This window comes from Gossypium raimondii, chromosome 10 (assembly GCF_025698545.1).
Source record: "Gossypium raimondii isolate GPD5lz chromosome 10, ASM2569854v1, whole genome shotgun sequence".
In the NCBI taxonomy this organism is placed as follows: Eukaryota; Viridiplantae; Streptophyta; class Magnoliopsida; order Malvales; family Malvaceae; genus Gossypium; species Gossypium raimondii.
In genome coordinates, this window is record NC_068574.1 from 48,859,114 (window position 1) to 48,931,202 (window position 72,089).

At 31.5% G+C, this 72,089-nt stretch overlaps 4 protein-coding genes and 1 non-coding gene across 6 annotated transcripts; 1 reads left to right on the forward strand and 4 right to left on the reverse strand.

Moving 5' to 3' along the window:
* Positions 1-5,565: 5,565 nt before the first annotated feature.
* Positions 5,566-5,672, reverse strand: LOC128034296 (small nucleolar RNA R71). Its single transcript, XR_008190426.1, has one exon. It is a non-coding gene; the product is annotated as a small nucleolar RNA R71 (small nucleolar RNA).
* A 6,807-nt stretch (positions 5,673-12,479) lies between these two features.
* On the reverse strand, positions 12,480-15,913 carry LOC105776583 (alkaline/neutral invertase C, mitochondrial). The gene is made up of 6 exons (XM_012599312.2): positions 14,862-15,913; positions 14,312-14,477; positions 13,938-14,149; positions 13,360-13,853; positions 13,225-13,273; positions 12,480-13,108 (listed from the first exon to the last, which is right to left on the reverse strand). Exons 1-6 carry the CDS (start codon positions 15,657-15,659, stop codon positions 12,794-12,796), a joined length of 2,034 nt encoding a protein of 677 aa, XP_012454766.1. The 5' UTR covers positions 15,660-15,913; the 3' UTR covers positions 12,480-12,793.
* Positions 15,914-26,972: 11,059 nt separating this feature from the next.
* On the reverse strand, positions 26,973-28,004 carry LOC105775549 (uncharacterized). The gene has a single exon (XM_012598059.2). It carries the CDS (start codon positions 28,002-28,004, stop codon positions 26,973-26,975), a length of 1,032 nt encoding a protein of 343 aa, XP_012453513.2.
* Positions 28,005-43,590: 15,586 nt separating this feature from the next.
* On the forward strand, positions 43,591-46,642 carry LOC105776585 (chaperonin 60 subunit beta 1, chloroplastic). Of its 2 annotated transcripts, XM_012599316.2 has the most exons (7): positions 43,591-43,689; positions 43,825-44,003; positions 44,892-44,975; positions 45,126-45,193; positions 45,724-45,900; positions 46,204-46,327; positions 46,423-46,642. In XM_012599316.2, the coding sequence occupies exons 4-7, from the start codon at positions 45,146-45,148 to the stop codon at positions 46,434-46,436; spliced, it is 363 nt and encodes a 120-aa protein (XP_012454770.1). In that variant the 5' UTR covers positions 43,591-43,689; positions 43,825-44,003; positions 44,892-44,975; positions 45,126-45,145; the 3' UTR covers positions 46,437-46,642. The 2 variants fall into 2 exon arrangements, 1 of the variants encoding a protein (XP_012454770.1); XR_008190144.1 differs by lacking the exon at positions 43,591-43,689 and having other exon boundaries at positions 43,699-44,003; positions 45,126-45,216.
* A 13,306-nt stretch (positions 46,643-59,948) lies between these two features.
* Positions 59,949-61,649, reverse strand: LOC105776584 (transcription factor MYB108). The gene is made up of 3 exons (XM_012599314.2): positions 61,384-61,649; positions 60,893-61,022; positions 59,949-60,793 (listed from the first exon to the last, which is right to left on the reverse strand). Exons 1-3 carry the CDS (start codon positions 61,544-61,546, stop codon positions 60,208-60,210), a joined length of 879 nt encoding a protein of 292 aa, XP_012454768.1. The 5' UTR covers positions 61,547-61,649; the 3' UTR covers positions 59,949-60,207.
* Positions 61,650-72,089: the final 10,440 nt, after the last annotated feature.

The window sequence follows — 72,089 nt, forward strand, 5'->3', positions numbered from 1 at the left end:
GCAGTTCAACTCCTTATGCCACTCCCATAGTTGGGTAATACTTGGACAATACTTCTAGAGCTTGCACTCCTTTCCAAGTGCAAATTTCTTTGGACAATACTTCACTATATGCAGACCGTCACAAAATAAGCATTTTATTGACCCCTTTGATTTTTTTTCTAGAGCTTGCAATTCATTTTATGTAGTTTCCAATTATTGTCATTCTTACCATTGCCACCATTTTCATTTTTAACTTGTCCCTCTTCCCCACGGTCTCTCTCATCATTGCACGTCTATTTGGGCTTGGAAGACTTGAGTTTGTGTTTTCTTGGACTAAGTTTAACAAAGGACTCCACCTTGAACATGGCTACGGTAAGCTCGGTGATGCCCTGTTGGTGCAACTCTTGTTTTGCCCATGACTTCCACCTATCCCTAAACCAGTTGAATGTCTCTTTCTCACTCAAGTCAAAGATTTGAAACATAAATTCACTACAGTCTTTAACATGCTTACAAAAAATCCCTATTGCGTATGTTAATGCAATCTAGCCCGAACATTCTCCTCGATATACTGTGGGTAAAACTACTTTTTGAACTCCTCCCAAGTTCCAATTGTAGTACCACATCGTTTTTCATTTGTGGACCTCTGACGCCATCATATGAGACTGACATCAGTAAAATTATTGGAAAAAATATTTACCTTAGTAACCTTATCCTCGATGTCCATTGCCCGAAAATATAATTCCATCCCCCAAAGAAAATTTTCCATATCCCTTGTAGACCTCGCCCTTTTATACTTTTTCGGCTTGGGGACATCCATTTTGAGTTGCTTAGGGATTCAAGCCTAACCTGTCATCAAATGCAGTAGTTAACTCGGGTCAATTCCACACTTAAGGAGCTTGTTTTCTAAGCAATTTAGTATTTTATATTTCATTATCAGTATTTACGCCTTAGGATAGAAAGTTAATAAAAATAAGTGTTTTAACACATTTTGCAGGTGTTGTGACCCAATAGGTCAACACGGGCCTTAGGCTGTGCTAATTGGTTTAATTGAGTGTGTAAGATGAAGATATAAAGGCCTAATTAATGTGGAAGCAAATGTCGAGTGATGCACAAGCTTCCTGAGATGTCAAAGCACCAAACAATCGACTAAGGCTGGAATTAGGTGTCGTGTCGTGCTATAGCCTTGATGTGGCACGACACACATCGACATCCTTCCCAAGTAATTCGAAGTTATTTTTGTCCGCATAATCAAACTTATATAATGGCCTAGGATGTGCCGAAGACCTAATTTGGGCTGCCAACACTTCTATAAATAAGACATTAGGGGTTGAATGTAATTAAGTCGTCCTAGACGCCTTCAAAAACCCTCGTAGTTTAGAATTTGTTTGAGTTTATGTTTTTTCGACTTTTAGATACTTTCTTGTTTTTTTTCTTGAATTAGTTTTGATTCAAGGACTTGTTTATTTAATTAAAATATTCATTTTATATTGTTCTTTGCATTTTTTTATTTTGTTATTCCAATCGAGAGATTTGCTACTCCGCTTCCCATTTGGTACTCAATCCACAATTATTCACATATCTTTTCTTCTCCGAATGAATCATATTTCTCACATGGTTTAATCAATCAAGGTTAAGATTATGAATAACAGGAGTGGCTAAATCCGTTAGGGAAGACTAACGAGTGGATGAGAATGTGACTAACAAAAGATTTGGGATTTCTAGGGATGGATTAGTTGGTATAAATTATGAGTTTTTAAATTGTTAGGTGTGACAACCCTAATAAGCAAGTGACCATAGGCTAGACTAAATTGAAAGATAAGTCAAATCGAGTAAATCGTAATTTATCCTGGTTGAGAAAGTAAGGTCGGAAGATAAGCGAGTATCAACCAATCAATTAAGTTAATTTAGATTCGGGAGGTAATAATTGTTTAATCAATGACTAATCCACTCTAGACTCCCAATCTGAAGTTTTTTGCAAACCCTAAAGCGAGTTAATCTTCTTGATTGGTTTATTGATTTAATTTAATTATTTATCTTTCTTTGTAATGACCCAAAATTCACAAGCATCAGAAAAGTACATTATCGGGCATCTGTCTTAGTAAACTGAGTCATAAAAAAATTATTTAAAGTAATTGTGACTTTAGTTGAGTGCTTAATTAGGTATTAATCAGGTGAATTTAGTTTAATTAAGAGAAATTAGGAAAAAGGACTATATTGAATTAGGGGTAAAAGTTGAATTATAGATTAATAGAAAATAAAAAGGATTAAAATGGCAATTAATCCATTAACAAGAAATGAGACGGCATAAGTGATCAAAATCTTAGATTTTTATGTTTTATATATATTATATTATGATATTATTATATATTAAATAAACTAAATAGATGACAAATGTATGGTAAATATTAAAGGCAAGTGTAATAGTAATAATTATATAGGTACACTTGTAATAAAAATAAATATATTCTTAAATAATAAGTAAAATATTTTTTAATATATTATTAATATTATTAGTTAAAATAAAAGAAATAAAGTAAAGTAAGTAAAACAAAAGAAAAAGAAACAAAAGAAGAACAAAAAAGAAACAGAGAAAGAGACGAAAACAGGCGAAGAAAAAGGGAAAGAAAAGAAAAGGGGAAAATTGGGATTTTAAAGCTTCATGTTTAATTGGTAAGCTAAATTTAGCACTTTTCTCTTAATTTTGATGTTTTAGAAGCTTTAAAAAAAAGTTTTATTGAAATTAAGTGGAGGTTATGGAAGTTCATAGGTTTTTGAACATGATTCATGTTAAACAAGTTGTTAAATTAGGGGTTTAGTTGATAGAATTTCTAGTTAGAATAGATAATGAGATTAAATTGTAAATTAAGTTATAAGTTTTACATAGTTGGGATTAAGTTATAAGAAGCCTTAAATTAGGGTTTAATTATGAATATTGAATAGTTGAGTTAAATATGGTAAGAAATTAAGTAGAAAAGACGTATGAAATAAGCTAGAAAAGTAAGTGAGCTTAGTTAGAATTAAATTGGAAATAAGTAAGAATTGAATAAAATTTAATTATTTTTATTTTATTATAATTTAATGTTGTAATTAATAGTGAAAATAATTATTATTTTCGTAGCTAACAAGGAAAACGAGACATCGGCATCAAAAGGAAAAGAAAAGATCGTTGAGGAGTAAACGCGTATTCCGGGTTTGTATTACTATAACTTAATCTATTTAATAAATGCTATATTGAAATTGTATTCATGGGACATTTAAGGTAAGGTAAGTAATAACATTTGAAATTAAGTAAGAATATGTGTGAATATTGAATTATATGTGAATTGAAATAATAGATGTTTTGAATTGATTGAATATTTGAAATTGTTGTGGAAATGAATTCGAATTTGGAAAAGTAAAATAATACCCTATTAACTTATCGGATTAGATTGGATACAAATGGCATGCCATAGGATTTGTGATGTGATGAGGAGATTTGTAGTTCGGCCGAGAAGATGATTATGTTATTATATGCTTCGGTTTATCCGAAGAGGCATCTAATGCCTTATTGGTGTGTTTGGGAGGATATGATATACTGGTGTGTTATGGAGGATTTATATTATTCCGGGTATGTTTAGGTTGGATATTCTGGTGTGTTTGGGTGGAATCCGCGTATCTGTCAGAGTCCGAGCCTTGTTAATAGGGTAAATAATTGAAATGAAAATTAGAAAATGAGATTGATTGATTTGGCACTATTGAAAAGTACAAGAAAGAATGCATGAATTAAATTATGAATTGAATTAGTATGTAAAAAATATATATATGAATTTAAGATTTATGAAGTGATATATAAATATGTATATTTAGTTTAAGTGATTTATAAAGATTATGGTCGATGTTTGAAATTTTATTATTATTAAATAGTTTGATTTATAGTAATACCACTAAGTATGAAATACTCAGCGTACGGTTGTTTTCGTGCGCAGGTAATTAGAGTTCAAAGCCCAGTTCACCATCCAAAAAGATCTCGATTCCAACAAGAAAATTTTGGTGATGTATTTCTTCATTTTGTTTAAGTGGCATGTACTAGGTGATTGTACACGAGTCGTATATATATATATATATATATATATATATATATATATATATATGTTAAATGATCTTGGTTGTAAGTAAATGGTTATGATCTTTTTGATGATAAATATAGTTTAAAGTTATAAATTAGTAAACTTAGTATTAAATCTTGAAATGGAATGAAAGATATGAAATAGTTGTTTTTTTACTTAAACCTTTATAATTAAAGTAGTAAATCAATTTATTTAGCATGATTTAGTAGTGTTCTAAAAATAAAATCTTTGATTGAAACATTGGTATTGGTTGTTTTTGGTTTTAAATTTGCAGGGGATTTTATGTAAAAATAAGCAGAAATACTGTCAAAATTTTTCCAAATTAAAAAAAAAAATTGGAATACTTGAACAAGTTCCGTTTTTTTATATGTTTTGGGCTTCGAGAGTCCATTATATGGATTTTGTTATTAAATTATACTATGAAAGTTATTTAATTGTGAATTATTCTTAAGTTGTCTGACAAGTACGGTAATGCCTCGTAACCCTGTTCCGGCGACGGTTTGGGGTTAGGGGGTGTTGCATTCTTTCTTTATTTATTTTTGTTAGTTATTTATTTTTAGTCCCCCTAGTATTTATGATCTATCGTAATATGGGAATTAACTATTACTACTTAGACTTAATATAGGAATTAACTATTACTACTTAGTCTTATTTTTATGATCCTCGGAATACTTTCGGTATTTTGTTGTACAACTATATTACAATTTGACTCGTGCACTTGTGGACACTGTCATTCTCAATTCTTATATTTCTTGGGTGTTTTATTTATTCTATAAACGATAAGTCATTTATAGGCGGTCAAGTTGTTGGCGACGTTGCTAGGGAGGTTTCGGCAATAAATTTTGAAAATAATTTTTTGCAATTAATAAGATAAGTAGGAACGTTAATGAACATAATTTTTTGTTTATTTTTATTTTCATTTTTTTCAGGTCATTTGTGACCCAAAGTTCCAGCACTCCGATTGAACATTGCCCAGATCCGGAGTAACTACTCAGGCATAACTGTTAATGAATGGACTACGATCCACCGACGATTATAAACTTACCTTGAGAAAATTCATAATTCAAAGAGCCACGAGAACACAAGAAAATAATCGGGAAGAAGTCCCAGTGGCTTAATAGACGTTGCGTGGGTATGCTTTACCTACCTTAAACACGGTGTGAGAAAGCACCGAGCAGCCGGCGATTAACGCCAATAATTTGAGATAAAGACAGTCATGATTCAGATGATTCAAAACACATTGCAGTTTAAGGGAAACATGATTGAAGATCCGAACTAACACTTGAAGCGATTTCTTCAACTATGCGACACCTTCAAATATAATGGACTATCCGACGATGCTATATGTCTTCGGTTATTCCCATTTTCATTATGTGATAACGCGGTCAATTGGTTAGACTCGTTAGAACCAAGTTCTATTACCACATAGAACAATCTCACAGAAAAACTTAAGAAAATTTTCTCAATTAGTCGAACCATTAAGCTCCAGCAGGAGATCATAAACTTTAAACAACTTGAAGGTGAATCTCTGTACGAGGCATGAGAGTGTTTTAAGACAATGCTAAGAAAGTGCTCACACCATGGACTACAAGCACGGCTCTAGATATAAATATTTTATAACGGTGTCGACGGACACATTAGATCTTGGCTAGATGGAGCATCCGGTAGATCTCTCGTGTTTCACACATACGAACAAGCCTACAAAATTTTATAAGACATGATCATGAATTCGTATATGTGGCCTAACGAGAGATTCATGTACAAACCCAAGCCTCCAATAGAAAAAGAGGTAAATGAGGAAAACAACGATGCTTCATTCCAACAAATATAGAAAAGGTTAATCATTTGGAGACACCTATCAAGCCGACAAGAGTGGAGCCACACTACGAAAGCCAGCTGGAGAAGGCAAGCTACATGAATAATAGGGGTCGAGACTAGAGGTGCTCATGGGCCGGGCAGCCCGGCTCGATCTGGCCCGACGGCCTGCCTGAAATATGGGAGGGTTCAGGTAAAAATATAGACCCGAAATATGGGTTTGGGCAAAAAAACGAGGCCCGTTTAGAAAATGGGCCGGGACTCGGGCACCACTTTTTTGGCCCTGGCCCGAATATATAATAAATATATCTATTTTTATTTTTTTAATTTTAAAATATTTTTAAAATACTTTTTTTTATTTTTTTATTTTTAAAATACTTTTTTGGTGTTTATTAAAAAAATGGGCGGGCAGAGCTCAAAGCTTAGAATTTTTTCGGTAGGGCCTAGACAAAATTATAAGCCCATATTTGGTGGCGGCCCGAGCCTAGGGACGCAGACGAAATTTTTTCAGGCCCGGCCCTACCGACCCATGAGCACCTCTAGTCGAGACCCTTATTCAAACACTTATAATCCCGAGTGGAGAGATCATTCAAACCTCAAGTGAAAAGGTAACCAAGAAGGCACAAACCAAACCCAAACGCAATTAAATTCTCTTTATCAACCTCCATCACTACAACAACATACTGATGTAATGGTCATGCTTCATGAGGTCAAAAATTCGATCAACTAGAAAGGGAGATGCAAACAATAAAAATGGACATTCAACAAGTCCAACCTACATGTGAATGACTTGAATCCCGAATGGACAATCTTTGTGACCAAATGAGTCAGCTAATGACAATGTTTCAAAAAAAAAAGTGGTCGAAATCTCCCTTGTAATATAGAGAACAACCCTCGAAGAGATGAAAAGGATCACGCAAAGGCGATCGCATTGCGATCAGGCAGGTCACTAAGGCCGTCAATCATGCCAATCCATGAAGATGATGAGGTTCCTGAAGAGGTCAACCAATCCAAGGAAAAGGCACAAGCCGAGCTCCATAAGCCGATCGAGGAGGTAGTCGAACCGATATCTAAACTGGTAATGTCAAACCCTAACCTTTTAACAGTTTTACAAATTTGTCTCCGGGCTAGCTAGATTAACCTACAACTATCCAAAAACATAGAAAGCATTAAAAACGAAACTAAAATACATACCATGCACACAAAAACTCCATGGCCGAACCTAGCAAGCTTCCATGGCTTCTTTTTCTTTGAATTTTCAGTTGAAGAAAGAGTAAAAAGATGATAACTTGATTTTGTTTTATTTTACTTATCATTATTTACCAAATTATTATTTTATCCTTAAAAAATATTCATAATTTCATTAATACCAAGCCATGTACATCCACTATCTTCATTAATGGTCTAATTACCACATAAAGACTCATACTTTAAGGTTCTATAGCCATTTAAAACCTTCAGCTAATAGAACTCAACTTTTGCATTTTCTGCGATTTAATCTTTTTTATCAAATTAAGCATGCAAATGGTAAAATTTCTTAACGAAATTTTCATATGGTAATACTAACATGCAGTAGACATTAGAATTATAATGAAATAAATATTTATACATTAGATTTGTGGTCTCGAAACTACTGTTCTGATTTTACTGAAAATGAGTTTTTACAACTTGACCCTCAAAAGCCGACATAATATCTCTCAATTTACTATTTTTCTTAGTCCTCCCACGGGTCTCCATTAGAACATTCTTTTTGTCGCATCCTTCTGTCATCTTAACCAATGCCTTCAAACACTGGCTCTAATACCAATTATCACAGGGTTAAAACTTTAGTCTGCTAAACCATACAGCTTTAGGCGATTTCTTAGCTTCAAATCTGCCTAAGTCAACCTTACTCTCGAAAATGAGAATTCACAAAGGAAATTCTCTAAGGTGCCGAAATAAAGTGGAAGCAACTTGGAAAGACAAAGGGACTTGAATCGAACAATAAAGCCACAAGAAAATAATAGCACAAGTGTTTGAGCAAATGGTCTCAAATGTATTCTTTAACTTTTAATGAGGGGGAAGGTCTCTATTTATAATTGAACTCCCCTAAATCCAACAGTACAGATTGAATTACATCAACGACTAAGATTAATGTCTATCTACAAAATAAGAGCCCTAAGGGATTTAATCTCTATACAATCTTGTCCCTTAGGATTTACATTAACCATGATAACTCTAATTTTATTGGAGTGTTTCATTGGGCCACCAAAACTTCAAGTAGATGAGTTTTTCCATGGATTCCACAAATCAAGTTAGTTCAAATGGGTCAAATGAACCACATTTAATCAATTGACCTCCATGGGATACTCTGTGTGCACTCGTCGCGGGCTTTGATCCACGACCCGTGACAGTAACAAAATCTATGCTTACTCTTTCCCAACTTGATCTAAAATATGAACCAAAAAATTTACCCAAATCCATTCATATTTGTAAAAGATTAACACAATCCTGTTTTAAGTCAATTTATATCTTTTTTTTAAAATCAAATTATAATTTTTTAATATAATATTTAATAATTTTATATGTTGGTTTTTCACCAAAAATCTTAAATATAGGCAACTTAATCAAATTTTTAATGTTTAAAGTGTTTCTAAGGCTTAAAATCCGCCTACTTAAAACCCTTCCTTGTATTAAATGACAATATTAGTTTTTAACTTGAATTCTTCTTTCATCCTTTTAAAAAGTAACTCTGTTTTAAGAAGGATGCAATATATTTACTCCATTTTGCTTAACGAAAAAGTTATTAGAGATTAAATTTTATGTAATATAAATTATGTAATAAATAAAAATATTAAAAATAGGTTAAGTCAAACTCAAGCTTGAAATGTTAGAGTTTAAAATATTAAATTTTTAGGTCTAACATTTTAATGCAATAATCGATAAGGAATTTGTACAAATAACTTAATCTTTGACCAAATCCTAACAAGATAATTATTTGGTCCATAGCTAATAAACTCTAAATACTCCATAAACATACCTCATAATTATGAGTTGAACTTTGAACTTGAATAGGTACCAAGTAATCTAATATATATAAACTATGGTTTTGTTTGACAATTTACTAATAATTGATAATTGATTGTTAATTATAGTGGTTGGTTTAATCAACTGATTCTATTAACTACTTATTTAAAAGTGTTTGGTAAAACTTAGTGATAACTAGTAAGTGTAAAATGGCGAGATAAGGGCACTTTAGTCTTTATTGGGTGAAATTATTTAAATAAAACACTATTACCAAAAATATTAAAACATTTATTATGAAAATTAATTAATGAATATTTTAAAATTTTAAATAAATAATTTTTAAGTTCCTTATTTGTAAATATTAACCTTGTGGGGTTTGATAAATATTAATAGTGTATCAATATAATTGTAAATTACATTCTTAATGATAATTATGTCATGTTCTTATTATGTAAATTAGTGATAATTATGTCACACTTTTAATAAAATTTTCAAGTAGCATATTTTAATTAATATAAATTTTTCACGGTGAAGCTTTTTTGTTTTTAAATATACTTTAGACTTCGGAGGTGAAAGTGAAAATGGGAGAATGTAGGCTACTAATATCTTGGCACCCCTATTAGGTTTGAGAGCGTGTGGCAAATGGAGTAATTTTTGAGCAAGCATGGTCAGATATGCCATTCCACATATCTCATTCCCAATCAGCTGTGAAAAAAATGGTCTATTCCTACGTTTTTTGTTGTAAAGGTTTTAGCTCAACAAGTTCTTGCAAACCTCCATTCACCAAACACTAAAATTAGAATTAGAAGGTTTGACTACCCAATCTTCCATTTGTGCTAAAATCAACTAAAAATTCCAAAACTTGGTTTACCATAAATCCCTTATATATACTATAGTGGGGTTGGGTGATAGTTTTAAGAAATCCAATATTTCCGGATCAAGTCTCAGTGCACTATTTGCTTATAGTCTTACCACATGTAAAGTTTATTTTAATTTTCCTTATAGTCATTGGAAAAAATTGAAAAAAAATCATCTTATACATTATTTCCTGTAAAGATGGTGTTAACTAATTAAAAATATTTTAATTGAAAGACCGTTGTATGATATTCTCATTATTTTTTATAAATACCGTAAATAAAAAAGCTGTGAATGTCTGATATTCTTGAGTTCAAAACCTTAAATCAAATTTATTTATGAAATAAAATTGTTTTTATATATAATTACTGACAAACAAGATTTTTAAATTGAATTAGTCATATAATTAATTCATTGATTCAATTTATTTGATTTTGATTAAATAAATTATTAAAATTAATAAAAATAAATATATTTAAAAACCCAATTCATCCACCCGATTTAATTGACTTTTAGCTTACGTTTAAAATCATTAATGTAATACCTTTCTCCAAACTATATCTCGACTAATTTTTGGTTTGGTTGAAACCACCTTAGCCGTAATCCATTTTGCAAGACAAGCAGCTCAATGATTTGTGTTTTTAAACAACAAACGAGTAATGATGGTCACAATGATAAACTAATACAACATTTATACGGTTAAATTTTTCCTTTAGTCCCCTCTACTTTACAAAAGTTGTGGGTTTAGTTTGTGTATTTTAATTTGGTTGTTCTTAGTTCCTATATTTTTTGAATTTTAAAATTTCAATCTTCACCAAACTTAAACTATTAAAGTCATTAAGTTAAGTTTTGTTATTTCTAAAATCTGATATGGTAAGCATATTATCATATGTATAATGTCATGTCAACCTGTTAGTTCCGCATATTACTCACTAAAAATTCATGTACTGGATTACCAACTATCATTTGTGTCAAGTTTGGAATTTCAAAGTTCAAAAAGTATAGGGGATTAGAATGATCCAATTGGAGAATATGGACTAAATCTACAACTGTATGCATGGTACATGACTAGTAATTGAATATAACCAAACAAATTTAACTGCAATTGATTGGACTAGGACTAAAATTGACCAATTTGAAAAGTACAATGACTAAAATTGATCAAATTCAAGTACAGAGACTAAATACACAATTTTCACAAAGTATAGGGACTGATAGCAAACTTTAACCTATTTATATTCTATCATACTAATGATTTTTTTAATATTTTGGGTAAACTACACAGCTGGTCACTTAACTTTCAAAAGTTCTCATTTTGGGCACTGAAAAATAAAAATTTTCATTTTAGGCATTTCTGTTAATAACCATTTCCATTTTAGGCACTGTATTTAAAAATTGTTTTTATGTTGGTCACTCGTCGTTAATTCAATGTTGTTGTACGTTCATTTTAGTCATCCAACTTATTAAGTTTTCATTTTGCTCACTTATTTTATCTTTTTACTTTTTTAGATTTAATTTTAGTTTTTTGGTAAAAGGAAAAACTTAAGTGCATAGGGAAAAACTTTTAATTTCTTTTTAATTTTAGGTTTTACATGAAAAAATCATTTATCTTTTAATTTATTTTATTTTTCCTTTATAAAATTACTTTTAGTTTTTTCCTAATAAAAGAAAAACTTAGAATTTTACAGGAATCAATTGAGATTTATAAAAAAATTTGGGTCTTTGTAAAAAATCATTTTATCTTTTAATTTCCTTTAATTTTTCCATTTTCTAGAATTAATTTTAAACTTTTTTCCTAGTAAAAGGAAAAAATTTGGGGCTTTACTTGGAATTGCTTAAAACTTTTTTTCTTCTTTTAAAATTAATTTTAATTTTTTAGTAATAAGGAAAAACTTGAAATTTTCCAGTGAATTCCAAGGATTTTGACAGGAAAAACTCAAGTTTTACAATGAATTGAATTAAAAGGAAAAACTTAGGTTTCTTCTTTGCAGTTAAAGAACATAATTCCATGTAAAAACCTTTTTTTTTAAGAATAAATTAATTTTAAAAAGGAAATGAGTGACTAAAATAAAAATTATATATTACAATTGGGTGACTAAAATGAGCATACAATAACATTGACTAAACAATGGGTAGAGCTACCCTTGGGCTGAGGCCTAGTTACAAAAAAATTCATGTCTAGGTCTGTTTTCGGTTCGGCTCAACCCACCCAAAAAACTTGTTTCACTATTCTAAAATTAATAAAAATGTGTAAAATATATTTTAAATTGATATTTTATATATTTTTATAATTAAATTTAAATTTTAAAAAATTATTTTTATTATTTAAATTAAATTCGAGTTGACCCGAAATACAAAAATTATTATCTAAACCCGGCTTAATCCAACCCTTAAAAAAGTCTACCGGCATATAAAATGAAAATGGATTTTAACCATCGCCTAGAATGAGGCCATAAGAACTCATTTGGTTGGTGACATTTATTTCATTTCCAACGTGCATAATTTTTAGAAGTTTTAAACTTTTTTTAAACTTATAATATATTATATTTTTATGTATGTTTAAATTTTTTAAAAATATAGATAAATTACTGTTAAAAATGCAATGATCTAATTAACTTTTCAATCTAAAAAACCAATCAGAAAAATTAAGATGACAAAACAGATGAAATGCTTTTCTTTTTTCTGATAAAATGACGACCTATTAACAAACAACTCCAGTTTGTCAAGAATACCTCGCTGGGAAGAGCGAAGGCGCTCAAAAAATAATATAAATTCGCTGCATAAAACAAAGAAATAATGGAATCATATGTTCAATTATTCAGGCTTAGGACCTTATGGCTCCCCCAAAATTGAGCCATTCAGTCGATGAATGATGCAACAAACAAGTACATTACATGAATGATGGTTGTTGGTACTTAAAATTATTAGTCAGTCACCTCCATGTCTCATCCAGCACTTGACTACCCTTCCAACCAAACTTATTATTATTTCCCATCCCATCCATCCCACCCAAAGTAATTAATGAACCGTCATTACGATCTAGGACCAAGGCGTGAACACTTCCTTCGACCATTTTTGCTAAGCCCACAAACACACGTCTCCAGAAGCTCGTAGTCCTCCTCCCAGAATAAAAGGGATGCCTTCTCCGGATTCTGCAATAGCATCTTTGAGGTAAGGAAACCGGCAACTGTCCATGTCTGGTAGAGTCGGGATTGTTTGCCTATGAACCTTCCACTTCTTGTGTCATAGTATTCAGGCCACTGATCCACTGCTAGCCTTTCCTCTGCCAAAGCAACTGCTTTTTGTGCCAATTCTGGCTTCCCCATTTTTATACAGGCCAATGTGAACTGAAATAGTGAAAAGCAATTCATTATTACGTGACTAAGGTATACGGATACGTCACAGTCACAGGCATTACAAAAGATTTCGGAACACACATAATTCAGTCAACTATGATTTTTACCTGCCACAATAGTGTTGGCCACGATCCACCATTGTGATACGACCATGGGCTGCAAACAAAGACGCAAGTCAATATCTGGATTATTGTATTCACCAATTTGCTATGTTTATGGATAAGTAACAAAAAGAGCCTCACGTATTCTTTGGGTCACTTCCAGTGATAATCCGCCATTCGTCAGACTCCAGAGCGGGGTAAATAATCTTAAGAGGCATGTTAGCCACAAGATCATCCCATTTTGCCTCGATCAAATCCAGAACATCCTTGCTCTGTTTTGGGGTTCCCAAAGAAGAAACAATGGCCCAAAGATTTCCAAGTGTGAAAAACCTAAAATCCATGTGAGCAGGCTGTAAATTGCCAATAAAGTAGCCACCTTCATCAGGAATCCAATCTACTAGCCATGAAGGAATCTGATCTGGATAGATATTGAACTTGTTGATGGCATCTGTTGAATATTCCTCTGTGTTGTAACGATATATCTCATTGATTTTCTTTATATCAACCCAGTAATACTCTCTGATATGAAATGAGAGTGCACTGAGCCGGTTGTTTATGGCGGCTACCAAATTCTTGGTTGCATCATTCACGGTGAGCATCTCCCGAGAGCAACGCAGAGCGGAATAGAATAAGGCCTGCAAGATCAGGATTCTTAGGGTTTAAACAAATATATAAGTGAAATGTTTAATATATATGTAACAAAAAGTTATTCAGCTTACTTGTATTTCGAGAGGGTGGCCATGAATACCCATTCGTCTATCAATCATACAGGAGCCATCAGTGACCAACAGTGAAGGAAACATGTCGAACCCGTCAGTTAAACACAGATTTAGGATCAGTCTTATGCCTGTTTGTACATCCACCCTATCTTGTAATGAGTAGTCACCAGTGATCTTCCCATAAGCTCTCAACAAGATAATCCACCACAACCCTGTGATTTTAACACCAAAATCAGAGAATTAATACCATCTCAACAGTGACAATAATATGACAGTCAGATAACTAACACCAGCAATAAAATATGTCGACGGTATTCAATATTAAAGAAGTAATCATCAAGAAATGCTTCGTTGACTAAAAGTCACTGTCCTACCAGAATCAACAGGGGCAACACGACCAATGGCTGATTCACCAAAATCAGGATCCAAAACCTCTTCAAATGCTTCAGGGCTTCCATCACGAGGGACTGTTCGAACTTTGAAACTTGCTGGCATCAATCCTTGCCCAGGGCTATAGCAGTCCACAGTCTTCTCCCAACTCTGAAACCACCAGAAACATCATCAACAAACAACCAATGCCTAAAAAATACACGGGAGCCCAACAATATATCACCCTAATAACCAGAAGCTAATAGACCAGTTAAAGTCATGAGGCTCCTTCGATGTTATCTGAAGACAAGATCCACTGTTGCTCTAAGAAATGCAAAAAATGTAAATTTATGTTCTACGGCATCACCGCAACATCCAAATAATAATTCATGTTCTTCTAAGGACTAAATGTAGCATATTATTGATAATACATCTTTTTAGTTTCTACAAATTCTGAAATCAGTTGTACTATCAAAGACTTCCACTGATAAAAAAGCACACTAATTTTCCAATTAAAATGTAAAAGCAATGTTTAGGTATGAAGATCATAAGTACCTGTAACTGCAATGTGTGAAGAAGAAAATTCTTCACAATCTCTGCCTCCCCATTTAGCAGAAAGGCAAGCGCTGAAGGTACAAAGTCACGGATAAATATCTGATCATAGTTCAACGGCTGCTTGTCAGCTGGATCATTAGCGGCTACGGTCCCCACTGGATTTCCGCAATAGTTCACCACAGCACCGCGTAGTATGTTCCATGCCTCTTTCTCAATCTCAGACACCTCTCTCTCAATCCTAGGTTCGGTCAAATTCGAACCCTCTACATTATTTGTATCTACATCTGACTCACTAACATTTATTCCAGTGTTATCCTCTTTAACTAATCCATCGCCCGTCTCAATCTTCTCAATCACCAAAGGCTTCAAATTCAACCCACCTTGAATGTAAATCCTCTCGAAATTCTTCTCATTAACATGATGTTCAATGGATGTCGAGTGATTCCTAAAATCCGACGCTACTCTGGGAATTACTAAAACATCCCTTGATCTACCTTTATCAACACGGAAACTATCACTAACTACCCTAGACTGACCCCAGCTTGAATCGGATACACTAAAAGCCCTACGATTCGGATCAGCAACACACTTATAACCTACGACCTGCGACTTACTATGCTTACATGAGTGCACCCTACGGCGATCAACCGCCTTAGAAAGAGATTTCGACAAATTACGGATACCGGAACGGCTCATTTTTGGGGGAGAAAACCCAAAAAAAGAAGAGCTTCTATAACTTACTAGGAATCTACAACAAGGTTTCATGCTGGATATTCCAATACAAGTGCTAGACTTCATAACTAATCCTTTTTCCCCTTTTCACTAAATTCAAGAATCAAATTTCTGTACTCTATGGCAAGATGTATATACAAAACCTCTGTTAATCTTAAAAAATAAACAGAGAAATAAAAGAAAAAATTGGGAATATAATTTAATAATAAACTTCAAAGAAAAGAAAGCTAAAAATGGAAATTAAATCTAGAAGCGAATACTCACAATTGAACGTTTGATTATAGAATTGAGAGAGAGATTTGTCTTAAAGATTCAAAGTTTTGGAGATTTTGAAACCAAAGGCATTGCTTGGTATTTATAGGCAAAAGGAAAAGGGGGGAAAAGGTAGGTGGGTGTAATTACTGTTTGGTCCCTGCACGTGAAAGACTTCAGGTTTTGGTGGTGCGAATTTACCATGAAGCCCTTGAAAGGATTAGATTTGTTTTTAATTATTTATTATTTTTTAAAACACATCATCATCCTTGTTTGAAATTTCTTTTACGTGAAAAATATGTAGAAATTTTGAGACTTATCTGTCTGAGCCCTGAGGATGACCGTAGTGGAGAAGAGGAATCTTTGGTACAACAATTTCTGTAAATGATCAACGTGTTGAAAAAAATCATATTTCTTCTACAAGAAGTGCATATTCTATTCATATTTGATTTTGGAATTGTATGGTGGAATTTATTGAATTTTTTAAACATTTTAATTGAAATTTTATAGTATCAATTAATTTCCTCGTTAGTTGTTAGAATATGTTATTTTATAACAATTTAATTCCTAGTAAGATATTATTATGAGATATTATTTTTCCTCAATTTGATTCTTACATAACTACTACTGTATAGATATATACACCTTTGAGGTCACTCTATTCTTGTCATTAGCTTAAATGTCAAAATCTAACTTGAATTTGTTGTTAGGTGTATTTTAAAAAAACAAGTCTTTTAAAATTTAATGATATTATCTATTTTTAAACAATTTATATGTTGTCAACCAAACTAAAAGAATAACTTGATTGTAGAAAATTTTAAAATTTCAGTCATAATTTAATGATGTCTTGTCATGGTAGTCAATATCGGGCAATATTTACCATTATGGTCATAAATCGATTCCAAGTAATCTAAATTCCGTTCTAATTAGAATTTTGGTATGTTGATGGTTTCAATGTGTTTCAACTAAGGTTAATTTGTACTAACTTTAAGGGCGAAATCAATGGGGCAAGTAGGGGTTTTAGCCCTAAAAATAGAAAATCAACCTTTTATTCCACCATAAATAATAAATTTATAATTTAATATACGGTAAATCTACGCTTTGGTCTTCAAAAATAGAAAAATCATTTTAATCTTTTCAAAATGATTAATTTTAAATTAATAAATAATAATTTGATGTATAAAAAATTATAATTCAATTTTGATTACTTTAAAAAATTTTAAATGCGCCTCCGACTAGCTTGTATTGGGTACAAACTTTTGATATTTTAAAATAACTTTTAATTTTTCTTTTATCTTAATCATTTAATTTTTAATAATTACATTCAAAATTAAAATATAATTATTAAATTTGATTAATAATATGAATATAGTTAAAATATATTTACATGCATAAATATAAAAATAAAAATAATTAAAAACATAACAATCAATATTGTTGAGTTTGTGTGGTGGGGTAGAATTAACCCTAAACCTACATAAAAAAATAAAGATTTAAAAAAAAGAACCTTTACATTGGCTAGTGATTTTGATATTTTCAAAAAAGGTATTTTGTTTAACATGTAAAAATTGTAAACTATTTGATTTGTCCGAATATCAAACTGGAAAAGAAAAAAGAACAGGACAAGCACAAAAATATTGGACAAATTCCATTTTTGTTAAAGGGTAAAAGAGTCATAACACAATTTGCAACTACGAATGGATGAGGTTGGTCGGCGGTGGTTCCCATCTTCTTCTAGTATTTTGAAGGAAGAAATGAAGAAAGTGCAATGTTTGTGGTCCCCACAAGGCCCCCAACAAGTGGATAAATTCGTGTACAAAAAAGGTACCGTAGAAGCTACAAAATTACGTATGTGTCTTTGTACCTGATTTAACACGTGGTAGTTGAATTTTTATTTTCATTTTTGTAACATTAATGGAAATGCTGACATGGGCTTTTTATTATTGTTTAATAATAAATTTAACCTTCTAATATTTATAAATTTTATCAATTTTAACTTCAATATTGGATTGATGAAGCGTCTATGAAAGTTCCAACGATTCTGCCCTTCAGTTTTGGAGAATATCATATCTTTCACTCTAAAAGTTTCTCAATGAGGGGTTTCCTGTAGTTTTACATTGTTTTTTAGGCAAATTCTTGATGGGTTTATGGTTGCAGGAGACGTTTTAGTTTCTTGCTTTCATTAGTTGGTTTTGGGTAAGGGAAGAGGCTCTCTACAGAGTAGGGATGTGTTTAATTTAGGGTCTATTTGATTGGCAGTAAAATATTTTTCGCAAAATGAATTTTAGAAAATGTTTTACTTTTCTGTAAAATGATTTACTGGAAAATATTCTCTGGTGTTTGATTGAATCTGTTTAAAATATTTTCTCATTGTTTGTGATTCTTGAAAATATTTTCCGAAAAGTTGTTTTTACATATATTAATATATATTAATAAATTTTATATTTTAAATTATTTTTACATATATTGCAATGATTTATTTATAATAATACTCAATTATTAAGCTACAATATTGATCGTTCTAAATTGAAAAATATTATCCACAATGAGTACTAGAAATAATATTGAATAATTATAAATTGCTTCAAAACCACAATGAGTACTAGAAATAATATTATCTAAATATATAATTAGTAGTACACCACATAGTAACAACATTGTCCAAGTGCATAATATTACACCATATAAAAGTATCAATATCTTCAACCCTGAGAAAAATTTGGCTTCAAAAATTTTTGAAGCCAAATTTTTCTATGCTTCTTACTTTTAACTAAAAAAGTTTTGGCCTCTGATTCACGACTCACTAGATAATCAAACACAAAACACAAGAAGTCATCATCAAATCCTTCTTCCTCCATCGACATCACTTGTTCGTAAAGCTGTGATGTCTTATCGGCACTAAATTGTTCCAAAGCATTAGCAATTTTGCCAAGTTGTTCACCCACAAATTTAATTTGTTAATCAACGAGACTTTCTTGACCACTTTTTCTTTTACATTTGGATGTGTCAGATGAAGATACATTTGTTCTTACCTCTTCAGTCTCTTCATTGTCGCAGTCTACAGGCATTGAATCTTCATTACCATCATCCAAATCTATGTCAGCAAATGTTCTGGCAAAACTCCCTGTTGCCATATCTTTGCCAACAACCAAAGCCATTTCATCATAATGATCAATGCTTTTATTCAGAAATGGTTCATACTTCTTGTGTGCCTGTTGAATATTATACACAATTAGAATAACAAGTAAAAAAACAATTGAAATATATTTAACATATATAGTCATATATTACCATCATTGTTGCATCATTATGTCGCTCTATCACATGTGATCATTTTTATGTTATCATCCCATCCAAAACCACTTTCACCTCGAATTTTGCATATAATCTGCCACTGGTTTTTTACTGTCCTCAAATGATTTTCCACATGCTTCGCATCGCATTGGACTTGGAATCTTTCAGAAATGGCGTCGACAACTCGATTAATAAAAACTAATTTAAAAGTATTAAAAGGCTTATTTCCTTTCCGAGCCTCCTCTGCTAGAATTTCAAGGAAAACATGATCCATCGGTTTTGTCCACCTGAATTGCTTGGAGGTCCCTTCTTTGTTGCCCTTACCCATTCTACATTAAATAATTGTCATTGTCAATAATTTCAATATTCAACAAGCTTAAAACATAATAATAAATTCAATATCCAACAAGGTTAAAACATAATCAATATCTAACAAATTCAATACATATATCAAAATCCAACAATCTAAAATTTCAATATCATTATCCAACCAACATTTACAAAAAAAAAATTATACTAAAACATACATAACATAGAAACAATAACCCTAAGCCCTAAATCTACCTGATATTTCTAGCCATATAATCAGTCCACATAGTTTGTGCAATTTCATCTCTCTTAGCAGACCATTCTCTTGCTTCTTGTCTTTCTTCTCGCTCCGTGAGAGTTTGTATTATCGAATCAGACTCAGACGCCTCGTATAATCCTTGATTAAGTAAATCACTAGGATCAACTCCCATTATATGATTATGAATGATACAACAAGCCAAAACTATATCTACTTGAGTTTGAAAATTCCAAAATGGTTCAGCATCTAATACACGAAACTGTTTCTCAAAATCCCAAAAACACGTTCAACAGTGATCCGTAATGATGAATGGTGAAGATTAAATAGTTCCTTTGCATTTTCAGGCCCTTCAGCACCAAACTCTTTAAAATGATATCGGACACCACGATATAGGATAATATATCCAATTCGGATGCCATATCCAGCATCAGCAAGATAATATTTACCTACAATTTTACAATACATAGTTAATACTAATAAACTAAGAGCTTACTAGAACTATTTGTGATAAATATTACCTTCTGGAATTCTTAATCCTCTTGGGCGTGAAAGTGCATCACTTAAAATACGAGAATCATGTGCACTACCTTCCCAACCAGCTAGAACATAGGAAAATTTCAAATCAAATGTAATGGCAACCAATACATTTTGTGTCGTCCCCCCTTTACGGCTACGAAATCTTCCTTTCATGCTAAGTGGAATGGATGCACGAATATGAGTTCCATCTAATGCTCCAATACAATCTTTAAAATAAGGATAAAACCTTGGATTGTTTCTAATTTCACTAGGAGTTGACTCATCAAGTAATCTAATAACTAGTCTATACAATTTCAAAATAGCTCTCAATACAACCCTAAAGTAATGGTGAACTGTCTGAGTTGATCTATAATATCTAGATCCAATCACTCGAAACCTTACATTATGACCAATTATATGTAAAAATATAACTACTTGCTCCCTAATATCAACAGATTTAGACGATTGTAACAAATTATTCGTACTAAGAATATCATATAAATTAAAAAAGGCGATCAGTCTCATCCTTATCACATCAATGCAATGCTGGTCACCACTATATAAAATACTATTAATATAGTTTTCTCTTTCATAATCTCGATTCACATGAGGGCGAGAAGCAATTTCCTTCCTACTTTCTAATTTTTTAATCCAAAGAGCCCCAAAAGCTAAAACTGAAGCCACGACTCCGACAATTACCATTTGATGTTGATTACGATCCATCTACACAAAATAATGCCACACAAATATATAATCACTACTACTAAAGATGCAAAGATCACATAAAGTTACCATGACTAAAAAAGTGCATACATACATATCAAGCTAATTATAATTGCCCAATACTAAAAAAGTTATCATGTATTTATAAAAAATATACATTAACATATTATTTATAAAAATATCTTTCATGTATTTGTTATATATTGATCATGTATTTATAAAGTTACCATGACTTCAAAAATATTGATCATAGTTAATACAATACTTTAATATTTAACATATTATTTATAAAAATATACATTAATGAAATTTGATTATTTAAGTATTGTTTTTATTGCAAAAGCATTATTAAAATGGTGATGCCTCTTTTTAAAATATAAAAAATTTTAAATTATAATTGCTATCAAGTGTGTTTTCTTTTTTATTTCGATATAAACAAAAAAATTTGACAATGTTATAAATTTTTTATTTCTATTTTTATAATTTTTAAATTAAAATTGATTACTTTTTATAAAAATAAATAATGTTTAAGTGCCTTTGCTACAATTGCTATATAGATAACAATAAATATAGTTAAAATTTGGACATAATTAACAAAATATCAGTCCCTAAGATGCCTATATAGATGAGTTATTACTAGCTTCCTGATTTCTTAAATTAAAATCTACTTGATAAGTTAAAAACAAATTTGATTTTGGTTCATCTGTCATTTGCAAAAGTTTTGAGACTTTCCCATTTCTAACTTCATCTTTTCTTTAATTCTGAGTCTTTGAACTGTGAAAAAAATGGTAGGGTGCATGAATTCTTTCCCTCCTGTTCATACTGTATATTCATTACAATCTCTTTCATGGAAATTTAGCATGTTTGAATTCAGATAGCAAATGAATATGTATCACACCTAAACTTCCAAATCGATATCAATGTGTAATATATATATATATTTTTGGTGAAATGAAATATCAATTACATAAAACAACCATTCATTTTATCCACTTGTAGTAAATCTAAAATATCCTTGGGAGCCTCATCAATAACTTGCAAGCTTGATTTCCAACTCAAACTGAGTTTAGCAAGACGATCCGCTACCAAGCTTTGATTTCTTGGTATATGCTTAATCCTCCATTCCCCTTCTGAATGTAAGATGCGTAGAGTTCTTCGGAGTACAGTGATCCCTGAGTCTTCCAAGTCCATATCACTCAAGGTCTGGGCAACTTCAAGATTATCAGTCATAATGGTGATTCGTTTATATCCCTTATTAAATAAAATAAGGATACCATCAAGAATGGCCCAAACTTCAGCTTCGAACAGAGAACACACGCCTATGAATCGGTTAAAACCCACAATCCAATCTCCAACCCGGTCACGAGCCACGCCTCCTATTGCAGCATAACCTGAATCTCTGGCCACAGCTCCATCAGTGAATAAAAACATCCAAGTATCACCTGGATTGACCATCAAAGGAGAGCTCTGCTTACTGTTGTTGAGATTTCCAACATGTGAGATATAATTTCGTCCCCAGCAGCTAGAGACTTTCACTACTTCCGAAGCTGTCCAAGATATATGTTGGAAGATAAAAAGGTTTCTGTTCTTCCATATACGCCACGCAACTAGTCCAAACAGGCAAGACCACATGAGGCCATAATCCTGCAATCTTTCATGAAAACAAAGGTTAATAGCAAGCTAATCCTGAAAAGAAACAGAGAAAAACCTTTGTTTTAGCTGATTTGGAATCACAAGTCGCCACACATCTTTCGCGGAAGGACAATCACTGAGAAAATGAATCAAATCCTCAATTTCATGACCACATATAGAACAGGAGCTGCAATGATTGAATCCCCTTCTAGCTCGTTCCAAATTTGTAAGAAGTTTTTGTTTGAAAGCAAGCCAAAGGAAGACTCTTACTCTCTGAGGACCTGGATATTTCCAGACTATCTTCCAATAATTTTCCTGGGAATTCCAAGAACTTTCTTTCAAATACCAATAGGCACTGCGAACTGAGAAAACTCCGGATGCTGACTTAGTCCATATAATCCTATCCGAACCAGAGTCAGGATGAGGAGGAGGAATACTAATGATTCTATTGATAATATCTTCTGTTACCCAGACACGAAATAAATCCAAATTCCAGCTACCATCAGAATTGACCATATCCCTAACACAACAATCCAAATTAAGGTTAGCAAAAGAAGGAATTGAAGAGATTAAGGGACCCATACCTGGAATCCAAGGATCTTTCCAACATCGAGCACTAGCACCATCTCCGATAGACCATGCAAGATTTTCTCGAAGAAGCGGCCATATCTTAGAGAGTGCCCTCCATAAATGAGAACATTGGCTTTTATTAATAGAATCTGGGAAATTATCTTTCCAACTATATTTGGCTCGAAGGACACGTACCCAAAGAGCGTTACTTTTAGACGCTAGATTAAAGCCAATCTTCATTAGGAAAGAAGAATTTTGATCTTCCATATGTCTGAACCCAAGACCTCCCCGATTCCTCGGTTGACAAATAGAATTCCAGCCCACTAGGGACAATTTAGGATGCCCATCAAAACTGCCCCAGATAAACTGTCTGACTATCCTTTCAATGTCAGCACTAACACCTTTCGGAATCATCAATAATTGCATGAAGTAGTTAGGAATGGAAAGAAGTACCGATTGGGCCAACGTGATTCTCCCTGCAATAGATAACTTCCGAGCATCCCAATTCTGTAATTTCTTCCTCACTTTATCCACAATAAAGCTCAGAGTGCTTTTGGTAATCCTGTCATGTAAAATAGGGACACCTAAATAAGTGCCAAGATTTTGGACTTCATGAAACCCAAAAAGTTGGTTAATTTGGTTACGAACAACTTCTTCTGTATTTTTGGAAAAGAATATGTTACTTTTCCTAACATTGATTTAGTGTCCTGAAATTCCACAGAAAAGATTTAGAATGCTCTCCAACAATCGAGCTTGATCAAGTTGGGCTTTACAGAAGATCACTAAATCATCCGCAAAGAACAAATGAGAAACTAAAGGGCCTGCACGGGAAAGATGAATTGGAAACCAATTTCCAAATTCAATTTCTGCCCTAATAAAGTGTCCTAACCATTCCATGCAAAGCACAAATAAATAGGACGACAAAGGACAACCCTGACGAATTCCTCTCTTAGGTTTGAATTTTTGATTAGGCGTCCCATTCCAAAGAATTTGCATAGAAGATGAAGAAATAGCTGACATGATTACTTTTCTTAAGGAAACAGGGATTTCAGCAGCTATCATGGAAGTATTTATAAAATCCCAGCTAACTCTGTCATAAGCTTTCTCCAAATCTAACTTAATAGCCATCCATTTTCTTCCTTTCCTATTGCAACGCATAGAATGTATGATCTCTTGAGCTAAAATGATGTTATCAGAAATGTTACGCCCAGTTATGAACCCAGCTTGTTCTTGGGATATAAGTTTAGGAAATACCACCTTAAACCGATTAGCGATAACTTTCATAACCAGCTTGCAAAGAACAGAGCATAAACTAATGGGTCTAAAATGGCTAAAATCCTCAGGGTTCTCTTTTTTAGGAATCAACACAATCAGTGTATTATTCAATTCTGGATCAATCTGACGTCCATCAAAAACTTTCTTAACCCATTGACAAACATCATTCCCAAGAATGTCCCACTGACTTTGAAAAAAGTGAGCATGGAAACCATCACTTCCAGGAGCTTTCAAAGGAGCCATGTCAAACAATGCTCTTTTAATCTCCTCGTTAGTAACAGAAGCCTCTAGAAAAGTAACCTCTGAAGAATTAAAGCTAGGGAAACCAACATTAGGCATATCCCTCAAGTTAGAAGGAATCTCTCTATAAAGTCCTTCAAAGAAATCCACACCCTTAGCTTGCAGAATGTCCTGATCTGAACACCATTCCCCATTATCAATGCGTAAGGAAAGGATACGGTTAAATTTTCTTCTTCTCAAAGTACGGCTATGAAAAAAACTTTGTATTACGGTCCCCCAGTTGAAGCCAATCACAACGAGCCTTTTGTCTCCAAAGAAGGTCCTCATGATCTAGCACATTTTCCAGTTCATCCCGAATTCCTATTTCTTTTCCTGCTAAATACGTAGAGGAAGAATGCTCCAAGGTTTTTTGGATATTATTAAGCGATCTCATAAGATTTCTCTTACGAGTACCCAGAAAGCCATAAATATTCCTGTTCCATTCTTTAGCAAAAAAAGTAAAATTATTTAAAGAATCAAACATATTACCTGCAAAATTCCACTTTTCTCTAACAAGGTTAGAGAAATCACTATGTTTCATCTATCCTGCCAAAAACCTGAAAGGTCTGCCATGAAATGAACTACAATTAGATCTAGTAGATAACAAGAGGGGCCTATGGTCAGACTTAATGCGAGTGAGATAATGAACAGAATAATGTGGAAAAGCAGACACCCAAGCATCGTTAGCTAAGGCCCGATCAAGTCTGACAAAAGTACTGCCTCTTTGCCATGTAAAAGCAGGCCCATTGAATCCCAAATCCTGCAACTCACAAGAGTCAACAAAATTACCGAAAAAATCACAACGCTTACCAACTGAAACAAGACTTTTTTTATCTGAAAGAGATAAAATTGCATTAAAATCCCCCATAATTAAACAAGAAGAAGAGAGGCTAGGATTAGCAGATTTTAAATCTTCCCAAAGAAGCTTCCGTTTAGACCTATCAAGACTGCCATAAACAAAGGAAATAAAAAAGGAATTATTGGGATTAGGACTATTAACACGTATGAAAATAAACTGAGGGTGATTTCGAACAATATGGATTTGAATAGACTCCTTCCATCCAACCCATATGCCACCTGAAAAACCAACAGCTTCAACCCGATGTAAATAGTTAAATCCTAGATTTTCAATAATAAGGTTAGCCTTATTACCACTCACTCTCAGTTCCATCAAACAAACAATATCAGGCCTATGCTCAGCATTGTAATCCTGAAATACTCGTAAAAATTTCCTGCTAGCACTCCCTTGACAATTCCATGAAAAAAATTTTAGATTTAAAAACATAATAAAATATATAAAAAAAACTAAAATACACCAAACCTCTAATATCAAATTAACAAAAAACAAGTCAAACAAATAAGAATAGAAAAGATATCATTACTGTCCAGGAACATTAATTCCCTCTTTTTGCCCACTAATTTCGATGCTAGATTCAACCTCAATATTAGGCTTAGCAAAAGTCGAGATGCTCTCAGCAAGAAATTCCATTGACTCCTTCAAAGGTGTTCGCTGGACTCCCGAAGTTTTGAAGCGAACATTACTACTATGGAGAATTTTAGTCTATTTTTTTAGCAAATCCTCCGGTTCTATTTTTAAAAGCTTTACCTGAGCTAGATGGAAGCGCAAGAGAAGGAGCATAATTATTAGAGGGGTTTTTGGTGTTCTCAAGAAAGACGACCGCCGAATGTCTACCATAATCAAGGTTACCAACATCTAGTGAGACAGCAGTCCGCCTTGACTCCTCCAAAACTGGCTGATTTTTTGATCCTTCTCCTTCGACTTCAAGACCCACATCGTCACCTGGAGTTGTTTGTGACTCATCTGAAAAAAAGGTCTGACCACCTTTTCCAGCAGCAGCAGAGGGAAGATGGGCTCCCAAATCTGGACCAGAAAGCTCCAAGACTCCACGGGCCTGACCAGCAGGTATGGTTCCAATGCCCAAACTACTATCAGGCTTCTTTGTGTTATGCGATTTTCCTTTCAAGCTTGTGCTGGCCTTATTGGGCTCCGCATTTGTTCTACCGTTCCTTTTAAAAAGTGGGCCACAAATGCCCATCTGATTCACCTCCTTTAAGTTGCTTTTATTATTATTGTTTCTTTCTCCGACTGTTCGACCATTATTAGGATTAGCAGAAATTTTCTCCATAGAATTACCATGTAAAATTTCCTTCCCTTTATGGCTTCTAGTATCCGGCAAAAAACCCTCAAAATCCTCTTTATGCATGTCTTTATTATTAAGGGCTCTAAAGCGAGATCCTTCTTTCCCAATCTATTGGACATTTAAGGGATTTTGTGTAATATCTCTGATTTTCCGCCTTGATTTCTTCTCAACGATCATCCAAGGCCCGAAATTCTCGTGCTCCTTCTCTGCGTCAACCTTGGTCGTGTTTTGAAACTCCGATGCCATTTCCGACGAGGTATTCTCCTTTTCACTGGGAGTTTCAGAATTCTTAAAGGGGCAAGAGTTTTCCACATGCCCATATCTCCCACAATGAAAACAGATTGTGGATAAAGATTCATATTCAACATTCTGCTTACGTCCATTGATCAGAATATGTGATACCAACGGCTTTTCCAGGTCAACATAAACAGCCAATCTAGCGAATCTTCCCCTAGTCCTACTATTAGTGTTCATATCCAATTTAACCACTTTTCCAACCATTTCTCCTATCTCAGTGATGATTTTATGATTATATAAATATCCAGGTAAACCAGGAAATCTAATCCATGCCATCACAATGCTCGGATAAGCTTGTGTCGGATCAAAGGCTAGCGACCAAGGCTGAACCGTCAAATATTGACCAAAGATGATCCAAGGTCCTTCAGCAAGAGCCCTTTCACAGTCCAACTTATTCTGGAATTTAACCAAGAAATAACCATTTTCTATATCCATCATATGTAGAGGTGCTGAAGGTCTCCACAGATTGAACAATTTATTCTGCAAAACCGGAAAGCCTATGTTACGACCAAGAAGTTTTAAAATCACTGTGTTATCCATACCTTGAATAAGGATTTTGTGAATCCTATCCGAGAAGGAAATGGAAGGTACGCCATCCACAAAGGTTTTTTTAATGTCCCCATCCAAAATTTCCAGATCTTCTTTTCCTTCCAAATCAATGTGAGTATCCTTTGACGATTGTCCTACAAGCATATCCCTCCACGAGATAGATTTTCCTGGAGATGTATCGATCAACATATTATTGTTTGTATCAACATCTTCATTTCTGAAACGAACTTTCTTAGGGATCAACTCCTCAGTAATGGATTTTTCAGATTCAGTATTTTTGCAGAGAGAATTCATAGAGCGTCTGTTTTTTACTTTATTGTCTAGAATATTATTTTTCAAACAAAGCTTTTCAAAAGTACCTCTCAATCTTAATAGCAATGCAAACTAGCCTTAATTACATCAATGTGTAATATTTAAACAACATTTCCTTATATTTTAAAGAAAAAAACATAATTCCTTGCCATAAACTCTATATTACTACATATATTTAAATCTATAACATGGAAACTTGGGAAAAGGTCCTTGTTCCCATAAACTTATACTGTTCCCCATTGGTTATCGGCTGTCTTGTTGGTTAATAGCAGCTTCTATGCTTGCCTTGCACCACAAATGCATATTACCACTGACAACATAATAATAACAACCTAAAGCCAGACCTTTTCAATGCCAATTCCATATGCTATAAATCAGGCCAAAATTACCAAAATTCATGACATACACACATATGTATTTACCTACCATCAACCAAATATAACAGCTCATCACTGCCATTTCCCAAGTAATACGTAAACAAATTACAGTAAAAATGTAAATCAATAATAAACCATACCCAAACACATCCAACAACCATGCTTAATTCACTTGAACCGAATTATAACAACCACAAATGCATATTATACCAAATCATAAATCAAGCACACCACAAACATATAACAACCACAAATGCCATGCCATTGGCAGACCAGAATCAAGAAAAAAGACATTCCAAAGATAAAACCTTGGACCAACCTCTTATGAAAATATCAACCAAGGCCACCAACAAGAGTAAGAATCTTTGAGGTAGAGGCTAGCAAGCAAGAACTATACAAATTGGAGGTCAAGCATAGAAAAAATTAGAACGTTAGGAGCAATAAAAATCAAACACAAATCATTAATGGTTTAATTTAATGGATTGAAATTACAATACATCAATACTTGTATTATATGGTGTGAATCATGCTTCAAACAGAAGAAAATTGCAATCTATGATTGAATGCTAATTGTTTGCAGACAAGTAGGGTTGCATAAGGAATCTCAGAAGGAAAATATAGCAGGATCAGACATGATATCCAAAAAAATCCAAAAACTTTTGCAGTAGAGGAAAGAAAATTTTTGTAAAAGAAAACATAACTTTTATTGGAAATTACCTTCTTCTGAAATTGGAAGGCCATTTTGAACCGGATGGTGAAATTTCTACTCGAGGAATAAAACAACGTTGCCCGACACTACTACCAGTAATAGTTTCAACATAATAATAACAACCTAGATCCCAATTTTGTCACAACCAATTCAGTACAATTACATAAATCAACACTTCGGTTAATGTTTCTCAATAACATTATTGGAACCCCAACTTTCAACTAAAAATCTCATGACTAGGTACACATAATTTCAAAGAATTCAGGACTTCTGATGAATACAAAAGGGATTGTTCTTCAATATTTCCAGATGCAGGATAAATTCTATCTGAACTGGGATATGTTCTAGATTCACCCGGAATCCTCAGAAGCGTAAAATCATTCACCTTGTTTACCACTTCATTAGTAGTTGACAGTATAGCTTAATCCTTTAGGTATGTCGTGTTATTGAAATTTTCCTCGAGTTCTAGATAAATGTAGCCAAATATTGCACAAACTGAATCAGTCGTTAAGGGATTAAGAATCAATATGGTATGGTAAGGGGTTGGGGAATCTACATTAACCTCTAGTGCAACATTAGGTATTCTTCCATCACCTAAATCTAATAACTATTTGTTAAAATCAGATATTATATCAGAATTTTATCCTTAAGCTACATATTTATTATTAAGGTGAGCAACCTACAATGATTCCATAGGTATGATTTCGAAATAGAAGCTAAGTTAACATCAGTCTTGCTCCCTTTTGGAATAACAAAAATTTGCAGGATCAGACATTACTGATATGCATATTTATTATTTACCTTGCATTACCTAATTTTCGTGCGTAAAAACCTAAAACCCTTTTACAATTACTGAACAATGCACTAATATCGGGACAGAAAATACAAACCCAGCAAGTCTTTTTCGACATTGAAAATAAAACCATAAAAAATCAAATAATGTCTATAATAATAAGGTTACCTGAAATTTCCCACAAATTTGACGGAAATTGGAGTGGAGATAGCAAAAATAAATGGTGGTCGGAGAGAACGTTTGGATCGGTAACTAAATCAGTCGGAGAAGAGGGAACCGAGGAAATGAAAGAAAACTGTGATAATCTTCCACTGGGAACTGAGGAAATGAAGGAATGAAGGACTTCTTGTGGGGGGTTAGTGGAAAATCAGTCGACAGAAGCACTTTTTCTCCCAGAAATGATGGAAGGAATGAAGGTATTAGAAGGCAGGAGAGCAGGGAAAATGTCTTACGGAAATTGAAAGGGTAAGACATTTTCCCTAAAATGTAACCCAATTTCCCGTGTTGCGGAATTGATTTTCCAAAAGGAAAATGTTTTCCGCCAATCAAACACTGGAAAACTTGTAATTGATTTTTCGGAAAATCAATTCCGCCAATCAAACACAGCCTTATTTTCTTTTACTAATTCATTTTCTTATTTTGGGTTGTGTGCTTAATTATGAGGATTGTTTATGACTTGATGGAACACACCTGTTCCTATGCTGAGTGGTTTTCCCCACTATGTTATGTAATGAATGCCTGCTAATATTAAAAAAGAGGCTATTTTACCTAAATAGCCCCAAAAAATATTTTATTTATAAAAATAACCCATGTTTAAAAATAATAACGAAAATAACCTGAAATGAACAGTAAAATCGGGTTGTGACCTGTCAATCCCGGAACCAACTCGTATTTTGGACCCAGGATTGCCTAATAATTGTGTCAGACTTAAAAAAATGATTTTTTTTGTTCTAGCTTGTCAATGGCCGAAACTAGTGTATTTTTTTAAGATTGTATAATAATGATATACAAAAAAGAAAAAAATAAAAAAAAGTTTGGGTGCTGGCCTGTCAATGGCTGGCACCCCTGTACATGAAAAAACATTCGAGTTTTGATCTGTCAATTGCCAGTACCAGAATACGAGAAAAAGTAAAAAAAATTTTGGTAGTAGCTTGGTAATGGCCATCACCACCTTTTTAAAAAAAAATTACTTTTTTCATTTCAGATGAAACTATCAGTATACGAAAAAAGTAATAAAAAAATGTGGTGGTAGCTTGGCAATGGCCGGCACCACCTTTTAATTTTTTTTTTAATTTTTTTCGTGTCAGATGAAGTTATCAGTATACGAAAAAAGTAAAAAAAAAATTTTGGTGGTGGCGTATACTGATAGCTTCATCTGACACGAAAAAAGTAAAAAAATTTAACAAAAGGTGGTGCTGACCATTGTCAGGCCATCACCAAATTTTTTTTTTACTTTTTTCGTATACTGATAGCTTCATCTGACACGAAAAAAGTAAAAAAAAATTAAAAAGGTGGTGCTGGCCATTACCAGGCCACCACCAAATTTTTTTTTACTTTTTTCGTATACTATAGCTTCATCTGACACGAAAAAAATAAAAAAAAAACTTAAAAAGGTGGTGCTGGACATTGCCAGACCACCACCAATTTTTTTTTTACTTTTTTCGTATATTGATAGCTTCATCTGACACGAAAAAAGTAAAAAAAAATTTAAAAAGGTGGTGCCGGCCATTGCCAGGCCACCACCAATTTTTTTTTACTTTTCTCAGATTCTGCATCGCCATTGATGACCAAAACTTGAAATTTTTTTTTGTATGTGGGTGCGGCCATTGTGAGCCAAAGACCCAAAATTTTTTTTTATTTTTTTCATTTTTGTATATTAGTATTATACAATCTTAAAAAAATACACTGCTTCCGGCCATTGACAGGTCAGAACAAAAAAATCATTTTTTTTAAGTCTGACACAATTATTAGGCAATCATGGGTCCAAAATACGAGTTGATTTCGGCCATTGACAGGCCACAACCCGATTTTACTGTTCATTTCAGGTTATTTTCGTTATTATTTTTAAACCTGGGTTATTTTTGTAAATAAAATAGTTTTTTGGGCTATTTAAGTAAAATAGCCTAAAAAGGAAAAATGAAAATAAAAAGTTTAGCCTTCAATGTTTATATTTTTATTTTAGTTAAAATTTTAAAATATTTGGATTAATTCACGATTTGGCCCCTAAAATATAAATATTTTTTTATTTTGGTACTTAAACTTTTTTGTCCCAATTTAGTATCTAAAGTATTTTTTTTGTTATGGTTTTAGTCCAAAAGTTATTTGACATTAACAAAAATCAACCAATTAGAGAATGTGACATAGTGACCTTTATATTTGCATTAAAAAATTACTTAAATTATTTTTTACTTAAAATATATTTATTAAATTTAAATTTAAATTTATTAATAAAGGTTATATTTTTAATTCATTTCTTTCTCACGTTCTCTCTTCCATCTTCTTATCCACTCCATCTTTTTCCCCAATACAAACAACCGTGGCCAAAATCTTCCTCTCCATTACCACATATGCATATTCAGATTATAACTATCATCACTATACACCAAAAATTAAAATAAAAAGAAAGGCATAAAAAATCATCAACTCAAATTTTGGTCAAAGCAAGAATGTATTTTTTGGGTATTGTTTGATTGATCAAAAAACGGTGAAAGAGAAGCTTATAAAGAGGGGAAGAATATACTGAAATTTAAAGACAATCCGACGATGAAAAGCACATTGATATGGTGTTGAAGTTTCGATTTTTATTTGTAGATCTGTAAAAATCTGGTGTTCTTTTGAAATAATAAATGTTGGAAATGAAAAGAGGAGATCAAAAACAAGAGAATGATGAAATTCAAACTCAAACAACTACTGGTGAGTGGCGGGTGACAGTGGAGTATGGTGGCCAATGTTGTTTAGGCTAGACTGGTCGATCGGACTAGTTGGACATGGAACCAATTGAGGTAACAGTCCAAAAAGGAACTTTGAACCGATTGACCCGAGAATTGGTATGGACCAGTTGAATCGGGCGGTTGAATTGAACTTTTTATTTATTATTATTTTAAAAATTAATAATTTTTTAATCAAACTGGTTAAACCAATCGGACCGACGAACTGATGGTTTAACAGGTTCAACCACTGATTTAGGTTAAAAAAATTGATGGTGGTTAGCAGTGGCCATTAACGCCAGAATCTGGAAATTTTCTAGGTTTAGTTTGGGTTTTGATATGAAACTTTAAAAGAAGGAGGATTTGAATTTTAAATTAATTAAAGTAAAAATAATTAAACAAAATTTTAATTAAAGGAGATTGTATACAATTTTGGGTTTGTTTTTGTTTAGATATCTATGAGCTAGAGAAACCAAATTTTAGATTTTTTGAGTTAAAAACAGTTAATTATTTTATGAGATTAATGAATTTTTTATAATTTTTATTTTGTACTTTTTATTGTTATATGTTTTCTGTTTTTTATATATATTGTTATATTTTTAAAAATTGATATATAAATATATGATAATAATATTTTTAATTAAAAATGCCATGTGGCATGTTTTAATTGACCACCTTTTTTAATGATGTTAAAAAATTGGACCAAAATATATAACATAATGGTACTTTAGGTACCAAATTGGGAAAAAAAAGGGTTTAGGTACCAAAGTGGGAAAACGAGTATACTTCGAGGGCCAAATCAAGAATTAAGCCTAAAAAATTCAATAAATTTAGCCATCGATATTTACAAAATGACAAATTTCTATCTCTTTTATCCTTTGAACTAACAATATTTGTCAAAGCATCCCAAAATGGATAGAAAAGTTATCGTCTATTAACTTTACTGATGTGGTAGTCCACATGCATGCAACATCATCAATTATTTAAAAATTTTAAAAAGTATTTAAAATACAATAAATTATTAAAATTTCAAAAAGAATATATAAAATATTAAAATGGTAAAAAAAAGTAAAAATATTATCAAACTCTCATTTCTAACAAGTAAAAAACTCTTTCTAAGTTTTCATTGTCATTTTTTTTAATAAACAAAGCTCTTTTTTCTTCTAACCTTGGGAGTCGCCATTACTAGTGTTGATACTAGTGGCTTCTTCCAATCACATCGTTAATGATATTTCAAATCTAAAATCCTAAAATGTAACAACTTAATTTTTAGTGGTGCCGAAAAAAGTGGTTTTGGAACCCCATTTCATAAATCAAGTCAGTAAATATTAAATATGAATATTTACGAAGTTGGTATAAAAGAATATTGATATTTAACCTTTCAATTTTGTCTATTAATTGTTTAATTAGGGTACATGGACTAAATTGTAAAAGTCCAATCGCTATAGGTTTTAATTGGCCAAAGACTTAGGGAATTAAATTAAAAATAGTCAAAGGTCTAAAATGGTAATTAAACCATTTTGTAATATGAATTAGTGCTTGATGATGGAAGATTCCACTTGCATTTGTTCTTGATAGATTAAGTTAATAAAGTATAATTAAATTAAGTTAATTAGGTGATTAAGGATTTAATTAAAGTATATATATCAAAATTTAGTGGAAATTTGTCCATCCTTCTTCTTTCTTACCATCCAAACCTTAAAAATCTAAATAAAAGCCATTTTGAAGCTTTTACATCCAATCCTTGATTGGTAAGCCTTTTTAAGTCTTAATCCGTAATTTTTATATTTTTTAGGTCATGAGAGCTTGATTTAACTAGCCCATGTACTAATTTGCAAAAATTTAAAGTTTTGAAAGTTTTCATTGTTGATTTCTTGAAGAAATTGGTGTTAAATTGATAGATTTTAAGCTTAGATTATGAAAAGAACTAGATTGTAAACTTTAATTGTTAGTTTTGCACATAAAGACTAAAGTGAATAAAATGTAAAATTATTGTGAAAGTTCGATATAAATATTGAGTAGAGGATCTCTAATAAATGTAACTGAAGTTAGTTTTTAAATCAGGCTCAAAATTGAAATATATGGTTATTTCAATTTCAAGACTAATTGAATAAAATGTAAAACTTTAGGGTATCAAAAATGAGATTATTTAGGTTTCATTCATGTCATGGAATACTGTATAAATGTTTGGTATTGATGGATTGAATGGAATAATTGCATAGATCAAGAATTGAATCAAAACGATGGTAATCGAAGAAAAACTAAAATTGTTGATTAGTCCTTGAAGGTTCAATTTGTTTGGTGTTTTGATCAGGTAAGTTCATATGATATTTTTTTATATAGGTTGTTGTATATTTGATTTGTAATTATATTTTTGTTTGGTTGTGAATTGGTTAAAAAGGCTAGAATTCGACTAAATTGAAAATAAATGTTTACATGTGTTAAAGATGCTCGTGTGAACTTAGTAAAAGTTTAAATACGATTGGCATGCTAGTAGGGTCTTGTGCATGCCAACATGTCACTCACTTCATGGAAACCTATAACGACATCAACACTGATGGAGATATCATGGTGAAACGGTTCATTCGATCATCGTAAGGAAATGCTTTCGATTTTTACATTGATCTTGAGCTTGGAATAATTGAAATCTGGGAAGAACACTTGTCACATTGTCAACATGATCTAGCTCACAAGCTCAAAATAGGGACTTGTGCATACAAGACAAGCCAATCATTTGTTACATCCACCCTTGGAGGAATCTAAGTCTGAGCTAAAAGAAGAAATTTTCAAAGTCTTCTGCTAGCGACTTGTGCATACAAGGCATGAGTTGGGGCTTAAGCTACATTCTCCAAGGCATCAAGCCAAAGTCCTTTGAAGAACTAGCTACTCGAGCTCACGACGTAGAGTTAAGTATGAAAACCGCTACAAACCAAGAACCTACTTAGCAAGTAATCTATAATAGGGCAAAATTTTAGTTGATGACGAAGATTTTGATTTATCTATGGCCATGAATGTGAAACATATTTTTGCTCAAGTTAAAGGTAAAGAAAAAGTCACACTAAAGAAGAGGCAAAAAAGAAGTATCTTCTCAAAGTTGATAAATAAAATTTGATGCCAAATTTTCCAAGTCAATATTCAACTCAAAATTTGTGTGTACAAATTTATGGTACGCTTGGTGGGACAATATTTTCCTTTCATCTCTTCTCTTGAGAAATCATAGCTCAAAGTTGCAATTGACTCCAAGAATATCATCATCAACAAACCAGCTCCCAAGCCTGCTCAAGTTAATCCTACAACTCATTCGGCTACATTATAAAGCACCAATGTCTCTACCCATCCCTATGGTACTAGCCAAAAGGCGAAAGCTCTTTTGGAGTTATTCGGATAGACTTCTTTAATGCTTGTTGACAGTCCACTTCATAATGCTTCTTCACCAACTCATAACTTAGCATAAGTTTCTTTTCATGAATCAAGTTCAGCTCATCGATTATAATTCAAGGGGAAAGAAAATCAATTAAGGGACAACTCCATTCCAACATCTTCTTCATGTGACAGCTCAATTTTTAGTAATGTCAAAAATAGTGGTTTCGGGACCATAATTTTAATGTAATAATCTGTAAATATTATATAAATAATATTTACGAGGTCTTTTAAGGTCGTAGTAAATTTTAGTTAGAAAATTTTATCGTTTAGATAGTTTATTAAGTAAAAAGGACTGAATTGTAAAAGCTGCAAAAGTTGAGTTATTTGATTAAAGGGGCTAAGTGAATAATTTAACCCATGGGAGTTAAGTTAGTGAATTTAAATGATGATATGCATATGTGGATAGTTTAATTAGGCTTAATATTGATTAATTAAGATTTAATTAAGAAAGTTGAAATATCTAAAAAAAACCTAGGTATATATATTAAATTAAAGCTAAATTAAGATGATATTTTAATTCTTCTTTTCTACTCATCTTCTCCACGGCAACAAAGCCAAAGCTAGGGTTTTTCATGCTGCTTAAATTGGTAATTGAAACTTAGCCCATTTTTAGTAAATTTTATGTTTTTGAGCTCGTATTAGCTTAATCTAGCTAACCCGAAGACTAATTTGTGAAACTGTTATATGTTTTAAGTTGTGCCATTGTTGATTTTGAGTTATTCTTGAAATCTCTTGGTATATTATTGAGTTTGGTTGTTAGATAGGACTATTTCATAAAGTAGTTTTTGATAATTCTAATGTTAAAGGACTAAACTGTTAAAAATAATAAACTATGAGGATTTGATGTGAATTAACATCAAATATTAGCTGTAGAGAAGGCCTGATAGGTTCAGTCAAGGTGGGTTTTTAATAAAAATGGTTAATTTGCACGTTTGGAGCTTATAGACTAAATTGAATAAAAGTGAAATGTTGAGGGAATTTTTTTAAAAATGTCAAAAAGGACTTAATTGCATAAAATGACTTAATTTTTCTGTTGAATTAGTTAATTAAATGAAATTATTATTTTAGATCAGGAACGTGTTGATAACCGAGGATAAGACAAAGTAGCTGAGTAGTCCCTGTACTTTGGTCGTTACTACAAATTAGTCCAGTAAGTTCGTTCGGTTTAATTTTAAATAAATTAAATGTAATTAGGTGAATTAATTACTTTGTTTGAACATTACAATGATGTCACGTATATAAGGATTGAATTAAATGATCATTATAGCATTGATCATTAATGAAATGTTCCGAGTCGAGTAGGATAGAGTACGATTGGCATGCTAATAGGTTATATTACGCACGATATGGGGTTGATATGAGTAGTGGAGATTATTTTTGTAGATTCTCTGTTCACTGGATATGCCGATGTCCTGCATTTGTTGCGGACTTACATGGTATATTACAGTACTATTTAGTGTGCTGGATGGTTTAGCTCATACGAGCATTTGGTGTTTTGGATGGTTAACATGTACTCACATCCTTTTATTGTTCATCGGGCTACGTTTAATAATTTCTGATAGTTATTGAAATGTGTAACTGATTGTATTTTTATATTGGGCTTTACTCACTTGTTGTGAGTTGTGATTGACAGGAACTCTATTCTTTAATCTAATTATTTGAATTATTATGTTTAATTTGATAAGATTTATAGTAAACTTACTATGCTCTACATGAGCTTACTCGTGTCTTGTTCTTTGTCTTGTAGATTATATTTTATCAACCCGCAGAATCACACTATCCCAAAGACTCTTTGGTAGATTTTATAAACATTTTGGTTATATGGCATGTAATAGGGTAAATGATTATGTTTGTAAGGTTTCCTAGCTATGTGTGGTGTTTTGGTATGTTTGATGTTGTGGAATGGTAATCTTATATAATATGCTTGTTAAACTTAAAGTTGAGCTTGTGTATTTGTCCAAGGAATGGTAAGTATCATGTTTAAGTATGATATGATAAGATTGAGATAGATTAGTAGGTGTGTATGTTTTGACTTGTAGGTGATATGAAATGATAATGTTTGGATATGAGCAATATTTTGTATCTTCATGTATGACACTTTGGTTTGGTCTTAGGTGGTTGAAATTGGTATGTTTTGGTTGTATTTATGTGTGGTTATAATCTTGTGATCATGTGTTATGAATTGGTTTAGGTACCTATGTAACTGGATGAAAAGTGAGCACGATTTTGGTCACTTTTAGATACACACGACCTGAAACACAGGCTATCACACGATCGTGTATTGCACACGGGCGGCCTACACAGGCGTGTACCCCTAGCGTGTTAGGTGCAAGGTTCACACGGGCGGGAACACGGCCTGTGACATGGTCGTGTGACCCAAGTTCGAGAATTATATTGCCCATGCACACGGGCGTGTGGGATAACCACACGACCATGTCTGGAGCCACACAGTTTGGGCTCTGTCACACGGTCTGGACACACGGTCGTGTGACCCTTGTTTTGGAAAATTTTTATTTTTTCCCAAATCTTCTATTTTGTTCTGAATTGGTCCTTGATTGTTTCTAAACTATTTTTAAGGCCTTGTAGGTTTGATTTAAGACCTCTGAATATATGTCTTGCATCATTTTAAACCATTTATGAATATTGTTAATTAATTTTATGAATTTAAGGTTATTATATAATGTTTCAAAGCGTATGGTAATACTCCATAACTCTATTCTGATGACAACAATGAGTTACGGGTGTTACACTCCAAAACCAAATTTTTGAGTGATAAATGTCATGACAACTGGGTCGAAGCCTTGGAAGAATAAGTGGCATCTCTAATAAATATGGTGAAGAGTTTTACTTCAAGTTTCAAAGAAATGGATAACTAGATAGATGACTTTCATGATGAAAAGGGACCTTGATCTTACTGGGAAGAGGCCAAGCAATGAAGAAGTTCAACATGAGAATCTACAAGAGGAGGCTGGTTAGCAATCCAATGTATAAGTTGTCAAAGATCCTTAACTAACAACCAATGAAGTTTTTACTATTGACCAACTGAATGTGCTTATCAAGGAAGACATTAAAGATTAAGTTGAAAGTGTTGCTCCACCTTCATATACATACACAATGACATACACTTAAAGGATTGATCATTTGAAGATGCCTGAAAATTATCAACCTCCAAATTCCAATAGTTCGTTGGCAAAGGAAATCCACGTCTACATGTTGCTTACCTCTTGAAACTTGTAATAATAATGGTTCTGATGGAGATCTCATGGTGAAATAGTTCATTCGATTATTGAGAGGATATGTCTTCGATTGGTACATTGATCTTAAGCCTGAAATGATTAAAAGCCAGGAAGAACTTGAGTGAAAATTTCTTAAACAATTTTATAACACTCGTCTCATTGTTAGTACAATTGAGCTCACAAACTCATGATAAGGGAAAGACAAGCTAGTCACCGGTTACATCCACTATTGTAGGAATATAAGTCTGAACTGCATGTGCAAATCAACATGTGCATACAATGCATGAATTGGGGCTTGCATTGCATTTTCCAAGGCATCAAGCTAAAGTCTTTTGAAGAATCAACTACTTGAGCTCATAACATGGATTTAAGTATGACAACTGTTGCAAATCAAGAACCTCTTAAACATGTAGTTCAAAATGAAGGCAAAATTATAACCAATAATAAAGATGTCGATCAGTTCATGGCCATAAATGTGAAACCCAATTTGCTCAAGTCAAAGGTTCAACAAGAGTCACACTGAAGGAAAGGCAAGAAAAGAAATATCATTTCCTTGATGTTGATGTTCCATTACGCCAACTCCCTATTTGTATAAAAAGAATTGCACACATAAGAGCTAAGTTATTGTTCCATGATGCCAACTCCCTATTTGTAACTGCAAAGAACAAACTTTTAAAAGGGAATCTAAAAAAAGTTATCAACAATACCTCGACACTCATGGGTGTCGAGTTTAGCATAAAGTTAATTTATCATTAATGAATGATTAAACAATAGATTTTGCATATATGATTCAACAATGTTAAAATATGCCATAGGTCTCTATACTCTTCACAAATTGAGTCTTGTACTTTTATTTCTAAGAATTTAAGTCCTCTACTTTTTGATTTTAAAATTTAGGTCAAATTATTAATCTTGTTATTTTTTTGCTAAATTAGTTAATGTGACATTTTAAAATAAAAAACTCACTTGGTAATAATGTAACTACAAAATAACATTGTAATGAACACGAATTTAACAAATAATTTTAACAGATATTAACAGTTAGACTTGAATTTTGAAATCTAAAAGTTATAGGTACTACAAATTACAAATTTATGAAAATATATACCTAAACCATTCAACAAATATAATGAAACTCTAGTATTTGTGAATGTCGAAATATCTCTTAAGAAACATATTCTAAAACAAAATTGGTGGATACTTGTGATGAAAGATATATTAAAAACTATAATATGAGAGACACCAAGTGGCGATATTTTGAAGAAAGAAATTGTTTTCTTTTTAGCCACCTGATGAAGCAATATCTTATATCTCCGCGGTTTTTTCTACTCGTGTACTGTTGGACGGATCTCGCACGCACAAAACGTGTGAGAAGTGGTCCACACGCTCCGGTGAAAGTCATTTGTCTTTTGTTAAAGACATTTCTATTTTATTTTGGTCAAGTTATTAGTTGTTATATTAGGGGTAAATTATTAATCTTACTTTTTATATTCTAATTTAATCATATTTGGGGTTTATATTTTTACAATTTTAAAGTTTGATTCCCAACCCTTATTAAATTTATTAGGTTAAATTTTGTTATTTATGTAAAAGAAATTAGCTTAATTATAAAAATAATTATTTATGTATGGTTTAAATTACGTTTTGGTCACGAACTTTAATTTGCTACATTTTTATCAACAATGTTACCAATTTATAACATTTTGACCATCGTGTCGTTATTCGCATTAGTAATATAAGGAAAATCTAACATAGCCCAAATTATATCATTAAATACTAACGTGTCATCCACATCATCACCATTGCTCATAAATTCATCCATCAATATCATCCATGCTTTTGAGAAGAAAATCAAAATTAAAACCACAGAATGTAATGCAAAAACTCAAAGAAAAGGGAAAAAGAAAGTCACTTTCATGTCTTGTTTTATTTCTGTTTGTGCTAATTTTTTTGGTGGCTATAAGAAAAGTAATGAGATGTGAGTCAGACTGAGAGGTAGGGTTGGGATAAGGCCGTTGGCCCTTATCCCTAACTTCAAAACATCCATTTTGGTGATCCAACTTAAAACTTTTGGGAGGAGAATTGCAATTATGGGCCTTCAATTCCTTAGACATTCATCCTACCATCTCCATTTATTGATATGGATTATGGAAAATCACCCAATTTGTGTAACAACTACACATGTAAATGAAAATTGCTAGCTTAAAATTTGATTCGATTTTGAATTTAATCAAAATTTTATCGATTTTTGAAAAATTAACTCTCTCTCTCTATATATAAAGAAAGCCTAATGCAATATGTAGAGGAAGATGAAGGTAAAATAAATAATGTTCCAGTTGCTTACTACTAAATCATTAGCTTGGAGCATAAAATAGATTAAAATTTAAGCTGTTACTTGGAGTTTTGGACTAATATGTAATGTTTTTCTTGGTGTTTCCTTATTTCTAAAAGGTGCAAATAAAAATAATTGAGTCTTAGTTCGATTGGTATGGACACTGTTGTCAATGTAGGAGGAAGTGGGTTTGAATGCACTGAAGCGCATTATTCTCCTATTTATGAGTTGAAGAGGGGCTATGAGTAGTTCTAAGTATTATGTCAAAAAGGACATATATAGTTAAAACTTATAATGAGATTATTCAAAACAAATGCAAATAAAAACGATCAAGGATCACATTAACTATTTCTGTTAATACATGACTTGTGTCTAACTATGATTCTTTGAATTTTTTTTAAAAACTATACAATATTTGAAATCAAATTTTAAAATTTTTAAAAACAAAAAAAAAACGTAAAATCAGTCTAAAGTTTCAATAAAATCGTCCAAAATTTCAATAAACAATAACTCAGAATATAAAAATAAAAACATATAAATTTACAAAAATATGTTTAAAAATTAAAATATTGATTGAAAATGAAAAGAAATTAAAATTTCCAAAATTTTAAAAGTTACAAATAAATTCAAAACAATCCTCAAAAATAAAAAAATATAAAACAATTTCCAAAAATTATTAAAATTTACAAAAATAAACAAAAGGAAACTACATAAATATTAAAAGAGATTGTAAATTTCTCAAAAAAAATTAAGCTATAACTTTTTTTTCCAAATTTTGGTAAAAAGTACGAAAAATTATGCAAAAGAAAATATGTTTTTGACAAAATTTTCATAAATGACAAAGTAACACGTTCAAATTTTAATAATTTAAATAAAAATTTTGTCAAAAGATCTAAAGAAAGAGTAAAAATCCAATAAAAACATAAATTAAAAAAAGTAAAAATTAAATAGAAAACATACAAGTTCATAAAAATTGGGAAATATTAGAAATTCCCATTTCCAAAAAATAATTAAAATTTTAATTTTTTTAGAAATTTGGAAATTTAGGTAATGTTTGGATTTTGGTTTAATTACTAAAATGACATGTTTAGATAATCATTGTAATTATATCTTTTAGTTTTTAGAGATAGGGTGAGAATTGGAGTAGTTACGTAAGTAATTACACCCAAATCTAATTTTTAAAAAATAATTTTATGCAAGTTATAAAAATCACATTATACGCATGAACACGCACGAGTGTTTGGGATGGTTCTGACTAAAAGTTTCTTATATTTAAAATACTAAAAAATATTATTTAAATCTTAAAAATTTTTAAAGTTATGGCAAAAAGTTTATATTATAAAAATGTTATAATATATTTATTTATAAAATTTTGTGGCCAAGAAGAATGGACATAGCTTATTTATATGTCCATGCTATATATGATTAAAATAATAAATTTATTTATAAAAAAATGTTGTAGTTTTTCTTTTATTATAACTTGTTCATAAAAATAACTTTCTAAATTTATGACCAAAAGTATATTATTTATAAGAAGTTTTATGAAAGTTGTTGGACAATTTATAAAACCTTATTTATAAATGTTATATATTATAAATTTTATATTATTTTTTACTTAATTTACATATTATAAAAAGATATATAATTTAACCTAAGTTTTTCTTCAAATTATAAGGTCAATATTATGAGATATGATACCATTTGAGAGAATACAAAATGTTTTCTTGCACCTTATTATGAGGTATGATACCATTTGAGAGAATGGTGCCACACACAAACACCACAGACAGCTTGCAAACTCTTCAATTTGGGATGGAACAATTGCCGAGCCTCTCTTTCCGATACCAAATACAGATATGATTCATAAGAAGTATCTATTCTTGTTCCCTATCTAAGCTTGATTTTTTGCCTTGCTTTTATTTGGAAATATATGGCATTCATTTAGGTTCTAGTAAATAACTTGTTCTGCCTCAAGCCTTATGCCTCTCTTTTTATCTTCTCACAGCAGTTCACAGAATTCAACCCCTATTTCTTTATTTTCAAAGTACAAGACGAGTCCAACTAGAAACAAGCTCATGAGTGTATTTGTCAGGCTGGAGAAGTGATCTTTGTGCCAAATGGATGGTGGCATCTAGTGATTAACCTAGAAGAATCTGTTGCCATTACACAGAACTATGTTAGCAGGTATGCCTTCTTTTTTACTCTTTCTTTCTAGTTTTTTCTATGGTTTATGAAGACTCACTAACTACAGTCTCTTGAGTTCAGTTTTGATATTAATAGCCAAAAAAAAAATCACAACTGTTTTGACCTTTATGAAGCTCATTTGATAAGGATTTGCAGTAGGATTAAATTCCCTAATTGAAGAAATACTTGTAGAATCTAGAAAGAATCTTGTTCTTAACTTTTGGCCATTCCCTCAACATCCAAAATAGCATGTTGAATTGGTTATAAACTCTATCACATGGACTCTGCACTTTAGGGTGTGATACCTGTGTTGACACCACTGGGTGCTCATCCAAATTATGTGTTCTTCACACAATAAAAACGCAGCTAAGGAAGAGAGGGTTGCATTGAGGAAGATTGCTAAGCTAATCTTGTTGTGCATTGTTGTTGATTCTGAGTTAGTCTTTCTAGCTTTTGCAACATGAAATCTTAGGACAATAAGTGGAAAACAGGAAATCTATCTTTGGAGATAGATTAATCGGAATGCTTGCAACAGAAGTGGGGAAGAGGTAGAATATTATGCAATCATCCTACAATCCTTTTGAGTTTGAGAAATGCTAGTATTTATGCCAAATCTTCTTGAAAGTCCTCCAAAGAACCTTCACTTGTGATAATAGATGAGGGTGTATTATCTTTAATTGATTCATATATGGTTTGCATGAGTTATTACTTGTTAGAGATTATACGCTATTTTTTAGTTCCATATTTTGGGTTGTTCGCCATGCTGGCTTAATTTTGGAGCTGACAATTCAACAGCATTGTTCTAATGATTGTTTTAATTTTGACACTTCTGCAAGTGGCATACATTTTAGCATAACTTATATAGTTTTTACTTATTATTTATTGCAGGAGAAATTTATTGAACGTTCTCGATTTTCTTAAGAAGCCGAATGCTAGCGAGCTTGTTTCTGGGACAACAGACAGAATAAACTTGTATGAAAATTTTAAGAATGCTATGGAGGCTTCTTTCCCTGGAACAATTGATTTTCTTTTTATCTTCTCACAGCAATTCACAGAATTCAACCCTTGTATAAAAATTCACAGAATACTTACATGAGTATTTCTTTATTTATGGTGAAGCAGGGTACTTACATAAAGCTTGGATGTACTCAAGGATGGATGTTTGGTTCTTTTTTTCGTCCATCTCCAACGTGAGTCTACTTATAGATGTTTGGTAATATAAATTCCTGTCCTATTTAGATGAATATGTATGATGACTTCATCTTTCACACACCTCAGCTGGCTACTTATATTGTTTTTTATCTTTGTTTATCTTTTATTTGTTTTCGGTACTAATTTACTTCTTTTTTTCTTTCAGAAGTTTGCTTCGAATTTGAGCAAATTTAAGGCATTTATTCCTATGTTTTCCTAACTAGTTCTCTTAAAAAAAAGCTCGAATTATTTAAATTTTTTTATGGTTATATTTTAGCTTTATATTTTAATTATTATTTTGAGTTTTCGAAAATGAAAATATTAGAAAAATCCTTCATTTATATTTGAACCTTGTTAAAACTTGAAATGCTTCAAAATTATTGGTTTTACCTGTGAATTTTACCTTCATTTGTTTTTTTTATTGTGTTTTAGTTGTAGAAATTAAAATATTTGAAAAAATTTTGCTTATTCATCAATTTACATTTGAGATAACCTTGATTCTAAAACCATGGTTTTGAATATTTTTCAGCTTATTAAGAGAGTAAGATGGCATCCACTTTCACAGCCATGTCATCAGTTGGCTGGTGTGAACAAGTTTGCTGATTTGGTTGGAGTCACTCTTGGACCAAAAGGCAGGAATGTCGTTCTAGAGAGCAAATATGGCTCTCCCAAAATCGTTAATGATGGTGTGATAGTGGCTAAGGAGGTATATTGCGTTTGCTCTAACCATTTTTTGAAGTTGACAGCTTGATCAAAAGTTTTAAGAATTTTCATTGATTAAATGATGTGCCTGTATCAATTTCAAACTTGATAATGATGAAGAAAAGGTAAATCGTCTTGATAAATTAAAAAAATCTTAAACTTCAGAATGTTTTTTTGTTGAAATATTTGGCTGTAGATAAACTTCGTAAACCCTAAATATCTTGATTTACTATAGGTTGGAGTAGATATTGTTAAAAGAGCTTTGAGTTACCCTCTAAAACTGATGATTATATTTTTCTTGATATAGGTGGTTAGATGTTGCTTGGAGCATGCAACATCAGTGGCCAAGACATTCTTGATGTCCTATTGTGTGGTTGTGGAAATAAAGAAACCTGAGCCCGTGCCTGCTGGGAACCCCATGGATAATTCAGGTTTGTACTTCTGAATCTAACATGATTAGTAATGGAACACTTTCTTGTTCTTTATATTTTGCATGCTAATATGTCGGGTTCATTGATTATGTCAGGATATGGCTACTAAAGCAGATGTTGAAGGGAAATCGAATAAGGTATCAAATCTCTATTGTAGCAATGATGAACCTGTTTAGAGTAGAATGCTTATTTTCGTTGTTGATTACTTATTGAAGAATCCTTAATATCCCCGTGATATATAAGATTTGCATTTTGCAGTCCAGTGTAACAATTTTGAACATCATTTTTCAGTGAAAGGAAGAAAGTTGGTATTCATTGTTTGCTGTTTTTGATTGGTAGAAAAATTTTCAACTGAATTTTATTTAAACAGTTGTAATAATTTAAATTTTAACACATTATTTATAATTCTTATAAATAAAACTAATTTCATGGGGAGCGCTATAGTTGATATTACTATACGAACAAAAAATAAAGGTAAACGATGAAGAAAAATCACCGGAATTACAAATGTGAAACATGACAGAACGATAAAAGCAAAGAAGTGGATAGTGGTGACTTCTAGCGGCGCTTTTGCTAAAAACGCCGCTAAAAACATGACCTTTAGCAGCGTTCTTAGAAAAAGCGTCGCTAAAGAACATGTTTTTTAGCGGCATTTGTGGGAAAAGCGCCGCTAAAAGTCATGAGGTCATGTTTTATACCAGATAGCAGCGTTTTTTGCGACGCTTACAAACACCACTATAGGCTCAAAAAAACGCCGCTAAAAACTTGTTTTGCTGTAGTGAAAATCGCATATAATGTTTATTTTTTCTTGTTATTTTTATTATTAATTGTATTATCAACTACATTTTAGATTAAAATAATAAATATGATGATTTAATTTTAATATTTATTACTCATTTAGAAACTATTTTATCATACTAATTAATTTTTATTGTAATTAATATTTTAAAAATATAAATTATGTATTTGTGTAATTATAATTTTACTATAAATATGACATAAAAGGGATTTCAAAATATAGATACAGTTCCTTAACATCGAGTTAAATAACACCCTAAATATTCTCCTAACCAAAATATACCTAGTTTCTTTAGTCACAAAATCAAAACTCAAACACCAACCTAATGTTGAAACCATATTTCAATTCATCATTTGAAATTTTTTAAATCTTCCATTAAACTATAACCTACAACCCTAGTGTTTTTTTTTCACTTAGTCTTTAGAGAATTTTAAAACATTTTGAAATTCCCTTTACTAAATTCCTATTTTTAAGTATAACAAGTTCAATACAATTAAAGTACAAATATAAATTTGAGTAATGATAAGTATCAAACTATTATAAATGGACAGTCTGTGTAATCACAATGCAGAATCCAACTATTAGATTACAAACATACTAAGAACTGATACAATTCAGACTATAACCAACAAATTGACTGAACTGACTAGACTAAAACCCACCCATGATAGCCACACCGGCACGTGAGGGAATTCAAAGACTTACACGTAAAATTGTACATACACTACACCAAAATAGGGATATAGCGGCACTTTTAGCGGCGTTTGGACAAAAAACGCCACTAGTAATCGAGCATTAGCGGCATTTTACGAAAAACGCCGTAAAATATCGAGCATTAGCGGCGCTACATAAAAAAACGCCGCTAAAACCAAGCATTAACAGCGTTTTACAAAAAGCGCCGCAATAGAGTCACACAGAACGACGCCGTTTTCATATATTTGGGAACATTAGTTGCGGTTATTTCCAAGCGCCGCTAAAACTCCGTTCTACAGTGGCGTTTTATACAAAGCGCCGCAATGGAGTAATACAGAACGACGCCGTTTTCATATATTTGGGAACATTAGTGGCGGTTTTGCCCAAGCGCCGCTAATACTCCATTCTTCAGCGGCGTTTTACAAAATGCGTCGCAAATACAGTAACACAGAACGACGCCGTTTTCGTATATTTTGGAACACTAGTGGCGGTATTTTCCCAAACGCCGCTAATAATCCGATCTACAGCGGCGTTTTGCGTTAAGCGTCGGTAAAGTACCGGTATTTTAGCCGCGTTTTTGCGTCTGCGCCGCTAATGGTCTTATCTTTAGCGGCGTTTTTCATAAACCGCCGCTGATGCTCCGCTCTAAAGTGGCGTTTATGGAGAATCGCCGCTAAATTTCCGGCGGCGTTCCTGGAGAAGCGCCGGTAAATCTTGGGTCTATAGTGGCGTTTGTGTAAGAACGCCGCTAATTAGGAATAGTAGTTCATTCTTTTATATATTCTCAATTAATGTTTGAATTATATTATTATATTATAAGTTATATATTATGAAACATATATATATATTAATATTGTGTTAGTTACGTATGTACATTTGTTTGTTAGCTTAAAAGTAGAGCATATATTGGGATCTAAATTAAAGTTGTTATACATTATATTAATTTGAATAATTTCAATAAGTTATAATAAATTATAATGTTGGTTATATTTAAATTATACATATTTCATAAAATTGAAATAATTTTATAAATTCATATTCTTGTATCAATTTAAAATAATGTCATAACAATTATCAAAAAAAATCTACTAAAAATCATTAAACTTATAAATAAAGACATAAATAAAATAAATTAAAAATTAGCGCGCTTATATCTAAAACGCCATTGGAGAACAAGATTTGTATGCGTTTATTGAGAAAACGCATAAAATGTGTAAACAAACGACTTCGTTTTATCTTTGTTTCTTGGCATTAGCGGCGTCTTTGTAAAAGCGCGCAAATGAAAGTTATGTATTTTAAGGTTTTGGGATTAATATTTTAGTTTTGTTGTATACGGTTTGGGGTTTTAGGGTTCGATACATAATGTTTATTAATTTAGGATTACAATTTTATGTTTAGGGTTTTGGGTTTAGGTTTACGGCTTGAGGAATAGGGTTTAGGGTTTGAGTTTACATGTTAGTTTTAATGCGAGGTTTACGCTTATAAGATATATTAATGATCAAATTTATTGTTTTACTGACTTGATGTTTTAGGGTACAAAAGCAAAAAAAAACAATTAAAATTAGATGAACTTTTACTTCTTATTATGTCACTAGTATATAAGAGACAGGTTATATATATATAATATGCCACGATATGCATATATATATGTTATATATTATACATATATTGCATAAAATTGAAATAATTTTATAAATTCATATTGATGTATCAATTTAAAATAATGTCATAACAATTATCAAAATAAAAATCTACTAAAATCATTAGACTTATAAATAAAGACAAATAAAATAAATTGAAAAATTAGCGGCGTTTATCTGTAAAACGCCGCTATAAATGATTTGTATCCAAACGACTTCGTTTTTTACTTTGTTTATTAGTATTAGTGGCGTTTTGTAAAACGCCGCAAATGGAAGTTATGTATTTTAGGGTTTAGGATTAATATTTTAGTTTTGTTGCATACGGTTTGGGGTTTTAAGGTTTGATACATAATGTTTATTAATTTAGGATTATAATTTTATGTTTAGGGTTTTGGATTTAGGTTTAGGGCTTGAGGAATGGGGTTTAGGGTTTGAGTTTACATGTTAGTTTTAATGCGAGGTTTACGACTTATAAGATGTATTAATGATCAAATTTCTTGTTTACTGACTTGATGTTTATGGTTTATGGTTCACACGTATTGATAATTTGAATGTTACAATGCTTGGTTTTTGCCTTCGGATTTGCATGAATTTTACGAGTTAGCTAGGGTTTAGCCTTTAATTTTAATGTTTACTGTATGTCATTTATAATACTTGGGTTTAAGTTTCGTTTACATTTCCTTTCTTAAGCTAAAAACAAAACGTGTTTTTTGTAGGCGAGATTTGCTCTAGAGGTCTCCGATGCTTATCTAAAGAAGGCATTAGGAAAAAGGTGGAGAGACCATAAGAGCACATTAAAGAAAGACTATTTTAAGACAAAAACAATACTCGACGAGAAATTACAAAATGTCCCGCCGGGAATGCTTAGGTACCAGTGGGAAGAGGTCGTTAGATTTTGGACATCGAAGAAAGGAGAGGTATGTGTTACTACAAAAATCTTGTAATTATTTTGGTTTATAGTATTTAATAATGAACGTACTAATAATTTCATAACGTAGGATCGTGAACGAGTTGGAACAAGTAGTAGGGAGAAACAAAATTCACGCATTGCAATTTGGGTCGAGAAGTTTTGCGTGTGTAGCTCAAAGTAGAGGTAAGTAGGATTTATATGGTACTTGGTAGATATTTATTACTTTATATCAAATAATATTTTTACTCTTGTATTGTAAGAAGTCTTGTCGGGTCAAAAGTTGGGCGCCTTCAACTTTTGACATTACACATAGGAAGAAAGATGGAAACCCTATGACTCTGAAGTCGCAGAAATTATGGTACGTTAAGCTAATACAATTTGACTTGTTTTAATTATTTTACTGTTCTAATGGTTTATTTCATTTATTGTAATGCAAATATTGTTAAGTTATGTTGCATTTGTTTTTAATATATTGCGTTCTTAACTATGTCATTTATTTTTAGGAAAAGCGAAGGACAAAAGGCGATCTGAAGCGATTGCTTCAAGTGATAGTTCTGTTCATATTGACGACATTGATAACCGGATTATCACTGAAGTTTTGGGTCCTGAAAGGTACGGTCGGGTTCGATTTCAAGGATCTTTCGTTAGCCCATCCACATATTTTGGATCCAGCTCGCAACGATACATGCATTCGGGGAGTGAAGCTCAAGCTGAAGTTCAAAGGTTAAGAGTCCAGCTAGTTCAGATGCAAGCGACAACAAGTGAACAAATTACACAACTAAAAGCGGAGGCAACATCGAGAGAAGCTGAGGTTCAAAAAAGATATGAAGAACTCCAGCTACAACTTAAAGCAGATGCGGCAACGAGAGAAGCTGAGGTTCAACGAAAGTATGAAGAACTCCAACAGCAGCTTAAAGCAGATGCAGCAGCGAGAGAAGCAGAGGCTGCAGCGAGGGAATCAGAGGCTAAAATGAAGGAAGCGAGCGACTTAAAAGTTCGATGAACTCCAATGACAGACTTCGAATATGATGAAGATGTTTAACCAGTCGCAACCACCGTCGTCTTAGACTATCGTGTAAATATACTTCAATTTTAACTTTAGTTTTATCATTTTAACTTTTACAATTTTTGTAAGAATAATACGAATTTTATTTTATTTATTGACATTTATTTTAAATATTATATACATGTATTACTTTTGGCTGGATTAGATTTGGTTTCTTCTGATTTTTTTTACAGGAGGGCTGAAAATATAAAAAAAAACTTTTCAAATCTGCCAAAATTAGCGGCGTTTATTGGATAAGCGCCACTAAAGAACCCGCCTCTAGTGGCGTTTTATGCATAAGCGCCGCTAAAGCCACCAATCTCTAGTGGCGTTTTGTGTATAAGCGCCGCAAAAAACTCCAATCTATAGTGGCGTTTTTTGCATAAGCCGATCTGAGCCATATCTGTAGTGGCGTTTCTTTATAAGCCAGTAAAGAAACATATCTATAGTGGCGTTTTTGTATAAGCGCGCTATAGAACCGAAAGCTATCGTGGCGTTTTTGTATAAGCGCCGCTATAGAACCGAGCTATAGTGGCGTTTTTGTATAAGCCGCTATAGACCCGATCTATAGTGCCGTTTTTGTATAAGCGCAGTAGAGCGAGATATCTATTGTGGCGTTTTCAGACAAACGCCGTAAAGAAACCCGATCTGTAGTGGCATTTTTTGCATAAGCGCCGCGAAAGACTCCCACCTATAGTGGCGTTTCTGTGTAAGCGCCGCTAAAGACGGTATTCTATAGTGGCACGATAAAAGAAACGTCGTAGAAGGTCTTTATCTTTTGCGGCGTTTATTACAAAAAGCGACGCTAAAGTTAGCGACGTAGGCAGTAGCGGCGTTTTTTGCGGCGCTTATCGAAGCGCCGGTAAAAGTATTTGCGGCGCTAAAAAACGCCGCTATAGCCCTGAAAAAACGCCGCGAAAAGCCTATTTTGGTGTAGTGATAATAAGTGTCAAACTTGAATACACAAAACCCATGAACTATGCGTTTGCAAACTGATGGATAAGGAAAATAAAATTGTTAATTATTTCATTAACATTTCGTTCATAAAATATCTTACTTATTATGATTATTTGGAAATTATGTCATTAAATTGACATGGTTTAGTTGTCCAAATGTTGCCATTTGATTGGGTTTTGAAACCACATGATTTTTCTTAACGGAAATATCTAATAGAGTAATAGGTACCAAACATTTTCCCAAGATACCAAATTGATAATTTACTTATTATATAGGGGTCAAAATGGGTATTTGATTGATATTTGTAATTGTTTTTGGGGGTTTAATGGTAAATTTACATTGTGTTATAATTCTTGATCGAATGTTGTCACTATTATTTTATTGAATTTCATAACTAAACTTTTAATTTTAAATGGCTAAATTATAATTTTAATAAAAAATTATGAAATATAATTATTAAAAAGATAACATAGAATGCTTATTTTAGAAGAAATTATACTTCGATCTTTTTGTACTTTTTAATATTTTCAGAAAAATTGTGTTAACTATTTTGTCAATTAAAATTTAATGTAATTGATTGTTAAAATAGAATATTCGATTTTTTTTTTTTTTGGTTTAAACAATCCACTCAATGTTGAGTATCAAAACAATAAGGTATAATGGAGGCTCTTTTACCTCAATAATACAAAAAAATTAATAGCTTAAATTGAATGCCTATGAGATTATTTATGAAAATAGTATGTTTGTTACAAGTGTTCGCTAGTGTCATCGATTAATTGGCAACATTAAATTGAAATGTGATGACCTAAAATATTCAGGGACCTAATATATAAATTTTTTTATTTTAATTGATTGGAGAAGAAAAAACGTTTAGGGTGCCACACACTTCAAAAAGGTTAAATTGCTTCATAACCCTTTTATTTATTATTTTCTTTTATTTTCTTCAACACCAAAAATAGAGACTTATTACCAATTAGTCCAAAAGTTTTTCTATCAAAAAGCATTTTTGTAAAAAGTCAATTAAAACTGAAATAAATTTTATTCGCTTTTGAAAAATAAATTTTTTGTTCAAATAATTTTTTGTAAAATTATTTTTAAAAAGTATTCCAACTGAATAAAATAAATTGAAAAAATTATTTCTACTAAAATAAATAAAATTTATTTCAGTTGAATTGAATTTTTACAAAAATACTTTTTGGTAGAAAAATCTTTTTGGACTATACCTTTCTAATTTTGGTGTTGAAGGAGAATAAAAGAAAATATGAATAAGAAGAGGTTATGAAGGAATTTAACCTTTTTGAAGTTTGGTGTCGCCACATGACACCTTAAAAGCTTTTTTTAGTCTAGGGTCACCAATTTATTAGGTGGCACCAACAGACTACTGTAGCAAATGTACCATTTTGGTAAATAATCTCATAGGCATATCATTTAAGTTATTAAATTTTTTTTTGTATTATTGAAGTAAAAAAAGCCTATAATGGACAAATTTTTTTGTGTGAATTATAAGAGAAGGATAAAAGTTTTAATAGCAACGCGATAAGTGCGACTCAAGCCCAGACCACATCTGAGAAGGTGAATACCCTGATCATCATACCAACACACGAAATTCTATAATGGACAATTTTAATATTCTCCTGGTTTTTGAAACCGGACCAGATGGGTTGGTAAATCGGTCCGGATAAGATAAAAAGCTGAATAGGTCATGAATTGTTGTTTAAAACAGCGGCTCCATAGTTAACCGCCAATTGGTAAAAAACCCATTTGAACTAGTTTTTGCTAATCAGCCTTGGGTCGAAATGAAAAAAAAAACCCTTATGTTGGCCCAAGGTTTAACGGACCCAAACATTATTTGAGCTAAAAAATTAAAGAAATTAAATATCAAAACCCACTGTTTGCTGTTCTTATGTATTTCTTGTCTTGATCTGTGGTTTACTTTATGGACTTTGGGTATGAATCTCACCGCTATTTCTAAGAATGGAGGAGAGAGAAGAAGATGAGGAATCTAACTACATAAGAGTTGTGGGTTTAAGAAATGTTTAAAATTCTGTTTTTCTTATATATTTTCAGAATTATTATTATTTTTATTCGGGAATCAGGCGGACATAGCTAGCGTAGCCATTGAAAAGCATAGTTGTAATTCCCTAAGATTGAGTTATTGTGATAGTTAGAGAAACAGGAAAAAGGCAAAGTAGCAAAGTATGTAGTTACCTATAGTGGAACCCCAACATGAATGAGCACTTGCTTTATTTCTTACGGGTTGGAAAGGTCTTCTTCACATATTTGGCAATGCGTATGTATGACCTACAAACCTACCTTGCTACACATACACTCACATTGTTTCATTCCTAGTTGAAACTCCATCAAATTGCCTAATGCTATGAGGATTATAGGAGTACTTGAAAAGGATTGCTTTCCACAACTACATTCATGGAATCCAAAACTGAAAGTCAAATTATTCTGTCAAACCTCACTTGCTGCTATTAGTATATTCCACTTAATTCCTTTTTTTAATCAATCACAATGTGAAACCATGTACTTTTCTTTTCAAAGTAAAAAGAGAGAGAAGAAAGCACCTTGTTTCACATTATATATTGTACGTATGCTTCATATTTTTGCTATAATGTAATTGTTCTTATATTATTTAAACAGTTTTTTTTTGACATAACATCTGACGTCGGGAGTTACGTGTGATGAAAGAAAAATGTAAGCAGGTGGGAGGGATTTTGTTGACCTATTAGACCATAGAAATAAAATTCATATTTCACTTATATGGAAAAAGGATAAGAAGTGTATACTTGTAAGTTGTAACTAATAGAAGTTATGTTGGGTTTAAATTGGATTATGAATTATTTTTAATTTCGGATCATTTCAGGTTTTTTGGGTTTTATTTGTTAAGGTAATTTGTTTAAAATTTATGTCTATTTAAATATTGATTAGACAAGTTCTTTTGATTAAATTAAATTAAAATTTATATCAATTGAATTAAATTTTTGACTGGTTAAGATATAAAAAAAAATACATAAATGGACTTGATAGATAAAAGTATCATGGAGACCTATATATTAGGAGTCACGTTAGATTAAAAAGTAAATTGGTCATTTTTGTTAAAAATTTCATTCATCTGTACTTTTAAAAACTGACATGATTGACAGAATAACCATACAATAACATGTGGTGTGCCACATTTACCTCATGTTGACGTACAAAAACCACATTTTTTACAATAGAAACGGATGAAATTTTTAACAGAAGTGTAACATTCCCACATTAATATCAGGTTATAAGTAGTATTATCATAGGTATATTTATGTCAGATGTTATAATAAATGTCGATAATGGTAATATAGAACGATCGCAAAGCAATAAGAAAATAAAATAAAACACACAGATTTTATGTGAAAACTCTTTCGGGAAAAATCACGGGTAGAGGAAGAGATATTCACTAATATTGAAAAACGAATGATACAATAGGAGTTTTAACATCTATTTAAAGATTAAAAAGTTTTATTCTAGTCAATGTTAAAAAGAAGTGAAGTTCTATACGGATTTTACTATGCAGCATGGTCCGTACATAGATCCCTTTGTTTTGCCACTATATTTTATTTCTTTAACAATGATTCGGGTCACACAACTGTAATAATAGAATTACCATATTTTATTTATTCTTTGATCTAGTGTATAAGGATTAATTTATCTATTCTTTTAATAGAAGAAACAAAATATATAATAGCCACTACAGTAATTTTAGGTAGCAGCCCTCCGAAAGAAAGAGTGAAAATGGAAACTAAATATTGGTATAATTTGTAAGGTAGCTTTCGCAACAGTAACCCTCCGCACACCGTCTAAGTAGTCAACAAGGAATGGAATTCATAAGGGGGATGGATCCATCATTAGATAACAATGCTAATTAATTACATACATGCCACCTAGGTCTCCACCTGGAACTATCCATCACTCTCACAACAATCAGAGATTCATTCAACTTTAGGGACTAGGAAGGCAGAAAGGTAAACTTGGCGAAGATGAGTGGTGGTTAAGCTAAGTTCTCTATCATGGACTCCACTTGTCTCTCGTCTCTTTGCATTGCTCTTGGGATTGGATATTTATTGTTTATTTTTGCATGTAATCTCAAATTCTAAGCCCAGAATACATTCTTATGTTCTTACTTTCATCAACCTAAGAAATGTAACCCACGTATGCACTTCATTTTTTCTTTATTTCCAACCATATCAAACATAGAAAGGAAGGCAAAAGTAGAAGAAAAAGATGAAAAGGGAAAAGTTTTGAAAGGAAAAAAAAGAGAATATTTTGTATTTTTATATTATTTTTCATATGTTTAAAATATTATTATAAATTTATACTAGTATGATTCCCGGTCTATACTTTGCATTCGGTTTAATTGTTTGTTTGTGTCAAATTATAGATTAAAAGCTTCAAGGTTAAATCCCTATACACTTTCGTACATTTTGAATTCAATCTCCCTATTTTTATTTTCAGGAATATGATCCTCTACTTTTGGGAGTTAAAAATTCAAATCCAGTTCTTACCACCATTGAAGTTCTTCCATTAACTTTTTAAGTGTGACATTTTGAAATTTTTTAAGAAATATTCATTTGATAATCATATAATAATAATGTTGACAATATTGATTGTGGTTTTTTCTTAAAACAACCTTTCGACGTTGTCATGATAAAATAATTGTTTTTCTATTGAGATGGTGTTGTTGAGAAAAAAATGACGTCATCATTTTGATTGAAATAGTTAACAATATTAATTATTTAGACTAACTAATAATATTATAAAAGTAGAGGATCGAATTATGTTAAAAATTAAAGTAAATAGATTAAACCTCAAGCTTTAGAATAGTTTAGGGCCAAAATTTTGACCATTATCTTATAATGTAAAAAACAAATGAAGCAAATTAACCTAAAATAAATGGGAAACCGCATGTGAGTCTCTAATATTAATAAGGTATTCAAATTATATATAATCATGTAATCTTTTGATCAAAAGTTAATAGTATTAATTATTTGGACTAATTAATAACATTATAAAAATATTAAAATTAAATTATATTAAAAATTAAAGGATAGAGATTAAATCTCAAATCTAAAGATATTAGAGGACTAAAATTAATATTTAACTTTTTTAAAATGTTAAAAACAAAAAAGAAACCTTTTATTAATAAGTATATAGACATAGATATCAAAGTTTAGGACTAAAACTAAAATTATACTATTCTTATAAAATATCATAAGAAAAGAGAGCTTTGATTAAGATAGGTGTCAAATGAATGGTTTGGACACAAATTATAATGTATAGACAAGGTTAGTATTTAGTAAATTGGTAGTATATTTTTGTATTTTATGACTAGTTTTAAAATTGTTAATAAGTTCAAATATTTTACAAATTTGTTAATATTTTACGGTAATTTTATTATATTTGTTTATAAACTCTAAATCTTTGTATCCATTTACTTCAAATTAAAATAAATACTTCAATTTAATCCCAATAATGAACATTGATGATAGAACACATACCCCACCTTTGTTCATTGAAAAGTAAGACACGTGTCACCTTATCAAACTGATAGCCGGATGGGACCACATCGGTGGCTTCTACCACTTGTCCCGCACGGCCGCCATGCCAATCCGCCTCATTACACTATTCCATCACGTGCTTCACCTTCGCGTTAGCTTGGCATGTGCCACTTCCTTTTCTTTTATTCTTGTACAAAAAACAAAAGAATATATTATTTCATGTAAGCAAATATCAACTAAATCCGTATCAAATAGGTGTCTAATAAGAATTTTAATTACCACTTCATTCAAGTAAAAACATAACAATAATATTTTTCGACTTAAAGCATTTCTTTTATACTATCAAAAGCACTAAAATCATAGAAGCATAATTTTTTTAAAATTTAAATTAACTCAAATAATTATAATTTGATTAACAGTTAAATTAAATAAAACTTTATTAATAATGATTTGATTATGCTCGCTCGCTTTGCTTTATCAAAATCAGAATAAATCTTTTATTAAATATGATATTTATATTTATATATGATTAATATAATAATTTTATTTTAGATAAATAAATTTAGAATTGAATTACAATGATAAAACTATACAAATTATAAAATGACAAAAAAAGATAATAAATAAGGTAAGTCATGTTAGTACCAATAAAACGTATAACAAAATGTTAACATCTAGGCAAAGAAAACTAAATTTAGAAAATTTAGGTTGAATGTCTAAAATAATTTAAATTTAAAATTATCTAAATTGAGATTAACCCATCAAAAATCCATATTAACTCAAATTATGTTGAAAATACATAAAACAAAATTTTCTTTTATAATCGACTATAGATGGTGGATTTGTTAAATATCGAATCTAATCTATTAGATCCTATAACACAATATTTTTACCAGAAAAATTGTTAACATAAAAATACTTTAACTCAGAATTATACAGAAATAATCTAAATCAGCTTTAATTTTAGTGTGGGTGTAATTATTGCCGACTTGAATTATATGTGGCATAAAAGAAGAGCTCTAAAATTCCAAATTCAGCTTTTCATTAACATAAATTCGTTTCTGTGTCAAATTTTATAAAACTATCAACACTTTATTTCATAAAAAAACTTCATGGTATTATAAAATTTTGAATTTAAAAAAAACAATTAATTTGTTTCTCGAGAGTTTGGATTGGTTCTCTGATTGATGATGATAGTTAGTATTTAACAATAATGCCTATGTAATCAGTGTCACAACAAATATCGATTGTTGACACGACAATGCTACACCATCGTCAATTGTTTATGTGACAGTGTCACGTCAATGTTGATTGTTAATGTGACAATGTCAATGTGATGTTAAATAATAACGGTCAGTATCAATCAAATGATCTATTTAATCAGATTAAATTATGGGCTCAATGGGTGCAAAAAATTCAAAAGAAATTAATTAATTTGTTTGAAAAAGTTGGAGGGGTTATAATGCCATTAACACACCCACAAAATATTTTAAAATTGCCAAAAATACCCTACTAACTTTAATTAAGCTATCCCATGCTTTTATATATTTTTATAAGTAATTGTAGAGATAAAAAAATAAATAAAAAAGGGCAAGGATTGACCTTTATAATAAAAGTAAAAATTTCAAAGTGTGAAAGGAATTTTACATTAAAACCTTTGTACGGTTAAACAGGATGAAGGCGAAAAAGAAAAAGAAAAACTAAATCCGTACGACGGCAAACTAAAAAAACACAAAACTAAGTTAATGGAGGTTCGCAATTGTACTTTAATTTCTTTTCACTTGAAAGGAGATAAAAATGGGTAAGCAGACAAATCATATTCCGCCACGTTTCATTTACTAATAAATAACTAGGCTTAAGCTTTGGTAATAATCTAAATGGTTCATGCCCCATGGACAACAACAAGCTCTCAAAAGTGATTATAAATATAATGCAAAGTCTTATGATCATTATGACTCTTAATATATGGTGGAACCAATTATTCACATCTACCCATTATTTGCTATTTATAATTGAATAATATTAAGAAGAAATAAGTTAATATGAATGAATGGGATTTAAATTTAAATAAAAAGAAGAAGAAGAAAGCATTACAATTAAGTTTTGTGACCCCTCCCAAATAAAAAATCGAAAGAAAAGACAGAGTGACAAAATACAACCTAATTTAAGTGATCCACAATTAGACTAGTCCTATGTGTTCTAAACTATATTATTATTCTGATTTTTTCTTTTTCGTAATTTCATTCTACCTCTCACCGTTTATTAGTGTATTTCGAGATTTTTATTTTATTTTATTTCACATGTTAAAATTGAATTGCTGCTGTAAGAAGTAAAGATCCTCAGCGTCGAAGATACTGTCTGAACCATCCACGGTATCCAGCCAGGGGTTGTTTTGCTCCAAACACTGAAAATCTAAGCCGTTGTTGTAGTAATTACCAGCTTCGAAGCAGTTTGGATTAGGGTTATGATTGATGGAGATGTTGCTGTAATAATCAGTGAAATCCGAAACCGGTGAAACTTGTGTCCCGAATGAGTCCGATGAGGCTGCAGTTGTGCTGGAATTCTCTAGGGTGTAATTATTATTACTTGAGGAGGTCACTTGTTGTGCGCCGCCCCCAAGGTGGTGGTCATCGGGAAACACCATTGGTTCCGTACCCACGACGGCGGTATTAACGGCGGTGGTGGAGGTGGATGAGGCAGCGTTGGCAGCTTGGATTCTTTCCACTAACCTAGGCATCCAAAGGTAACGCATGGTGTCTTTGAATTGCTTGCTGTTGACGTCGCACTTAAGTTGCTTGGCATGTTTTTGGACACGGGTTCTCCAGTAGTTCTTTATCTCATTGTCGGTTCTTCCAGGCAAATGTTGGGCGATTTTGGACCATCTTCACCCACCAATAAAAAGAAAACCCCATAAAAATTGATCTCTGTAAATTCAAATAAAAAAAAGAACCATAAATTGAAAGAATAAAACATCAAATAACCTGTTTCCCCAGCGTGAATGAAGCTCAAGAATCAAAAGTTGTTCCTCAAGAGTAATGTTCCCACGTCGAACATCAGGTCGAAGATAATTCAACCATCTTAATCTGCAGCTTTTTCCCGTCCTTTTGAGACCTGTTTAGATTAATACAAGCTTTTGGTAAAGCTATTTTCGGAAATAACACAAGGGTCTTTATATATCTATTGAGTTCATCATCATCAACCTCACATTCAAAGCTTAAAAAAAAAAGCCTCCAAATAGTAGCTTTTTTCCATCAAGGAAAGGACATGAAGAAGAAAACAAGACCCCAAAACAAAAGTTGAAAATCAACTAGTCGAGGATCAACTTGTACTATATGTATATATAGATGGGAAAAAAGCTAGGCCACATGTTGATATCACCAAAACCCCTAAAAGAAAAAGGGGGCCGACCAATAAACATGCATCAATTATGGTGACATACATGTATTATTAGTATTAGCATTAGTATCATTACCTGCACAACGAGCAAGAGAGTTCCATCGACCTTCGCCATGTGTGGCAATGTAATCGATGAGCTTGAAGTCTTCTTCCACAGTCCAAGGACCTCTTCTCAACTCCATCTGATCCTCCTCACTACTTTGAGCTTTTGGGACACAATCCCTTCCCCGAACATCCATTTTTTAATGAATTTTTGAGTGAAAGACAAAAGGTTTCTGAATATGTTTTGAAGAGGCAGAGAGGGAAAGAAGAAGAAATAGAGAGAGAAATGAATTGAAGAGAGGGAATATAGAGAAGTGGGGTTTTATAGAAGGAGATTGGGGGGGTTGAAAATGGAGGTAAAGGTAAGCATGTGAGAGAGAGCAAAGCCGCAATGGGAACTTGGGTTTTTAATTATTTAATTAATTTAACACCTAAGCCTGATAGACTGTAATTATGGTTAGCAAAATTGCAACACCCAACAGGGTTTTCAACTTTGACCCTTTGACTTTTTCTCCCAATTTCTTTTTTTGGTTTTATTTCTTTTTCTAGAGTTCCCGTAACTTGCATTTTATCACTTCCTTTTCCCTCTTTTCCCAATTTCTTTTTTTGGTTTTATTTCTTTTTCTTGAGTTCCCGTAATTTGCATTTTATCACTTCCTTTTCCCTCTCTTCCAAATATACATATTTGTCAAAAAAATTTATTAATTAATTAAATAGGTTTTTTTAATATTTAAGAAAATAAGTTGTTTTTAAAGAGAGTGTGTGAAAACTCGTCTAGTTAGGTGGGCTTTTTGCTGACATGTCAGGGAATGTGTGCCCCATTAGAAGCGTTATGTCTAATTGGATCCGCTTTCACACACTCTCTCCAAAAATGGTTTATTTCTTTAAATTTTCAAAAAAATCAATCTATATGTCCAATTAACAAACCATTTCGACATATATAACTAATTTAGTCCTTCGAAATATATTGTGTATTCTTATTAAGATGGAAAAATCAAATTAGAAATATAAATATATATCGTTAACAAAAATAGGATTAAACCCATATGTATATAATGGAATTCAATTTCCTTACTCAAAGATATAAATTTTTATCTTAATCAATAAGTTAAGATTTCATTGACATATCAAGACAGAGTTAATTATATATATATATATATATATATATATTTTTTTTAAGTTGTTGATTCTTTTTATATAATAACAAAAATTTTTGTCCGTTTTATTATCTGAGGTTGATATTCAAGTTAAGTCCTCTAACAATGTCAATTCCAATATTCGAGTTTGATCCAAATATTTAGAGAAAAAAATCTACTTCCACTTCTTTCGATCACTCATTAGATATTTTTAATATATATTAAAATTAATATGATTTATATTCCGTAAAAAACAAATATGTTTTATATATGCATATGCATATGCATATATATATATATATATATATATATGAATAAATGTATGTTGAAACATTTATAGATATAATCCACATATCCGTATACATGTAAGTTTTCAACATCCATAGTTGATACAAAAGTGAATGATATAATGTCATCCCATCCCACTCTATCCAGGAGAACCTTTTAATCATATAGTAAATCAAATAATAAATATCCATTTTATACATCAAAATATTTAAATAAAAAGTGATAATAGTTTTTTTATTAAAATTATAAACTAATTATAAATTAAATAAGAAAAATAAATTAAGTTGAATTAGGATAATGTGGCTTTTTATATTATGAACCAAAAATCAAATAGGACCGAATAAAATTAAAAGTGAATATTTGATGCTCTGATAGTGAATTTATTTTAGGGTAAGCTATCAAAATAGTCACTTTTGTTTGCCCTAGGTTACATTTTAGTCACTTATGTTTGAAATATTACGTTTTAGTCACTTACGTTATCATGTTGTAACATTTTAGTCACTGAGCTGTTAATTGTCATTAACAGTGTAAAGGTAAGCTGACGTAGCACGTTAAATCACCATTTCAAACGAAAATTTTAGGTTAAATTCTACAATTGGTTCCTATATTTTTTTTCATTTTGAGCAATTTAATTTTTTTTCCTTTTATGTTTTCTTAACTTTTCTTTATTTTCCATTCTCTTCTATTTTCCTTCCTTCTTCATTTCTTTTAAAATAGTTTTTTTATGTTTTCCATTTCTTAAAACTAGTCCACAAGCTCGCCTCACTCAAAAAAAATAAAAGTATAGGGACTAGTTTTAACAAATGGAAAACATAAAAACTACGTTAAAATAAATGGATAAGGGAGGAAAATAGAGGAAAAGTACTTTTAATATATATTTTAATATTTTACTATACTCTAAAGGACATTTGTTTAACTCGAGTCCAAATATTTACGGATAATGTACTAAATATTTCCCTAAATTTAAAGACTAATTAAATTGAAATTCAACTAAATTTATAAAAATCCAAAAAAAAAATCTTTTGAGCCCTAGTTCCAGGAATGACTAAAATTTGTAGATAGTTTTTCTTTTTTGTCCTTAATATTTATATATAGTTGAATCTAAAATTAAGCTCTGATTAACCCTACAACATACGTATATAATTAGAAAGAAAAAAAAGGGGGGAAAAGAAAGCGTGTAAAGTCTTTAGCTCTAGGACTAGGGCGGCTTTAGGAATATTTAAATTACAAGATATATAGAAGAGCAACATTTTTTTTCTTTCCAATTTCCCACTTGATAGTTATTTTATTAATTAGCCCTTTGCCCTAAATTCAAAGGCACTTAAATGTATTATAACTACGGTATCGAGTAATCTAAAATTAAATTATTATAGCATATAATAATAAAATTTAAATTTAAATATTTGAAACCCAAAAGTTACTTTCATTAACTGTACGGAATGTAACTGTTGGTTAATATAATGATATAACGAAGGGATAAAATTCAAAATCATACATGAGGTTCGCTCAATGTGTAATTTGATACATCAATTTTGATTTTGTGCAATTATATATATGAATCATTAGCGGTAGCTCAAATGTACATTTGAAACTTTGATTTAGATTAAATTATATATATTTAAAGGAATAACTACGTCAACTTATTTTTATATTGGATAAATATAATTATTTGTGTATGCAACACGTAAACATAAAATGGTGTCGATGATTTATAAAAATTGAATTAAATCAGAATTTTATGTATAACATTGCATATTAGATCAAAATTGATATATTGTTTTGATATTTATCCCTACAATTGGTAATGTAGTGTGGCTTGGAAATGAGAATTAATTTGTATTTACTTCCATTTTATCCCCTCTAAATTTACAGCCCTTTTATACTTGCTTTTAATTCTTATATTAAATTGAAATTATGAAAAATTAAAATTTTATTGTAGAAGAAATTAAAGTTGGGTTAATTGGATTAGGGTATCAAAGTAACTATAATTAACTAAAATAAAGAATGAATATACGATTAGTCATTGGTTTTTTAATGGAATTAAGCAATAGAGCCTAAGAAGAAGACGGATGATGGACCATAGACGGAAGATATAAATGCCACCAATCTGCTTGTGGTATTTGAACCGAGAAGGGTGAGGGTCCTAATTAGGGAGGAACTCACCATTGTTATTTAATACTCAATTAATATTTTATCAAAAAAAATGCTCAATTAATAAATCAGCAGTAATATTTGAAGCATATTTATATTTTAGTAGAAAAATAATCTTCCAACTTAATGACCATTATCTTTATATAATCGGATTGGGAATTGGGTTCCATCTACTTGTTAACACAATCATCAATATCATTTATGAACTATAAAGATATAAACAACCATGAAAGTCGTATTAGATACCACTCAATCTTGTTATTTTGCATCTTTTAATTGAGTGGATTGGGTTAATTTTGAGGATTTGAATTATTTGGTGATTGCAGTTTAAATCATTTTGAATTTTATTCAACTTATTCTCAAATTTCTTATTTGAATATTTTAAGCTTGGATTAATTTAAATTCTAACTCAACAAACTTGAGTTATTAAATTTTATAATAAAACCATATTTGAATTTAAATTGATTTCATCAATTTTTAATTTGAAATAAACCCTTCATAAATAGCACCCAATAGTAAAGGGAACAATTAATGTAATTAAAAGATTGATTTATTATAAATTTAATATATTTGGATTTGTCGACTTAAATGGAGTGGAGTTTAAAACTTTTATCAAATACTCATTTTCAAATAGTGTTATCTCTCTTCCCCATTCTTAATATAGTATAAAAATATATTAAATGTGAAATTGGATCACACAATGAAAATTATCGGCTCATCTATCTTACAAATATGATCCGAACTCAAGATTGTTAATTTTTATTTAATTAGTAGAATTTGTAATTGATTTTAACCAAATTCAAAAAAAAAAAAGAAATCTTTGAGTTTGTGATTTTATTTTATTTTAAGCAAAAATAGTATAATTTATTAGTTAAAGCAAATGTTCATCATTTTCTTAGTTTTATTATTATTATTATTATTATTATTATTATTATTATTAATTTAATGAGTCCATGAATCAAATCCAAAACTGATGTTAACCGAATTTAGTGTAGTTGAATTCATCACTTTGTTAGCTGATATAGCATTTTGTATATAAAGTCCAATTCAAATTTTCTCTTTTAAATTTATATTTTGATCGGTTGAGAATTTAAAACACACATTCAATTTGGTAAGAATGTAAGATGGTTGGAGTCAAAAGGCCATTGACAACTACCTAATAGAGAGATAGTCCACGTTGTTTATCCAAACTCAATTCCCTGTTTGCTACTAATTTCTTAGTCAAGTTGCATGCAAAATGCTTATTTACCTTATAAAATACTATTTATATAATATTTTAACTAAAATTAATAGTATATATGGTTGAATGGAGGCCAATTCTTTCGAAATAAGTTTTCGAAGTGTTGGCCACTGAAAGCCAATTAACTCTTCAATAGATTAGTATTATCTTTAGTGAAATTTTGCCTCTCAAATCTGTCAAGAAAGTAAGAGCGTCTCGTCAGGTGTCTGAAGAGGCAGACTATATGTGCACGCTTATGTTCATAAATGTCACATATTTTGTAGGCATAGGTTCAAATTCTACTAAGTGCAAATGTTGAGGTCTGCTTGACAGGTGATTGTGCTGCATGCACGATCCATTCCCACTTTATTAAATTTGTCACCTCTTTAAACACTTAAACTTCCAATAAATTCGAGAAACAGATGATATTTTGAAAACTTCAATCCTTATGCATTAAAATAAACCTTTCCTAATGAAGCATTTAAACATACCGTGGCAACCTATTTTCTAATTAACGAATATCCAAATCGATTTCATATTTTTATTAATGGGTTTTCTATTTTGTATTTTTTTGTATAACTGCAATATTTTTATGAGGTTTAAAATACTTTGTTGATAACTATGTTTTATTTTAATTAATTTTTTATAGAGACTCAAACATTAAATATAAATAAATATATTATATATTATAAACTAGTTTTAGCTATCGGATTAGATGCATGAATCCATTATCTTGAATGAAAGGTTGTAGAAAAATTAACATGAAAATTATTAAAACAAAATTTAATGACATGAGTCATGATCATCACGTGTATATATATATATATATATATATATATATATATATAAGCATATGCTTTAGTTTAGATACTTGTATATTATATTATATAAATAAAACCCAAAGTGAAAAAGAGTATCCAATGTTTTGTCTCTTATTGTAGGGGACATACTTCCATAAATTTATTTGGTCGGAGGATTAATTGTTCTTTTTCTAAGATCTTTTGGACGGTGTTATATATGTATTCTTATTGTTTGCGTCTATTTATACAAGTTTGCAACTACTGTATTAAAAATTTAATCCAATTTGTAATGACGCCATAAAGTCCAGAGTGAGTTTGAATTATTTTTCTAATTTTAGAAAATAAATTATGAATTTTCAACTTTTTAGATGTATATATATTTACCCTTTCAAGTTAAAATGCCATATCATCATTTTGTTAAAGCCTAAAGGGGTGACTAAAGTTAACAAATAGGTGATAAAAAATGGAACAATACTGATAACAATTAGTGACTGAAATGCAATATCAATTTTAATTTATCGATTATTATTTGTGTAGTTTACGCTAAATATTAGGATTGCAACTGTAATTTTTTTTAAAAAATTAAATCAAAATATATTAAATTAGTCTGCCTCTTGGCGCACGTCTTGGGTTTTTGGTTTATTTTGCTACTTTTTATGTTTTTAGCATTTTGCTATTAGGGTTTCTCTGGGCTTTCATTGAGTTGGGTTTACTAGTTGGATAGTGATGAAATCAAATGGAGAGGAGTATGGAGAACTTAAGTATTGATGATGGAGAAGAAGATGCGTGGAGTATTGCTTGTGTCTTGTGGGCTGCTATCTAATTGCTAGTGTGGTGCATTTCCCAGGCATGAGGAACATTATGACCAACCTTTGGCATCCTCTTGGAGGGGTACAAATTTCAGATCTAGGGGAAAAAAGACTATATGTTCAAGTTTTTCTATGAGGTGGATATTGGGCGAGTGGAAGATGAAGCCCGGTGGACTTTTAATAATCATCTGTTAGTCATTCATCGGTTGAAGGAAGGTAAGGATCTGATACAGATCCCTTTAGTGTTTGTGAATTTTTGGGCCCAAGTGCATGATTTGCTACCAGGTTTCTTTTCGGAAGTGGTGGCAAGGCAATTTGGGAACTTTATCGACAAAATTATTGAATATGATACCAAGTAGGGGAGTGGGGGAATGAAAATTTTTAAGGATTCGGGTGCAATTGGATGTTTGAAATCCACTGAAGAGGAAGAAGAAATTAATTCTTTCACCATTAAGGAATACGTATGCTACTTTGAAATATGAGAAATTAACTTTACTTTGTTTCATATATGGTGTGTTAGGCCATGGTGATAGCTTTTGTCCTGTCCGACTCAACCACAGGGGAAAGGAGATGCAGTTGGGGTGGGATCTCTCTTTGCATGTGCTGTCAAGAAGGGCATCTGTCGGTGGTAGTATTTAGGTCCGGGAGGAAAGAGATGACAAATTTTTTGGGGCAAATATGGGAAGGAAAAATTTGAGGAACAATTTTAGAGTAGATAATAATAAAGATAATTGGCAAAAGATAAATCCTATTTTAGGATTTAATTTGGAAGGTCTATCTAGTTAACAGGAGTTTAACGAGGAATGAGTGTCTAGTGGGTTGGGCTTAGCATAAATGAAACATGACCATAAAGAAAACCAATTAAAGATATTGGAAGGAAAGAAGAGGCCTAGGTCCAAAAATATGAATCCCAAAGTTTCGAGTTCTTTGAATCGCATGAAAAATATTATTGAAGGTGAAGATGTGTAATCTTTATAGATATTGGTGGCTCCCTACAGGTAAGCCGACTGGATGCCATGAAAATGATCAGTTGGAACATTTGCAATTTGGGGAATCCATAGATAGTTCATCGACTTCAGCACATGTTAAAAATTTATCATCCCCAACTTTCTTTTTCTATAGAGACAAAGCTTAGTGCTGACAGGATGAAAAATGTAAGGATAAGATGCAGTTATTAGTGTGGAATAGATGTAGTGGCAGAGGGAACGCAATGGGGTTTAAGTTTAAGGTGGAAAGTAGGTTGTTCGGTTATTCTTTGGAGTTTCTCAAAAACTCATATTGACATCAAGCTTCTGGAGAGTCAGGGAAGTCCAATTTGTAGATGGATGGGGTTTTATAGAGCCCATGATAGCAAAAATAAAGCGGGGTTTTGAAATTTATTAAAAAACCTCGGAAGACCCCAGAATTACCATGGCTTGTAAGTGGAAATTTTAATGAAATTTTATTTGCATATGAGAAGAGTGAGGGTATTTCGAGGGAGGAAGGTAGAATGGAAGAATTTAGGAAAGTGATGGAAGAATGCGGTTGAGAGGATATTGGTTTTTCAGGTCCTTGGTTCATATGAGAATGATGAAATCTACCAGAGACAAATATTAGAGAATGACTTGATCGAGGTGTTGTGACAGTGGAATGGGCGCAATTGTTCCCAATTTTTTCTCTGAAACACGTGCCTTATTCTTTCTCTGATCACTGCATGCTACTTATTAAAATTGATCAAGGGAAGTTTAGGTGGAGGAAAACAATTCAGGTTTGAGGCATGGTGGAGCATGAAACTGATGAGGCGTTGGAGGAGTTAGCTAACCAGGAGATAACTGATGAGGTGTTAGCTGATTTGATAGATGTGAAATTGCATTTTAATCTGGAAGTGGAGAAAGATGAAATATATTGGGAACAAAGAGCGAGGACAAATTGGTTGAAAAAGGGAGATCATAACACCTTTTTCCATAATTTTGCTTCCAATAGGCGTTGCCAAAACAAGATAAATGGGTTACAAATTGAGAAGGGCTAGTTGGTTACAGAACATGTTGAGATGGAGAGTGCGACAGAAAATTATTTCCTAGATCTCTTTTTGACTAAATGTATTGATAATATAGATCATTTATTGTCAGGAGTCAAAGCATGTCTTATTAATAGTATGAACAAGGATTTGATTGCTGAATACAAAGGTGAAGAAATATATGAAGATGTAAAGACAATAGGTCCTACAAAAGCTTCGGGTGAGGGCAACTTTCCTGCTCTATTTTTTTAAAGGTATTGAGATATAGTTGGGAATGATGTTTGTGCTTTCTGTCTGGACATTTTTAATGGGGTAAAACGTTGGAGACACTGAATAAGATGAATATTGTTTTAATTCCAAAAGTGGACAATCCCACCAAGTTGAAAAATTTTCAAACCAATTAGTCTTTGTACAGTGTTGTATAAGATTATTGCAAAGACGATTGTGAATAGATTATAAAAGATTCTTAAGTTTTGCATCGATAAAGCATAAATTGCTTTTGTGCATGAAAAACTTATTACAAATAACGTGCTCCTGGCTTATGAAGTGTTACATACTTTTAAGAAAAAGAGGACGGGGAGAAAGGGATGCTTAGCTTTGAAACTGGACATGAGCAAGGTTTATGATCGGGTGGAATGACCTTTCATTAAGAAAATGATGTTGAAAATGGGTTTTTACAAGACCTTGGGTGGACTTTATAATGTAGTGTGTCAATTCAATATTGTACTCTATCATTATTAATGGTGAATCGGGTGAAAATTTTAAGCCTAAAAGGCGGTTGAGGTAGGGAGATCTGCTAAGTTCATATTTATTTTTATTTTGCAGTGAGGGTCTTTCGGCATTGATGAGACTTGCTAAATAGGATGGATTGGTGAATGGGGCAAGAATATGTCAAAGGGGGCCACAAATAACCCCCTTAATGTTGCAGACGATTGCATTTTATTGGGGGAAGTGACTTGTAACACCTCTAACCTGTATCCGTCGCCGAATTAGGGTTACGAGGCATTACTGATCATATCAAAGTTCATACAGATGATCATTTCATTTCACAACTAAAAATTCAATCACATCAATTCTCGTAACTTAATCAAATATTGAATATTAAAATTATAACAAGCATAACATTGTATAATTAAAACATACTCTAGCATGTATCAAAACGTATCATATACAGAACATATAACAAAACAACTATTCCATTAGTTGAATATCAAACCTATTATTATAATGCTTTTGCACATGTACAATTTAAGCATCAAACGAATCATAATTCACTACTAAATTTTTCATTCATTTATGCGGCATTGGTGATATAAAAACATGACCAAACATGCTTTAATTACCATGTCAAGATTAATACACACTTAGCAAATTCATTCCTTACTTATTCGACTATCAAGGTTAACCACATGGATAGTACAAATTATGCCATTTAATCATAAGCTAAAGTATGTCATTTCCTAATCATAGCAAAGTTGATCATTTCATAACCAATGATTTCATAGGCATAAATTATTAATTAAACCTATTACAAGCCGAATATAAACCTGCATTTAATTCACTTATTAACTAATTATATAACCAATATAATATGTTTATAATATAATCAAGAAAATCAAACCAAATCATTTTAATTCATAAGTACAAATGCCGAATCAAATTATGTTTATTACACATATTATGCATTGTACCAAATTATCACACAAGACCCACTTGCTTCTTATCATTTCGGCTAGCAAAATTAACCTGAAACACTTTCCTCGATTGTCATTTAACAACCAAACCTATATAGCCAATTCACATTCAATACATACTCATCATATCAACTCATGCCAATCCACTTTATAAAATCATACATATAACCAATTAGTTATCCGCATATTCGGTCATCCAAGATAACTTCAATACATAACATAAACCATATCACTTACACAATAATATGAGTCTAATACTTTAGCCGAATATACTTATACACATTATCACCATTTCTAAACCATTTCACCAATGCGAGCATACCATTTCAAATTGATTGAAAATAACCATATCAAATTGTCAAATATCCATAGTATAGCATAGTTTACACTTAACGAATACAACCAATTTCAATATTAACATATAACTAAACAATTAACTACATGATTAAATCACCATTGCCGAACCACAAATTAGATTAAACTCATCATTTACGTTTACAAATTAAGCTAATACATGACCGAAAATCATTATCATTAGCATTACTAACAATCCACAACCAAAACACATCCAACAATCATATATCAAGCTTACCAAAGTGAACTAATCATAAGCCATATATATATCATTACTTCATACCGAACTCAAA

Bases quoted from the DNA above. Each gene is read 5' to 3' on its own strand.
- LOC105776583 (XM_012599312.2), bottom strand. From the start codon at position 15,659: ATGAAGTCTAGCACTTGTATTGGAATATCCAGCATGAAACCTTGTTGT. The intron at 14,478-14,861 runs GTACTTATGATC...TGGTGGTTTCAG, and splicing joins TTCACACATTGCAGTTACAG to AGTTGGGAGAAGACTGTGGA. The intron at 14,150-14,311 runs GTAGGACAGTGA...TTAAAATCACAG, and splicing joins TGTTGCCCCTGTTGATTCTG to GGTTGTGGTGGATTATCTTG.
- LOC105775549 (XM_012598059.2), bottom strand. From the start codon at position 28,004: ATGAATTCTCTCTGCAAAAATACTGAATCTGAAAAATCCATTACTGAG.
- LOC105776585 (XM_012599316.2), top strand. From the start codon at position 45,146: ATGTACTCAAGGATGGATGTTTGGTTCTTTTTTTCGTCCATCTCCAAC. The intron at 45,194-45,723 runs GTGAGTCTACTT...AATATTTTTCAG, and splicing joins TTTTTTCGTCCATCTCCAAC to CTTATTAAGAGAGTAAGATG. The intron at 45,901-46,203 runs GTATATTGCGTT...TTCTTGATATAG, and splicing joins GTGTGATAGTGGCTAAGGAG to GTGGTTAGATGTTGCTTGGA.
- LOC105776584 (XM_012599314.2), bottom strand. From the start codon at position 61,546: ATGGATGTTCGGGGAAGGGATTGTGTCCCAAAAGCTCAAAGTAGTGAG. The intron at 61,023-61,383 runs GTAATGATACTA...TAATCTAAACAG, and splicing joins CTCTCTTGCTCGTTGTGCAG to GTCTCAAAAGGACGGGAAAA. The intron at 60,794-60,892 runs GTTATTTGATGT...TGGTGGGTGAAG, and splicing joins CATTCACGCTGGGGAAACAG to ATGGTCCAAAATCGCCCAAC.